The sequence below is a fragment of the Equus przewalskii genome, chromosome 24 (assembly GCF_037783145.1).
Source record: "Equus przewalskii isolate Varuska chromosome 24, EquPr2, whole genome shotgun sequence".
NCBI lineage: Eukaryota > Metazoa > Chordata > Mammalia > Perissodactyla > Equidae > Equus > Equus przewalskii.
Window position 1 is genome coordinate 15,449,651 of NC_091854.1, and position 72,089 is coordinate 15,521,739.

The following is a 72,089-nucleotide window of genomic DNA, read 5'->3' on the forward strand; positions in this document are numbered from 1 at the left end:
TTTATTTCACTCATGAGCAAAATAACAAGTTACTCAGGCCTGCGGCACTCATGAGTGATATGGGGCGTGTAATATCCTTTCCATTGAGTTTCCTATTATTAAGCTTGAAATAAGGAGTTCAGAATTAACTGTGACAATGATTTTATCTAGTGTTGGCATCACCATTAGCTTTTGCAGTTTACTGCTAATAAAACTTTAAATTTGCTATTACTTCTAATAACCTTCTTGCCACCTTAGCTGTAGAAATTAGACAAAGAACCCTGCTGACATGTGGCTAGTGACATTTTCTGGAAGTGTAGAAAACTCCGATGACAACAGTGACTGTTATTTACCAAAGTATAATAAAGCCAGGCCCTGCTGGCCTTCTGCAGCCTAATTTAAAGCACCTGTTCCTGAGGCTCGAAAAGGACTGTAAAAGAACAAAGCATAAAATTTTGGTTCTGTTACTGTTGCTCTGAGCATCAGAGCTTTCTTTCATAGCAATCCAGTAGATTCTTTTTTTTTTTTTTTTATTATTTTTCTTTTTTTTAAAGATTGGCACCTAGGCTAACAACTGTTGCCAATCTTCTTTTTTCTTTTTAAGGATTGGCACCTGGCTAACAACTGTTACCAATCTTTTTTTCTGCTTTCTCTCTCCAAACCACCCCCCTCCGTACACAGTTGTATATCTTAGTTGCAGGTCCTTCTAGTTGTGGGATGTGGGATGCCACCTCAACGTGGCCTGATGAGTGGTGCCATGTCTGCACCCAGGATCCGAACCCTGGGCCGCCGCAGGGGAGCGCGCAAACTTAACCACGGAGCCAGCCCCAATCCAGTAGATTCTAAAGTAGGAAAAATAACTTGTGACTAGGCCTACATGAGTGAAATGAAATATTAAAACAAGTCATTGTCAGGTTAACCCAGAAACCCAAATGTATTCATCTGAAGCATTAAAAAGGGATGCAGTGATAGACATCTGTGGGCTTGATCACTTTCCATCAAATCTCTAGGCTCAGTCAGCCCTTCCTCTGTGATATTGGACATTACTTTTCCCCAATAATTAGGGTTATGAATGCTCTCCTGCTTTCATACTGTCAGCAGAATTAATATATATTTGGATGATGTGACTTTGGTCATGGTAAAATATAAATGAGACAACGGACTTAGGTGTACAGAGAAAAATAGTTATAAGTCTTATGAAACATTCTTAAAGCATTTGCTTTTAATCACAGAGAAAAGAATTAGTCAGTTACCAGTTTTTTGTTTGGGAATCTGTGTTACATCTAGTCAGTTTCTGCCTGGCATGACAATTCCTTCCCTCCCACAGTTTCATCTCAGGGCATGCTGTGATATTGGACAGTTTGGTGTTTACTTTCATTGGGCAGTGTGGTTATTTGACGAGAAAGTCTGCATTCCAGAAGACTGAGAATCAAAGGGAAGCTTGTTGGTCAGTTAAAAACATGTCTTTTGTAATTATTCTGCTTTATTCCGTCTTCTTTAACCAACTCTCTTCTCATTTTAAATAACTGAATTTTATTAAGAAATGCGAGACAAAGAGGGAAGAAGTTTTTCCCCTAAGACACTCCATTGAGGATATTCTCTTTACCAGCAAGTGGGAAGTCAGCACTTCTAGCAAGGCTTTGAGCAAGATCGACTGTAAGTGGCAATAGAGCAGCCAGCAAGCTCTTGAGATTTCCTGGGCTGTGAACTGAGTTGTTTATAACTGCAGGAACAAGCTCAGACTGTTCTCAGCCTTTACAAAGTTGTGAATGGCTGCAGCATATGGCAGCACTTCCTTCCTCAAGGAACTTCATGGTTAAGCTTCTCCCTCTGGAGCACTACAATCACATCCTAAGAGAGTGTGAGCCATGCACCCATTTTTCTTTTCTCTCTCAGTCCAATGCACACTGTAGATGTAGAGGTCGTGCTACTGCTTTTTCTGAGCCTTTTTGAAATAGATAAGAGGGTATATGGGTGCCAACATGAAGTCTCACTAAGAGTCTTGAAATGGGGCATGAAAGAGATCACTAGGAAAGCAAGCTCTAAAGGAAGCACTTGGAACTAGGCAGGATATTAAATGGTATTCTTTTGACTTTCCTAGTGACCCAGGAAGTTTGTCTTATGGTTTTTGTTACAGTTCCCGATTCCCTCGCAACTCTAGGAAATGCTATCTTGGCATTCTGAGCCAGGAAGGAATAGTATCTTTCCTTTAATGAGCCAGGACTTCATTTGCTGTGAATGTGAACTATGCTTCTCACATCTGGGATTCATCTGTTCGACCACAAAATGTTGGTTAAGAAAGAAAGAATTTAGAAGAGAAAGTGATATTCAAGGCCAGCTCATTCTGAGTTAGCTGGAAATTTGGTTCTAAGAGAGAGAAAATAACTGAGAATCAGGTGAAAACTACCAATGGCTGGAGAGTGATAGAGGAAGCCCCTAGCTCCTGACCTTCATGGCTCACCCCTCAACTTGCATTCCAATCCCCCTCTCTTCAGAGCCCCATCCCAAGTTCCAGCTTTCAATCCACACGCTCTATCCCTGAAAATTCCATTTGTTTCCTGTAAGTTACAGATATGAGGCTTGGGGAAGGAGAGAAGAGGATATCCTGCTTCAGCACTGAGAGAAACTTGCTCCTGACCTGCCCCAACTTAGGGATGATGGCCAGTTCCCAAAGCATCCTTCTTTGAAAATTGTGTTTAGACTCCAGTCAGAGCCATTAGAAATTACATTGTCACTAGATGTGACATTACTCATATGAAATAATACATTTTGGATTTCTAAAATGACTCCTTTCAACAGAGTTTGAGAAAATACAATTGATTCATAAATTATTTTTGCAGAAGTACTGGTTGTGCTAATTTCAATAGATTGCCTTAGATTTTGTTACCTTTTGATAGCTACGAGCAAACTATATTTGTTGAATTCTACTTATTTCTTATCATTCAATTGGTAAACACTTTTCTAAACTCATTATTTGTCCCGTAAAACAGTACTGAAATTGTACATACTTGTCCCCAAATTGTTTCCTCCTCTAGTACCTTTTGTCCACTTGGACTATTCATCTCGATCACTGAACCACAAAAATCGATGTCTTTTGTTATATACCAACAGCTTTCAATCTGCTAATTAGGGCTAATGAGAGGGCAATTGAACTTTACTTTCCCTGTGTCTTTCTCTCTTAAACTGTGGGCTGATGGCATTTTGCAGGCTAGAAGAATGAGCAGCCTCCCTGAGCCTCATACTCTTTTCATTATGCCACTGCTACTATAGACATTTCCTTGTCAGTGTTGGCATATAGGAAGTTGAGGTGTGCAACTGTGCTTATTGCACATGCTCAGGGAAACTAATTTAAGGCAACTGGGTAGAGCTGGGCTGGTTCTAAAGAAAACCTTCAGTGTGGGATGGGAGAAGGAGTAGCTAGGCAATCCCTCAGAATTCACTTATTCTCCATGTTATTTAGAGATATTTTTGCCCTAAAAGTTAAGGTGCTAGAATTTTCTGTTACTCTGTTCCATATTATTAACTGACATGATTTCCTTTTATCCACCTTGTGGAGTGGTCAGGGTTTTTTGCTCTGTTTCTTTGAGAAATGGGAGCTTGGAGAGTTACCTGGAGAGGGAATACGGCAAGGTGGGAAAAACATGGTCATTGGGGTCAGACAACCTTGCATTCAATTTCTGCTACACCTTTTCTGTTGTTTACTTTTGTGTGTTACTGAAACACTTGGAGTTTCATTTTCCCTCATTAGTTTATGGAATGGTAGTACCCAAAGGTTTGGTGAGACTCGGAGTCAAGAGCTACATTGAGTGAGCTCAAGATCATTCATTCACCAAACTCTTATTGAAATTCTACAATGTGCCATGCATGGTAAGATGTTAGACATACAAAGATAAGCAAGATGCTGTCCATGTCCTCCAAGGGGTTCTGATCCAGTGGAGAAGATAATCATGGTAATAGAAAGCCACAAGACAATGAGATAAGCAGTGTGGTATGTATGGTGACTCCAGGAGGACAGAGGTAGGTCACCTGGCTCAGCTTACAGGACTTCAGGAAGGTGTCCTGGAGAAAGTGAAAATTAAGCTGAGTCTTAAAAGAAGGGACAAGTTAACTAAATCAAATGACAGGTGAGGTTAGGGCAACAATACTCGGGAAGCAAATGAGTAACGGCAAGTGGCCATAAAGAGAATTCAGGGAATTATAAATATACAAGTTATGGATGAGAACCCAGGATTGGGGGTAGTAGCTAGAGAAGTGGTTGGTGGAATAAGAGGTAGGAGAGAGTTAGGATCATAATTAGGAAGGGGCGGAGTCAGGGTTTGAATGTAAATTTTCTGATTTTGAATCTTATCCTCTTTCGTCACAGTCCCCTCCCAGCTCAGCGTGTGTATGTTTGTGTTTGTATGTGTATAGTCATATGTTGAAATGAGTCCTCCACATATATTTTTACCACTCTCGAAGCAGTACTTTTCTTTGCAGCTAACATGTAGATATACATTATATCCTGTTCTAATGGAACCAAAATGTCAACATCCTTTGAGAGAAGCGCTCGGCACTTCTCCAGTTCTTGGCAATTTCTAGAGAGAAATTTGAATGTCAGCTACTTTTTTGTACTTGAATTATTATAAATTTAGATTCATAGATAGGTGATAGTGGACAGATAATTTACCTATACAAGGAAGTGCCTATTACATTTGTCTTTTAAAACACAACCAATGTGTAACATAAGACCTCAATTCTGTATAGAATGTAAATATTCTAGCCCAGAAAGTCAGTTTCCTAAGGAAAGTAGACAAATTTGTGTATTTTAAGTGAGACCCATATTATTCTAATCTTCCAATCCAGGCTATTTGATTGCAAAAAGCACAGTGAAAACATCTAAGAATGAAAAAATAAATAAATACACAAAACAAAACTAACTTAGCCCATATCTAAAACTTAACAAATTCAAATATTTGTAATAAATAGGCTCCTTACAAGGGTGTGATTTTAAAAGAATAGCCTAAAGTTCATGAACATTTTAACCTTGCTCTGGCAAACATGTGACACTGATATTTCTTCCTTTATGGATACAATGCACTATTTTCAAATAGCATCTATGATTGAATGTCTTCAAAGCTAATTCCTGTTTCCTGCTGTTTTTCTTGTAACCTGGGGGAATATTTCCATAGGCTGAATTAAAAGTTTTTTTTTTTTAATGGGGTCTGTGGGGAGGTGAGGAAGAGGTTAGTCATTCCCACGGCTCCTGGGCACATTATCACAGTATTTGTCCTTGCTGCAATGTTGCGCTTGCTAAGAAGCAGAAGGCAGAGGTTAACAGATTCCCATCTCTTTTGTACTCCTTTGTTTAATTTTGTTTAACTTCTATTTCTCAAGATCTGAACAGTTTCTCCCGTGCTTTTATAGATATTCTTATTTCATACTTATAACTCCCAAAGCCAAATATCCTTCTTAACTTGGTCAGGGTACGTCACATGTATGTTAAAAGGGTTGCATTTTCCAGTTCTATTGCAGCTGAGGACCTGCAAGTATATCGCCAATTCTAAAAGCACAGAGCATACATCTAGAACAAAGCACGACTCTGTATACCGCTGTGATGGTCGTTTTCCGTTTGCCCCTCCAGATCATTCTCCAGTTTTCTCCCCAGGAGGCTGATCTGAAGGGACTGAAACTAAGTTTCTTTTCCTCTGGCTTCAGTGAGGCTCAGCCAATGGAAAGCCCTAGTAGAAGTGGGGGACATGAGGAAAGAAAAATTGGAGTATTTGTTCTCTGGTTCCCTCTCATTGGGTCATGGGTGGGCAGTGTCTGAGTTCCTCTTCCACCGGCTCCTTTTGGGCGACCCTCCCTTCAGATGCGGGCCTCACCCTAGTTCCTAAACACTCTCTCTTCTTGTCGCTTCAGCCTTGCTAGTGATTAGGAGGCTCAGAAATGCCTGCTTCCCCCTCCTTGGTTGGTGCCCCCTAACTCTGCCCACCCTTTGGGTCTTCTTTGAAACTCTCTTCAGTCACTTCTTTTGAGTGCCCCATCTGCTTCTTGCCAGAACTTTGACTGATACAAATTCCTAAAGCCAAAAACGATGAAAACAGCAGGAACAAATATCAAATTTGGGCATTGAATCAACTGAGATTTGTTTTCCTGCATCTCAATATACTGCAAACAGCAAATATATGTGAATACAAAGTACATTATGTCTGAAAAAAAGAGGTCTCCCTAGGAGTCGTAAATTATTAGTATTACACCATATTTAGCATTTGCCGGACATTAATAACATGCAACTGGCAAAATTTGCACTGAAAACTACACTGTTTTTCTTCTGTCCTGGAAGGCTAGTTTTTTTAATGTGCCAATGTTTTCCTGCAAAGATATGTACTAAAGATGGAATATCATAAGCCAACCCCAGATAACTTCAAAGCCACAGTATTGATCATTTTACAGGCTCTTCAATCTTTTCTTCAGAATACTATGGTAATGGTAAAACCCTGCCCCCCCGCCCCATCCATGGGCCAGTGCTTAAGACAAGCTTCAGTGTATAATGACTTACCGCAAACTCCATTAATGTAATTTGGGGGGTTTGTTGTGTTTTATTTTGTGGCTCATTTCTTGTTCCACACTGCCTTGGTCTCCAGTGCTGCCTTCTACCATAAGTTAGAAATGAATTTTTAAAAATAAGCACTTGTACTTTGAACCATAAAACAAAATCTGAAGCTGAAATCAAAGGAAGAAGGTAAATTACTTTTAGTGCTCTGCAAAGAAACTTTCACTTGGCTATTTCCTGTTGTTTTGAAACTCTGAAAATCAATACAGAAACATATCATATTCTGAAGGCAGGTCATCTGTGCACTAGGTGTTTTTAACAGTTGGCTTTGAAGGGGATACTTATGCCCCCTTGACATGAATCTACAGTTCTTCACACTAAGCGTCCCCATGAAACTACATTTTTGCTCGGGCTATCCATCTCAATGGTTATTACTTTTTACTGTTCCAGGCTCCCATCTTCTATTATAGATTCACTGATAGATCAATATGACAGAGGCAAGATAAAAGTCAGTTAGCTGCACATGTCTATTATGAGCCTGAAAATTCAGACACACATTTCTCTTGACAGAAACCAGGCACGTAACTGAGTCGTTATGTGTCTGGGTGGTTTTCTGGTTCTTTCTGTACAAACTTACATTTCTGGACATCTTTCTTAATTTTGAGGTCCTCATGGCCTGTCAGAGAGTTAGGAGTGAGTGGTTCCCTAGGGGCTAGAGTGATTTTAAAATACAATCTTCGCTTTTGAAAGGAGAGAACAAAACACATTTGCTGCTACTCTGAGGCAGTAAAAGGAGTGCTGACACGCTTGGTTTCTAAACCACAGGCAAGCGCACTGTAAACCAAGCTAGGGGTTCAAAGTCAAGGGAAGAATCTTTGCAGTCCTCTAGTGGGTAATGGGAGTGAGGAAAATGACTTTGGATTGGTTGGAAACCTCAGGTTCCCTCTGGCTGGATCACTTCAGCTAATAATCAGCAATGATTCGAGAAAGGAGTAGAACTCTGTCAAACATTTAAACCACTGTCCACAAGATGGTCTGTAATATCCGCCAGCGTTCACAGGGCAAGAGTGCTCGAGCAACACCTCAGAGAATGAAGAAACGGGTAGCAAAAGAGGCTGAGATTCCAATGGTTTCAGAGTTTAAGATTTTAGCTCTTATTGCAAGTTCTCATGGTTAGATAATTGACAAGAGCTATGAAACTTGAAAAGTCCACCAAAGGTCATTAGAAATTCAACTAGGAGCTGGCCCCGTGGCAGAGTGGTTAAGTTCGCGCGCTCCGCTACAGGCGGCCCAGTGTTTCGTTGGTTCGAATCCTGGGCGCAGACATGGCACTGCTCATCAAACCATGCTGAGGCAGCGTCCCACATGCCACAACTGGAAGGACCCACAACGAAGAATATACAACTATGTACCGGGGGGCTTTGGCGAGAAAAAGGAAAAAAATAAAATCTTAAATAAAAAAAAGAAAAGAAATTCAACGAACATTTAGACCTTTTAATTCATTAATTTATTGTCTCACACATGGATTTAATAAACATTTATTGTGTTCTTACTCTGTATCAGACACTACAAGGTAAACAGGCAATTAATGAAAAATATACACAGACATGACAATACATTATTTTCAGAAAGAATTTTCTAAAATCAAAAATCCAAGCACATTTATGGATCCAAAAAACGCAATACAGCATACTTCTATGGGGGAAGGAAGTGGCAGGAAGAAATGGGGATAAGGGAATAAATAAACAAATGAATGACAGTGAAAAAAGAAAGGCATTATGCAGACTGGAAATAATTCTCTGTGAACTGAGTTTGGAACAAAAACTTACAAGTCATAGGAACTCTATATGACTCCACTCATAGGTGGAAGTTAGTATATTGATCAGGAGATCTGATTGGTGGTTACCAGGGAAAAGGGGGGGTGGAGGGAGGGCACAGAGGGGGAAGTGGTGTACCCACAACATGACTAACAAAAATGTACAACTGAAATCTCACAAGGTTGTAATCTATCATAACATTAATTAAAAAAAAAAAAAAAAACTTACAAGTCATAATGCTGTGTGGTGTGGGCACACATTGCTTCTAGAAACATGGAGAGCAACACTTAGCCCAGATGGGTTTTCAAGGAATTTCTGGAGGATGAGCAGGGGGTTATCAGATGAAGAGGGGTCAGTGAAGATATATTTGCATCTATATAAACATTCATGTATTCATCTATTTTTTATTTTATTTATAAACGTATTATGAGATCTACCCTCCTAAAAAATTTTTAAGTGTACAGTTCAGTATTATCTGTCAGCACAACATTGTACAGCAGATCTCTCGATCTTTTTTACCTTGCGTGACAGCAATTTTATATTGCCCCTCCCCCCAGTATATGTATCTATTTTCAGTTTTAATTTCTCCCCTCCCCCACCCACAAAGACAAGGGAGCACTTACACAAAGGCATGAGGGAGAAGAGCAAGCAGCTTACCTCTCAGTCAAGGGGGAGAGGGGCAAGATTTCATGTGGTAGTCAGATCACAAAGAGCCTTACAAATTACACTACAAAAATTTAATTGTATCTGGAGCAAAAGGAAGCCTGTGAAATTTTTTGTGTGAGGGCTTGAAATGGTCAGGATATTTACTCACACCCATCACTCTGAGGGCAATTAGGAGGGCAGACGAGAGGAGGGTGAAAGCAGAAGCAAGTGAACCAGTCTGGAAAAAGCGATAATTTAGACAAAAAATAATGAGGGCATGAAGCAAGGTGTGGCTGTGGTGGCGGAGAGAGTGGGGATGGGAGCAGGGCAGTGGGTAGTATGACAGGCTCCTAGGTAACAAGAAATGCCAGAAGGGGAAGGGCAAGTGACAGAGCTGTGGACTGTCCATTTACTCACTTTCAAAAGATGAAGCAAGTCATGGAAGCAACCTAGGTGCCCATCAAGGGAGGAATGGGTAAAGAAGATGTGGTATATAAACAAGTAGAATACTACTCAGCCATAAGAAATGATGAAATCCAGCCACTTGTGATGACATGGCTAGAACTTGAGGGTATTATGCCTTTGAAATAAATTAGAGGGAGAAAGTCAAATACCATATAATCTCACCCATAAGTAGAAAATAAAAACAACGACAAACAAACACAAAGCAACAGTGATTGGATTGGTGGTTACCAGAGGGGAAGGGGGCACGGGGGACGACAAAAGGGGTGATTAGGCACACGTGTGTGGTGATGGATTATAATTAGTCCTTGGGTGGTGAACATGATGTAATCTACACAGAATTCAAAATATATTATGATGTACATCTGAAAGTTATATAATGCTATAATACAATGTTACTGCTAGAAAAACAAAAACTAAAATTTAAAAAAACAAAACAATATGAAACAAAAAGATGAAGCAAGTCAAACCTCAAATCTGGTTGGAAGACAGTCGGTGGACTTTAATTCAGGAGGAGCTCCGAGCACACCCGGTTTGGCTGTAGTGTACACACTGAAGTTGGCCTCTGCGTGCAAACCCTAAGAAATGACAAGGAGTATCCTTCTTTTTCACAGATTAATTTTAAGAGCAAGAAGAGCATGACTGAGTTTCATAGAAAACAAGTTAAGAAAAGGCAGAACTGGAGCTCTGTGAAAATCAGCGTCTAGTAGTGAATGTCAAAAATTCACCATTGTTTCATTTCTAAAATGTGTCAAATCTAGTCAGTAGCATGCGGTTCTAAAGAAACAACTCTAAGAGTTTTGTTTTATTTTGGCTATAAAGTATTTCCAGTCAATATTAACATTTCTATAAAATAAATGAAAAACGACCAAAGTCCAGGAATTTGAGAGGGATGGAAAAAGAGTCTAAAATAAAGACCAAGCCATGCTTTGGCCAGAGTTGGGATAAGTGTTTATATATATATTTTTTAACGGCTTTATTGAGACATAATTCACATACTATAAAAATATCCCATTTAAAGTTTACAGTCAAATTGGTTCTAGTATACTCACAGAATTGTACAAACATCACCATGATCTAATTTTACATATTTATCGCCCAAAAAGAAATCCTTCCACTCATTAACAGTTACTCCCCATGCCCCGTCCCCTGGCCCCAGCTCTAGGAAACATCTAGATTTCCTTATTCTAGGTATTTTATTTAAATAGAATCATATAGTATGTGCTCGTTTGTGACTGGCATCTTTCACTTAGTATGATGTTTTCAAGATTTATATGTCGTCACATATATCAGTATTTTATTCTTTGTTGCTGAATAATTTTCCGTCGTATGAATGTGCTGAATTTTGTTTATTCATTCATCAGTTAATGGACATTTGAGTTGTTTCCACTTTTTGGCCATTCGTGTAACACTCTTATGAACATTTGTATACAAGTTCTTGCATGGACCTAGGTTTAAATTCTCTTGGATATATATCTAGGAGTGGAATTCCTATGATTAACATTTTGGTGAACTACTAAACTGTTTCCAAAGTGGCTGCACCATTTACGTTCCTACCAGCCATGTATGAAGGCTCCAATTTCTCCACATCCTGGCTAACATTTGTTATTGTCTGTCTTTGATTACGGTCGTCCTAGTGGGTGTGAAGTGGTGCCTCACTGCAGTTTTGATTTGCATTTTCCTATATGTTTATATTTTATTTTATTTATTTTATTTATTTTTAAAGATCCTATTTTTTTCCTTTTTTTCCCCCAAACCCCCCGGTACATAGTTGTATATTCTTCATTGTGGGTCCTTCTAATTGTGGCATGTGGGATGCTGCCTCAGCGTGATTTGATGAGTAGTGCCATGTCCGCGCCCAGGATTCGAACCAACGAAACACTGGGTCGCCTGTAGCAGAGCACGCGAACTTAACCACTCGTCCACGGGGCCAGCCCCTATATGTTTATATTTTAAATCTGGTGATTCAATAATCTCTTTTTTCATTATATATAAGGCAGATTCCTTTTGCATTTTTTCAAATCTTGTAAAACTTTGTAAAAATTCACCAGTCGTCTACCAACACAATAATGATGCTTAAAAGCAGTGCAAAACTCAGGCACTTGAAACATTAAGCATCTATTAGTTCGTGAATCTATGATTTAGGCTGGGCTCAGCTAGATGGTTCTGATCTGAGCTCACTCGGTTATCTGGGGGTTGGCTGAATGTTGACTGATCTAGGCTGACTCTGACGAGACAACTCAGGTCTCTTCCATGTGTCTCCTGCCCTCTAGCAAGCAAGACTAGACATGTTCTTCCCAGACAGTGGCCAGAGAACCTAAGCAGGAGTGACAAAGTGCAAATGCTTTTCTGTGCCTTTGCTTCTGGTACAACTGCTTATATCTCATTGGCCAAAGCAAGTCACATGGCTAAACTCAGAGCCAGCAGGCAAGGAAGTATGTCCACTTCTTAATGGGAAGAACTACAAAGTCTCATGCCAAAGGGTATGGATACCACGAGGGTGAAGCAACAAGGCCATTCAAGGGATCAGCCCACAACACATGTGACACTGTCACTCAGAAGAGAGATGGGTTAAATTGGTAGGTCAGCAATCGCTGCTTCACCAACCTCCACACTAGGCTGCATGTGCTCTCAGCTTTGCTGCATGAAAAATGGATCCATTAGCTACTCTCTAGGGTTAAATATTCTGGTAACAGCTGCTCTACTTTTCAAAAATAAGAAAGATATTTAGGTGGCAAATGAACACTCTATTGTTCGAAAGCCTCTCCAGCGCCATAATGAGAAATCAACACAGAACTAGATCAAACAGCAGCAGGTATTCTGAAATATTCTGGGAAGTGTTTAAACCTGGGAGAGATGACATTAGTTAAGTATTTATAAATGTCATATCATCTGTTTTAGGAAAAGCTAATAAAATATCTTGCAGACATTTCTGGTCCTCCCCAAATTGCTTCTGTAATCTATTCTATAGAATTGGCAAATGGGGAAACAGACATATCATGGGTCAATACCAGTGAAAGGACTCTCTGCATGGATATAGGATTCACAGTCCATTAAGCTTCAGGTCTGCCCTGATGTGGATCCCTCTGATGTATTACTATTATAACCTATTTTTGTTGACTCAGTTACTATGTCAGCAAAACCAAACATTTTGGCTTGTAGCCCAGCCTTGAGCTGTCTATGGAGGATATGTTTTTGCCTTTACCACCATGACAGTAATAAGCAACTGGCATTAGTTTGATTTGCATAATTGTGTGCTTCCAACTTAGACTCTGTGTCAGTAGGAGACAACTTATTGTGATGATACCCACAGCATATTATCTGTTTTGTGCTATCAGCATTTATTTATGTAAATTCCATCATTACAAGGGGTCATTTTCCAACCTTCTACCACGAAATCACATTCTCTGCCAATAAGCAGGAAGAAAATACCATAGGAGAAGAGCTGGGCATATTTTATCATTCACAGTTGTTGGTCAAGGAGTCAGAAAGGGTATTTTTGATAGTTGCGTGCTTGTTTGTTTTTTCAGGCAAGTTTGCTTTCAGGATTGACAGATATGATGACAATCTGCAAGTCTGTTGATGGCCGTTTAGTACTAATGCCATCAAACAGACACATTCTCTTTCTCTCTCGCATACACATATACACACACCACAAAGAGTGTCCGACTCATCTAAGATTTTCTTTAAGAATAATTTATGGTCTAAGAAAACATGTTGTGTTCCCTAGATGGTGAGTCGAATGCTTTCTTTGATAAGAAGCAGAACTCTGTAATTTATTCATGCAAGAGATAAAAAGATAGAATAACTAACTAGAATATCCCACTTGTAAAAGTACCTGAAAGAATGAATAGGATCCATGTGGAACATGAGAGTTCATAAACCAAACTTCACAACTCTGTTCACAAAAAATAGCCAAGCTCAACTGTGCATTTTGTCTAGAGGTAGATTTGAGCCTTCTAAGTGTCCATGTAACCGGAGCTGTAATTTATACATTTCTTTGATAGCTGTCTCTAGTTAAGCACAAAGGGATGTCAGCATTTAACCCTACTTCAAGGAGTAACAATGTAGAAAAAAGGAAAAAAAGAAAAAAACCCAGCAGTCAACCATTTTAAATCTAGTTGACACCTGTCAAAAGGAACCCTGACCAAAAGGAGGATAATTAGAATATTACTTTATTGTGAGCTGGTAGTTCCCAGCCTACTCTGTATCACGCTTCAGGCTGGTCAGAGAAGAGAAAGAAGGGGGGAAACAATAAAAATGAAAAAAATCAGCCAGACGTCACATCTCATAATTCAGCAACCTCATCTTTAACAGTTGTCCTTGCAGAGGGTCTTAATGGGAGCTCAGCTGATCGTTCAGCTCAAAATGAACTGAGAAATGATCTTTTAAGGAGTGCAACATAAAAACTACATTTGGGAAAGTTTGTAAAGAAGAATACGCAGGATTTCCCTAGATACCTTTCCAAGCCTCAGTGCTAAATCGAGAATCAACAGACAGATATTCCACTAACCCCAAACTTCTTAGTATAATCCTTTGAAAGAGTATCCTGTCAGGTGTGTGTTTTGTTTTATTTTTCACTGAACTTTTGACACTTTGGCAGGTAGGAGGGCACTGATTCACAGGTACACAATACCCAATAGTGTGGGATGCTCTTTCCTCTTGCATAAACATTTAGAGCTTCAACTCATAACTAAAAAGTTTCTCATGACTTTTTTCCCATTCTCTCCATTTCAATTGCCCTTCTCAATAATATTTCCTTTATTCTGTATTTTATAATTGAAATGTCTTCATATAAAGCGTGGAGAATCTCCTGCCACTTTGACTTCTATTGACCACCTGTGACAAATGAAACTGAATGAGAAATAGGGGGATCCAACGGTAGGCGTGATGAGGTACTGCACAAAGCGTGTGATTACGAGCTACTGGACAGGATTTAATTCCCAGACATTTGTACTATTTATGTAACATTTGTCCATCTTTTAACATGTTGGCTCCTCAGTTTCCTCATTTGTAAAATGCAATGGAGAGATGTAAGGGTCTTTTTAATGTGATCTTTGGAACAGCACCACGATTTATGTCATCATTTGCTGGACTGCTTGCATGTGGAATAGAACCAGGAATGGAAAAGTTAGGTCTCTTGATGTGATTTCTTGTGTGGACAAGTTCTCAAAGGGAGAGGAAAAGGTGCTCAAAGAAACACAAAGCCAAGCAAACAGAGCACACGTTCTCTTAGGAATATCTCCTCAAAAAGAGTTCAAATAAGCGACTGAGGAGAAAGGCAAAGCTGGCCATGGAAGAAAAGCTGGGAGAAGCAAAGATCTGGCCACCGCTTCATGTCCAGTGGGGGAGTTATACCGCACACATGTCAAAGGGAGAAAGCAGCCTTTCTGAACAGCCCACCACATACTTAGAGAAGTGGAAGTTGAAAGGCAATGTGAAATGTTACCTAAAAGTCAGAGGGGCAGAATAGTAACACTGGGAAAAATTATACCAACCCCAAAATGGGCAAGACAACTGAAGGATGCAGTTCAAGGAACCAAGGGAGACCCATATTTGGCAGTTGAGCAAGAAGGACTGAAGGAAATGACAGTAGCAGTCAGAAAAAAGTTAATATGTTTGGCCACTGGGACTGACAGAAGCATCTGGAAACAATGAAAGGCAGAATTTATTTTTCTCTACAAGTTTTCTTTGAAAATAACTCTCCAGTGGAACAAAAATTATAATAACCATATCCTTAACATTTCACTTGTTGTGTTTTAAAAACAGATCTAAGAAACAAACATAAAATTCTGGCTTTGTTAAATAAGTGGAATTATGATGTACCAAACAATTCTTTGTGGGCTTTCTGATTTCATGAGTTCTTACTCCACTTAGAAGAAGCCTGAGGCATAAGAAAAGCTTAATGAATACTTTTCTCTATATTCCCTACAGCCGTCTTTATGCTGCTCATCCTCTTTTGGACATATGGAAACATAATGGAAGGAATGAACAAAAGACTCAATGATGTCCTTTCTTGGCTAATGACAAAGGAAAAAACCCATGCTGATCATTTATAATGTGTAATGTCCTCATATCAAAGATAACATAATCAGAGGAGAGTGGGTTACAAACTACCCAATTGACTCAGCAGGTATCACCAAAATATTTGCAGGTTGCTTGGTAACCCAATTAAAAGTCTCTATTTAAATCCCAGATCATTAGTGACTGAAAATCACTATCATTTGATGGCTCATCTCAGTCCAGTTCTTAGGGGAGATTTTCCTACATCAAAAAAAACAACAACATATTTGGCACTAATTGGCTCCCTTGGTGACAATCTCAGCCTATAGGCCAAGAATTGAGTGGACCTCGGAGGCTAAGCTATTCCCCCAGCCTGAGAGTTGGTGCTTCTCAGCACAGGCTGAAGGACACTGGTGGGTTAATATGAGATTTTTACACAGATATTAACTGTCTTTGGATAAATTGAGATGTTCTGTATAAGGATATCATATTGGTAGCAAGTTATGTTTTTAAATTAAGTTCTATTTAAGACTTTCTTTTTAAAATATCTCTCATCTCCTCCCTTGTTCCCCATTTTTACATCCTCCCCCAAACCTACAATGATTAACATGAAGAATGCTAAATTTTATCATCTCAAAATAAGAACACTGGATTAAAGACATTGATGCTACCAAAAAGATAGACCCTGATTAAAAGGGAAATTGTTTCTTCACTAAAATTAATGGGTTGGTAGCCTTGTTACTTTGCTGGACATGATAGAAACTTCTGTAGAAATGGACAGATTTCCATAGCATTCATATAAATATAAGTGAGATTTAGCATTATTTGAATGCTTTTCTGTTGGAAATTAGTCTGAAATTGATCTTTTGAGAAAATGGGTTTTCCACAGATTGTGGTGTTGAAAGTCGTAGACAAATTCAAAATCAGTGAAGAGACATAAGCGTGGGGAACATATGGTTAGGGAATATTAGATTTGCTACTAGAAATAATGTTGTAACTATGTTTGTCTACCTTGGACATTTGACTATGAAGAAGAGCGTGATACAGAGCATTGCAAGACAAATGTGTCACATTTATGGTACAATATTTGACACAAAAAAGACAGATAATGAGAAACATACGTAATAGAACAAAGTTATGAAAAATAAAGTATAATACAAAGGAACTGGACTATAAAAGGGGCGGGGCTCCAGGCAGATGCCTACTATATCTTTGGTCCTAATTTTCTTACCTACAAAGCTGGAAATAAGGATATGCAACAACTCTTCCTTCAGAAGAGATTCCTTTACAATTTTCTTTCTACTGTTGTCTGCTTTTGGTGTACTGGGACGTGGAAAGTCAGTTATATTTTATCTTCAAGGTTTTTAACAAAAATTGTAAAATGACAAAACCTGCTGAATTTATTGGACTGCAGTATTTTCTAAAATGAATCTCAGAGGATTCGCTACAAGAAATATTTAACCAGATATATGGACACTTTTAGTTTCATTTGGCCACAGTGCCATGTAGGAGGAAGGTGGACATGTGGAGTCGTATCGAAAGAAACAGTGAAGAAAACTCCTAACGTTTTTGTAGCAATGAACCTCCTCAAGGCAGAAGTCAAGACCACAAAGATGCAGTGCCTGACTTGATAAAGTGCACAGGCTTCCAACCACTTACAAATCAGAAAGATTGGTTTTTTTCCTGAATTATTTTCTCAGAGCAGCAGAGCACAATAATTTCATATTTTCCACCGTTATCGTTAAATATTTTTTGAATTTGGGACCAGCGTTTCAGAATTTGTCTTGTGCAAATGATCCTTCATTCTTCCTTGTAGCTAAGGCTTTGAGGAGGGAAGGTTCCAGGCACTGCTCTCCAGTTGATTTCTGTGAGAATATGTACGATCCAGTTAAATCCTATCTCATTTTCTACAGCCGCAGTGTATATGTTCGGCTCACATTCGTAAAGATGATCCAGTTCTAGGAAAGTACTCGAATGTGTCATAAAGTCATGGAAGAGACTGTAGCAGTTATCTCAAGCCACTCTTTGGTGCATAAATTCTCTATAAAACATAGTTTACCAAGTAAGTTTATAAAATACTAGTCCCAAGAGTGTCTCAATGAACTAAAAAGTTTGGTGCTCAATTAATTTAGGGAATGTTGCATGCTATCCCATTCCATTGGAGAATAACAGACCCTCATAATGTCTCTGAGAAATCCTGAAGTAGGAGGCAAGCACTGTCTATTTGCTAATTTAGAGTCTCCTACACAATTTGATCATAAATCTATTTTTCTCTTTAATTCCTATTTACTTGTATTCTAAAGTTATTCTTTAAATAACTTTAAATAAACTTTAAATAAAGTTTAAATAACCTTAAATAAAGTTAGAGACTTTATTGTCTCTAACAAAGCCACAAGGCACCCTCTGTGCAAACACCTAGAGATTTTCAAGAAAAACATGATTTTTTTCCAGTAAATTCTTCCTCATTAGGAAGTGGAACACTTCTTTGTTGCCACCACCTGTTCATTGTTACAATGCACCCTAAAGACATACAGTGAATATTGACCTTGTGGCAATACCTTAGATATTTTAAGTCAAGGAAAGAATTAATTTTGGGGCTATGACTCTTCTCCTGCACGTTATACATCCCCAGTCCTCAGACATTCCTTCTGTGCCACAGATTCAAGAACATTCCCCATCTCTGAATACGCTTCGGTTTACTCCTACTTCTCTCAAGGGCAGCACTAGAGATGGATATAATATCCTGAGGGGCTAGAACAGAGCAGAGCAGAGGAAGACTGCCACCTACCCCATGGAGTAGTCAGTTGTTTATCAGGTGGTCAGGATTACTTGCTCTGCTTTTGCCTAAGAAGACCTGTAAGAGATGTCCACTATGGTGGGCAGAATTCTAGGATGGCCCCAGATTTCCTGCTCTCCTCATGCTCATTCCCAGAACAGTCCCTGAGGCTATGAATATGACGGATTTTACTCACAGAGATTACATTATGGCACAGTTGACCTTAAGATAGTGTGGGCCTCACATAAGCACATAAGCCCTTGAAAAGCAGAGAATTTTCTCTGCCTGCTCCTACACCAGTAAGTCAGAGATTCAAAGCAGAAGGATTCAAAGATCCATCGCTAGCTTGAAGATGGAGGGGGCCACATGGCATGGGATGTAGGTGAGGTGACCTTTAGGAACTGAGGATAGCCACTGGCTGATAGCCAGCAAGGAAACGGCCAGCAGGAAACGGGCACTTCAGTCCTAAACCACAAGGAACTGAATTTGGCCAAAAATCTGAATGATCTTGGTAGTAGATCTTTTTTCAGTACCTCAGGATGAAAACTCAAGTCAGGATAACACCTTGATTTTGGCATTGTAGGACCCTGAGCAGGGAACAGAGTAACACTGTGCTGGATTTCTGACCTACAGAACTCTGAGCAAATAAGGATATTTTTAAGCCGCTAACTTTGTAGCAATTTGTTGCACAGAAATAGAAAATGAATAAGTCCAGATGACTGAAGCTCATCATCCTTACCACATTTTGCTTTTGTATGTGCTGTATGATATATGTCAATAATGCATTTTCCATTTGCTCTGGCTGAACAGCTTTAAGTATCTCACATAAATAAATATTACTTGCATGTCTCCTTTTCTTTGCTTTCACTAAGATACTGCCAGCTTGCAGCCATTCTCTGATTCATAGATTTCCCTACAAATTCATATTTTATGGACATACAGATCTATCTAATTTTTTGTACTTCCTTTGGACTTTTTCATTAAGATATGCCCTTTCAATTTCAAATTCTAAGTGTGAGACATATGACATACTTGATTAAATATTTATAATAGCTATTTATCTTTTTCTATTAAGATTGTAAGTTTACTCTGTTGATTACTCAAACCCTAGTATTATTATGCTGATTGACCTCAAGTATTGATTATGACTTCTCCTCTCATTTGCTTTTTTCTTATGAATTCCTTGGCATCTTCTCTGCTAATATCTTTCTGACTCATGTTCTTTGTCCTTTATAATAATTGATATTAAAAATTTCTTCTTCTACATATTATCTTCAGTTTGATCAGCTCTTGTATCACTCATTCTTTCACCAGCTCTCTTAGTCCATCGTTGCAATATTTTGAGCCAAAGTTTAAGACACATCTACCTTTTCCGTGGTACTCTTTTGTATCGAAAGCTCTTCACTGCCTATAACCTCATTTCTCTTTCTGAATCCCAGCCTTAAAATGAATAAAAAGGTAGAGTTGTTACCTGGGGCCCCAAATTCTTCAGTGTTAGATCACTGTAGGATTTGTTAATGCTCTTCCTTTGGCTTTCCTTGTCCTGAGTGGATAAGCAGTGATAGATAGTAGTTAGAGGGTCTAGTGAGCCTCAGCAGCTACAGTGTTGAATAGATCCTCTTCAAGAAGTAGCAAATCCCCCAATGGACAAGCCGTTAGAGAGGAGTGCTACCATGTCCTCCTAGGTTTGTTTTTGGAAACATTAGCCATTCCTTCTCAGTCTCCTTTGTTGGCTCCTCCTGCTCTTTTGCGACTATGTACACACTTTGACTATGAGCTCAGTTTGGGCTGGAATTTAGACTTGAAGGCGAGATAAAGGACAGTATCATTTGGATCCCATGTACATGCTTGGCTGGCTAACAGAAATCTTAGTGAACAATGAAACATCCCCTTCCCTTTTGTTCTTTTAATGGAAATTAAGGAGTTATACTTTGAAAATATGATTCCAATTATCTGATTTGAAAATGGCTAGCGATCTATGTTACTAAATATCAAAGATTAACATCTGCTATAGCCTGAATGTTTGTGCACACACCCCGCTCCCATTCATATGTTGAAACCTAATCCCCAACCTGAAGGTATTTGGAGGTGGGAACTTTTGGAGATGATTAAGTCACGAAGGTGGAACTCTCATGAATGGGATAGTGCCTTTATAAAAGAGACCCCAGAGAGCTCCCTCGCCTCTTCTGCTATGTGAGGACACAGCAAGAAGATGGCTGTCCATGACCTAGGAAGCCAATCCTTACCAGACACCGAATCTGCCTGTACCTTGATCTTGGACTGCTCAGCCTCCAGAACTGTGAGAAATAAGCATCTGTTGTTTTAGCCACCAGTTTATGGAATTTGTGTTTTAGCAGCCAGAATGGGCTAAGACTGTATCTAATGGCATTTGCTTCAAATTGCCACATAGTTCCTAGATCTCAGGAAGAGCAATGGGTTTGTCTGATTCTCCAGATGACAAATTTCAAGGGAAGTTCTATCTTTGGTCTTGATATCCCGAAGAGTGATTATTGAATTTAAGCACCTCAATTAACCCTTGGTCTACTCCGATAGTATCTATCTTTTGTCACTACTATTTATTGTAATTGTTTAATTGCTTTAGTTCTGAAAACTTGAGTAATTGGTGAGTGGGTGTAGTACATGCACATGCATATAGGGGTGATTCTCTTTGGTTACCATGCTTTTCCAAATATTTTTCTATGCTTTCCTTTTTAACTATTCATTCTGAAACTCATATCTATTATTTTACTTTCCCATTATCCTATAAACTTAGTAAATACTCTTGATTTTTGCTTTATAAATTTTCACGTTAATCAGCATCTCTCTAATTAGTTCAACATTTTCATTAATATTTGCTTTGAATATCTACATTTTCCTTCAATTTCAAACCACAAAATCTGAAAATATTTCTTTAACTACACAAATTTGGCAAATTTGTGTGCAAATTCTCTTCCATCCTCTCTTTTCAATAACAATAATTAAAAATTATCAGAACATATTTATACTGCTTATAAAACATTTTTTCCCTTTCCTGTGTGCTCCATAAGAGCAACACAATGTTATTTTCTGTTATGTAGTTTAATCCTAAAGCAGGATGACAAATTAAATGTGAGTTGGGCTCTAAAATAATTAAGAAAAACATCTTATATATAGAAAAAGGGCCATTGAAGATATCTTAGAGAAAGGTCATGTTGAAGTCCACAAACCAGTATTTTCCTTCAGCATTGGAACAGACTATTGTTTCCTTAGTTGAGTTTCAGATAAAATGATTGGCATGAATTTAAGTATCATGTTCTACTGAAAATAAGTATTTTTAAATGATAAAATTGTTCTTCCCTCAGTGATAGACAATTACCGAATGGAAAGCCAAAACATGTCTTCATTTCTTGCTTGATAGGAGATTCATGCTCCTTTATTGGAATTGTGGTAAGAATCTTTTTTTTTTTTTTTTTTGACTTGCTTGCTTTCTCCTTTTGGCAAAGACAGCTGAATTTACACAATTTAAATCTGTGGATCAAGTGAATAAACGTACAGGATGATATATTGGTATGATAACCATTTGGTTTTAGTTGAATAACCTTAGAATGACGAGACAAAATAAAATATCTTTTATTTTATTTGCTCTCATGATATAGTTTAAACTTTTAACTTTTATTTTGCCCTGTGAGAAGTGAGAAAATGAAGACAGGAAAGGGAAAAAGAAAATTAAGATTTATTGAGCATATATTCTATGGCAGTAATTTTACATTTTGTATGCCATCAAATCTTCAAAATAATCTCATAAAAATGCATTATTTTACCCATTTTATGGATAAGAAAAGACTCATCATTTGTTGAAGACCATACACCTGATACATACAGATGCTTCTCTAATCTTCCAGAAAGCAGTCAGATTCTAAGGCCCAAGTTCTCTCTAGAAAGCTCCCCACCTCCTGCTCACCTAATGGCGTTCCTATTTTAAGACAATGGCTTTTAGGACAGCAGACTGAGGTTTCCAAGGCCTTGTTGACTCTCCCATAGTCCAAGTACAGCAGTTTTTATTCCTTTGTAAGAAACAGGAAATTTATTCCCTGTGGATCTGCTTTATGTGTACTCTGCTCGCAAAGAGGTCTAATGTTTTATCAAGAGCTTTTGAACTGCAAACCAGATGACTTTTTTTTTTAAAGTTACTGGAAGTAAAACGTTCTTGATATAAACAAAATGGAAGCACCTCAGACTATTGGATCAGAAACAAATTTAAATCCCTATGTTTATACTCACAATGATGTGCTATAAACGGAGCAAAGCACATTTTATTGTTTATACTTCTGAGTGCCTAAAATTAACGCCATAAACACGAGTGTGTTTTTTTCCTTAGTGCTTATCAGGTGTGTGTTTGTGTGTGTGTGTGTCTGAAGCTACCATTTCCTCTTTACGATTCATTGGTAGACTATCTAATTTAAAAAATAACAATATTTCTAGGAACTTTTTTCTACATAAATCAGCATAGTGTGTAGGCCCATGATTGAAGTTGCACTTAAATACACAATGCCAATGATTTCATGCAAAGTTAAAGATGGTGGCTTTTAAATCATAGAAGTGTAGTAGTTCAGAAACGTCAAAAGTGAACCTCCTAATTCCCTTAAAAAATAGTTGAGACTGTGGAGGAAACAAAAAGTGGTTGGCAATTAGTGAACTGAGGACATAAATCCTCTGTATAGATTGACTTCTTAATGTCACAAGTCAATTTAGAAATTATGTACAAAATAAATCTCTTTCCTCTCATTGCACCAATGTATTTAGCATAATCATCAGCATCACTGGAGACAGAGATTGAAAACTAAATTGTTCACTGTCTCCAAGACAAACCCCAAATAAGAAACTTGATATTCTGCATAAACTCTATCTCTGGAATATGCTTTTGAAAAAGCATGGTATAATTACATGTGGCGTTATAGAGACTCTTGTGTTTATAAATATTTTCAAAAGCCTTTGAAATTGTTTGTAAATCCAAAGTTTATAAATGACTTATGAAATCCGCAAATTTGCTAAATATGTTTCTGTGTTTTTGTATTATGCTCTGTGATTTTTCTTTCTATGTGCTGTAAGTCAAAGAAAATGATATACAATATGACTAGATGGGACTAAAATTTCCAAACAAAAGAAGCATCTGTTTTTCTAATTTAGTTTTTGAATTGATGTTGGTTTCACAATTGGTTACACTGCAAACAATGTGGTTCAAATGACAATAACATTGATTACAATTCTACTTTGCACTAAGAGCACTTTTCATCCACGATTGTCAACTCCCTTAACCAGCAGTAACTAAGTCTTTCAGCACCTCTGTACCTTGGATATTGTTTTACCCAATCTGAAGCAGATTGAACTGTATCTCTGGAGGAAGCTGACAGTTTTCATGAAGCCATAGATGGCTAGAATTTTATAGATTGGATTGGAAGGCTTATCTTTTGATGTACATTTTGAAATTTTGGATTAAGCTATATATGACTATGGTTTCTCCACTATGCTTATCTTTCCAACACTTTGAAATAACTTCTGGGTCAGGGACCATGGACCAGGTAAGCTTTGCCTCACATTAATTCCTCTTTTCTTTGTGCTTCTATGCAGTGTGTTCCTGCTTCCTCTCTTAGCCGGTGGAAGAGGCCATATTACAAGTGAGTACCAGGCCTCCAGAGTGTCATGCTATCATACAGACCTTTGACTTCTGATGTGGTTTCCATCAATTGCTTTAGTCCAAACTTTCACTTTGAAGATCATCTAAATATCCATATCTGCACCTTGATTTTTTAAAAATCTTTTTATATCTGTGCTGTGTCCAAATAGATTGTGAGTTCTTCAAAACAGAAGAAATTTACATTCCTTGTATTTTCGTCCAGTCATTTGGTCATTCAGCAAACACTTACTGAGTAACTACCGTGTTTAAAACAGCATGCTCAGTGCGGGCTCATAGGAACCACTGAACACATTTTCCTGGTTAAAATACTTATTATTTCAATAAGGTGAGAACTCTAAGGAAAACTCATTGGAGACTGAGTTGACCAATGTGCTCTACTGAAATCTTTTCACGCTGTAATTTGTGTCTATAATATTAGAACTTTTCCACTGTGTAATTTTTACAGTTATGATATCTTAGTCCTGATGACAACCATTTTGCTTTTTCTCTGTTGAGTGGGAATCATATTACTCTATGACCTGGAAATGGAAAGCTCTGAACCATCTCCCAAGGGTTTTGCTTTTACTGTGATGCCTCCAGTGATTTCATTAGTTTTTAGTTGTGTATTAAAATACCACTTTTGCCTAAGGTAAACTTAACGGGCATTTTTTAAAGTGACAAGAACAAAATGTTATAATAAGGTATTAAATGGAGATCATTTCTCAACAGTGAGACCAGACTTGCTTTAATGTATGCTTCATCAAATGGTATTTTATACTTCAGCAAGAAGAAATTGCCAGCTCAACTGTTTAATTACTACCCCACTGAGAAAACCCAAAATGGCCTATTACCTGATTCCTTTTCATGCCATTTTTGACATTACTCAGACATGTCAACCTTACTTGAATGGCCTTATAAGACAATGGATAACCAACCTGATTCTGGAATGAGGAACACTTGCAGCACAAAACCTGCTTTCGCCTCTAATGAACTATATAATCGTGAAGAGAGAATTTTGTCCCAAGTAAAGTCAGTTTTGCCACCTGGGAAATGGAAGAATAAAAGAGTATTTCCATAGGTTAATGTGCGGGATACTTAGAAAGGGACCTAATACAAAGCAACCACTCAAGAAATGTTAGCTAATGCTATTATAATGGTTTTCAAATAAATCAAATTTATGCTAAATTTATTGGAATAGATGAATCAAGTCATATGGGATCACAGATAAGTTAATAAATTATTCTTAACTGGTTAGAGAGCAACTGACACTTTTGGTGATTCTCAATCTATCATTATTATGCAGAGCCTCACCATGTAGTTTGATTGAAGTGACTATAGAGTCACTTAGTATCTATAAGAGACATTTAGTCATCACATCACAATACCATTATGATGTGGCTAATATGGTGTTCAGTTTACAATCGTGGAAACTGAGGATCAGCATGAGAAAGTGATTTTTGAGGGTAAAACAACTGTGAAAGGGGCAGGCCTTGACTGTAGGTGTGTTAGCTTCCACATATTGTATGCTTTCCAATAACATTCTAGTTAGCATTACCTAAATGTAATTAACAATTAGTTATTTTTATCAAGAAAGTCAAATCATCACTGCTGATCTAATATTATTAAATGTCTGTTACTTGCTCAATAATATGTAGCAGGCTTTAATGCACATTTTTGTAAACATAATCCTTCAGTCATTGGCTATACTTATTGGGCATCAACTCTGCTGCTGTACTAGCTACCAGGGATATTTCAAAGAAGATACATTCCTCACTGTAAAGAGCTTGCAATGTCACATGAGAAAGACACAAATGATCACACTATTACAGAACAATATGAGTGTCAACACAATGGATTTTTTTCCCCATTATCCCCATCTTATAGATGAAGAAGCAGAGGCTTAGTGAGAAACATAAGCAACAGTAAGACAATGATTAATGTGAAGAACAGCCTGGATTCAAACTCAAAGCTTTCTATCATTTATCCTTTTTAAAATTTCAATGTACCATGCCCATGGGCATTGTCAGCAATGGATTTCTACTGCTTAGGGGCACAACTCTTTGTGTAGCTGCATCTTGATGGGTGTGGTTCTAGACCTGTGTGGCTCTGACCTGAGGAACTGTTTAATAACATGGAATGAATATAAAATATGGCAGACACAGTTGTTTGCATACTAACCACCATTTCCCATCTTCTTCGTTATTAAAAAAGAAAAAAAAAAAAACACAGTTTTTTTCAGGTGTCTCATACCCATGCATTTCTGGATTCTCCCTAGCTCCAGCAAGTAAACCATGATTGGTGAAAAGAACCAGGGCAAGCCCATTCTCCTTGACAGTTTTGGTTTAGTCCTATTATGCAGTTCTGGCAAATAGGCTGAGAGGAGACATCTGCTGAGAGCCATCTGGATAAAAATCCATTAAAGAGATACACAGAAAGAAAGACTCCATTTTATGCTTTTCTACGTTTTGTAGCCATCTTGGGTCCATAAAAGGCAAATCAACTTACTGAGGATGACAGATCATAAAGAGAGAAAAAAGTGAGGTCATTGATGATGTCAATATGCCACTGAATTATTCAACTGTCAAACTACTTTACCTCCAGAGTTCTAAATATGTGAAATAATGAGTTTTATTTATTGCTTAAATAACTTTGTGTTGGATTTTCTCATTTTTGTAGGAAAGAAGTGTAAAAAGGTATTTTTGTGGGATTCCTCACATAAGATCTTAAAAAACATTTTCGTTTTTCTTATTTGAATTTTTTTCATGTTCCTCGTTCCTCCTGATATGATTTTTCATGACATCTATATCCTAAGGTCATATTGAAGGGTCTAAGATGAAGTTTAAACTCTCTGATTGGGTCCAACTTTGGATATCAAACCTTGATTTGTGAAAAAGGCTATAATTCCTGGGCACCTGAGACACTCAAAGACACTTATGGATTGATCAGCTTCAAAGACATCTTAATCCAGAAATGTGTTTGATTATCTAAAAGTACAGAGCAGAAGTGGGGCAATAAAGCTAATTGCGATATATAAATTTGGATGGCAATCAATGAAAAAATGATTCTCTTTTACTCAATGTTATTGCAGCCATAGAAGGCAAATGAAACTAGGTGGAAATCAAAAGATCTAAGAGAAATAATAGAATATTTTGCTATGCAGATGTGCTAAGCTGTATTGTTCTGATATTCAGTCAAAGATCTACCAGTACTGTAGGGGAGGTTGTAGAAAATAAATATGTGTTTTGTTATCATTTTTTGCGTGACTCTATAGTAGATACTTAATCTACAAAAAGATGGATGCAACATAATCTTTGCCTACAGAGTGGCTACGACATGGAGATGACAATTGGTGGACAAGTGACTGAACAGTTAACGGTTTACTGCCATAAGTGCTAAACAGAGATGTGCCATGCAGTGCGTACAGGGATGGCCTAACTGTCTGAGAATTGATGGTAGTGGATTACAATTGGGTTAGAGAAAAGAAGTTCCACAGAGAAGGAAGCACCTGATCTGAATCTTAAAGAACGCACTCAAGGAACTGCAAATAGCTTAGGGTAGCTAGAATGCATCCTCCATGGGGAAGTATGGCAGGAAATTAAGCTGCAGAGGTAGGTAGGAGCCAGATTGTGAATAGGGAAAAAATAACAAGGAACTACATTAAGGTAGTGGGGAATGGGCAGTGGAATTAACTAATTGGTCAGGTGGCTACTTATCTCATTAAATGTATCATCCAAACTGGAATAAGTTTTAGAGAGAAAGTGAGCACAATTAATAATTATGATAGATAACAGGTATAAATTGGAACTGTGTGGGGTAACTTAGGGTGGACAGCCACCCTAGTCAAATTGGAATATACTCAAGAACTCTTCATTTGACAGAATTAATGGTACATAGTGGCTGATCTCTTCTGGAGGTGGTGAGTGAGGACAAACAGCACAGAATCATCCTCAGCCTTCTGATGCAAGCAAGACTGATGGTGATTACTTTCAACAAGATAAGAAATATGGAAGAAGGGTCAGGAAGTTAGAGAGAGAAAATGAATTATGTTTTAGACATGTTGAGTTTGAGATGTTGGTAGGAAATCTAAGTAGCCGTGTCTGTAGAAACCTGAAAAGTGGATTAAGAAATTAACAGAGAGATGTTCAGTACTACAATAAAACTTTGGGACTCATTAGAATAAGATGGGAGTTGAAGCTGTGGGGAAGGTTACTTTTGCCTTCTCTCACTATATACAATGAGAGAAGATAAAAGAAAGGATCCTCATGAATAACAACAAAAAAATGGATCATATGAAAGAAGAGAATTCCATGGAGGAAACTGAAAAAAGTCATCAAAGACACAGGAAGAAAACATAAAAAGAGTGTAATGGAAGAAAAGGTGAGAGTTATTTCAGTAAGTATACTGAATGGACATCTATAGTTTTGCCAATGTGTCTCTCTCTCTCTCATCTGGAAATAGAGTTCCTTTATCTGTGAGAGCCCCATCCCCTGTGCTCCTTGTCCCTAACACACACACACACACACACACACTCTTCAGCACTAGGATTGATCATTTGATGCCAGTTATTATAGATCATCTTTCCCAGAAAATAATGATTCATTCAAGTGTAGTAATGTTACTTAAATCTATTTCTCCCAGGTATTGTAATCTTGATTGAATTGGCACATGGAGACGTGGTGGTGGGAGTGAATCATTCCAATACTAGTTTTCAAAAGGGACTGTCCATGAGATCCTGACTGAGATCCATGAGTCAGCCCTGGTTCCTCTACTTCATAAGCCCTGGTTATTTTGTCTTTCCTTAGATTCTGTGAATTAACTAGTAACCTTACAATAAACTTCCTTTCTTTTTTCTTTTGGTTTCTGTTATCTAGCATTGGTTTCTGTCTCTCACAATCAAAGAACTTCAAATGATGCTAAAATTGGGAACTGGAAGTGGAGTGTAATGGTATCTAACAAGTTGTTGGTTGAGTGGAGGACAATTAGATGCCCTGCTCCAGACAGAGAAATTGGCAGACTACTTAAAATACAGCAAAGCATGTGATCAACCTATTACCTGTTGTGTTTTGTGAATCGGACCAAGTGCTAATGAAATTGGAGTGTTAGTATACTTGATAGCAGAAATGTCAGGATGCTGGAATGTAAGGCTTCTTAGTGTAGTCTTCAACATAGTTCTACAAAAAGGAAATATTTCAGTCTGAGCTGGTTCATGTGGAAGCAGAGAAGTAAGGCAATGAGCCTGCCCGAGGGAGGTCATTTATGACTTTGACTAGGGGTTTCAAGGTGGTTGAATGTTTGTTAATCATTCCTTTTGTTGAACGGAAGAGTCAGATTCTCTTCCCCCATGAAAATGAATGTAAACCTACACAGGAGCAAGACTTGGTGGTAGAGAAATTTGCAAACAAAAAGGAGCTAAAGAAGGTGATGAGGCGAACTGACCACCTCTTCTTCTACCACAGACCTCCTGCTGTTTAGCTTTTGCTTGATAAACAAAAATTATTATCGCTAATGTAAAAGAAAGAAAGCCACTGGTGTATGGTCTAGTGGCAAGTGGGAATATCAGATTGAGTGCTTTAAAATTGCTGCCTTTTGCTTAGCATTTTTCCCCTAAGGTAGATACAAGACAGTACTTAGGTTCATAGATCTTGACTTATCAAAAATTCTGAGTTTGTGGGGCCGGCCCCAGGGCCAAGTGGTAAAGTTCATGAGCTCCACTTTGGTGGCCCAGGGTTTCGCTGGTTCGGATCCTGGGCGCGGGCACAGCACCACTCGTTAGGCCACGTTGAGGCGGTGTCCCACACGCCACAACTAGAAGGTCCCACAACTAAAATATACTGCTATGTACTGGGGAGATTTGGGGAGAAAAAGCAGAAAAAAAAAAAAGAAGATTGGCAACAGTTGTTAGCTCAGGTGCCAATCTTTAAAAAAAAATAATAATTCTGAGTTTGACTACTAACCTAGGAGTCACAAAAATACAAATAATCCAGCAGTTGTCTAAAATCATGAGGAAGTTATATAGCCAAGGAATCCCAGAGCCTGGTAAATAGAGGCTTGTATTTGCTCAATGCCTGCACCATTTCCTGGTTCCCAAACGCCAACCACCAGGAATTGATCTGCAGAAACAGAGAATTCTCCAAAAGGAAAATACTCTCCATTTTCCCTCCTTTATGAGGCAATAGAGGGCAATGGATAAGGTAAAGCCAAACTACAGCCAGGCCACTTGACCAAGGAGCTCATTCCTCTGCCAGGGCAGACAGACTTGGTTATCCTTGACCGTCAGGGCATGCTATAGGTGCTCACCCATTTCCTCAAATACATCACAATCTCTTTTGTATCTGTGACTTTGTATACTGCCTTCCCTCTGAATATCTCTTTTTCATGTGATTTTCCAAGACAACCCTGTGCATTCTTCAAATCCCAGCCTATACATTTTCTTTCTCAAGCCCACCCCTCCCTCATCGCAACTCCCTGCTTGGATTCGCTGCCCCACTTTGTGCTCCTGCTGCAGCTAGTGCATTCCTAGACTTCCTTCACTTATTTTCTTTGGCTCTGTGGTCCTTCTTTCCATCATGAAATTATGCATTACTTTAGGTCAGAGTAAGTTGCATTTCCCTTTGTTTTTTCAGGGCTTAACCCAACATCTGCCTTCAAAATTACAAATTACAAATATTATTAAGTGCTCAACAAACACTCTCTGAATGCATGAAGAAATCAATCAGTATAGACTATTCACTCAAGAAGATTTACTGTGAAAGCAATGAGTGTAGAGTGGGGACTCAATAATGAATGTGAGCATTAATTAAGCCCTTACCATGTACCAGATACTCTTTTATGGGGTTTATATTTCATTAAGTCATTGACTCTTCAAAACAATCCTCTTTAAAGCAGCTACAATTATTATCCCCAGTTTACTGATGAGGAAACTGAAGAACAGAGAAGTTAATAACTTGTCCTAAATTATACAATCCATGAGTGCCAGAGGAGAATTTAGCCCAGGTAGTCTGACTTCTTACCCAGTTTGATAAACCACTACTCCAAACTGCCTTTGTTGAGCATGAGAAAACTAGATACAAAATCCACTTATTTTTCAAATGTTCATTTAAACGTTTACTTGCAAACCAGCAGGGAGTTTCAGTTTTATCCAACTAGCTTTTTAGTGCTATCTAGACTTTAGGGAGCTTAAAACTTAACCTGTTGATTGGATTCTAGAAGACCAAAGTGCCTTTTGAATTATGTCTGACATATATGGAAATGCCAAAGCAAATCAGATTATAAATCAGGCAAATATTGCCACGAGCACTTGTCTGAAGGTAGTGACTTTTGACTGTCATAGAAATATTTCAACGGTGATTACATAGACATTTTTCATGATTATAGCACAGGTGGTTTTGCAAACTAGGTAAACTTGGCTGTGTTAACTGGCTATTGGTTCTTTCAACTAAATTTTTGATTGCATAATAATAAAAACCCCTAAAGGTTCATATAGTTTTAAAGTAAACCAAACTAATTAGCAGCAAATTAATTTGAATTTATTGGTTGGATTAAACTGACGTTAATTACTGTCATTTACTTTCTGACTGTATATGCCTCCAATGCTTCCCCTGCGCTCCACATCATTTTGAGCTAATCTTTTTTGGTAAAATGTCTCTTGAATTGTAAAAGAAATGCATATTTTCCTTGTCAAAAACTATGATGTAGATAAGAATTGACATTTTGAGATATTTTCTTCCAATCTTTAATTTTGTAAATTTAGAGTTACAGCTATATCGATAGACGAATGTATTTAGATAGACATAGATACAGTGAAGGTATATATTTTTAGACAATATCTTCAGTTTTCATTTAAACTAAAAATTTTCCATGTTATTAAGTACTTTTTAAAAGCTATCAAATAGAGCATTCTATGGGTACCTCTTAATTAATTCTGCTATTCCTCTACTGCTGCACATTCGAGTCATATTCAGGATTTATTTTAATAACCGGATAAATGGTAAAATTACTATGCATAAATCTTTGTTCATGTTTCTGATTATTACTTGGGGATTATTTTTTATAAATATAATTACTAGGCCAAAGAATGTGCAAGTTTTAAGGTGTACTTTATATGCATTTTAAAATTGCTTTTCAGAAAGATTGTCCTAAATTGTTGCCTACCAGAAAAGTGTGACAATGTCCATTTCATATCCTTGTCCACAATGAGAAATATGATAAAAAACTGCTAATTTGGAGAGTAAAAATTTTATGACATTCATACTTTTATTTGCATTTCTTTATTTGTGAGTTGAATTTTTCCATATATTTATAGCCTACTTGCATTTTTTCTATAATGTTCATATCATTTATGGGGTGTTTTTCATATTGATTTATGTGTGCTTTTTTGGTGGTATGGCTATTAACACTTTGTTCATTATTTTTGTGGCCACTGTTATTATGACTTATTTTAATCTCATGTATATATTTTGGGTTGTCTTAAATCTTCCCCTGCTAAATGTTTTGACTTTATTATAATATTTAATCAGATAAACCACCTGAGTTATGTCACTGAAATCGCACCAATAACGTGCCAAATAGTTAAAACATTGGCAAATAACTAGACAGCTGACTGAATTTTTCATCTTTCTTGTTAATAATATCAATTTCCAAGTCTCCACATTAATATTTAGGATATAAGTGTTTAGAATGAGTAAATACTGATTTAAAATTAAAGAAATTGACCAAGTGTGTTCTTTACTGATTTTATATTGCAAACATTCCGCTGGGCACAGAGATGAAAATAAGGTCTGACCTTCAGTTTTCTGCTCTAATCATTGGCTTTATTCAGAGAAAATTCAGAGCAATTAAAATGCTATCAGTTGCAAGATCCCATATAAGCAAATCCTGCGGCTCTGATTTATTTGCTATTCATTTAAGGGTGTGATTCTGCTCTAAAGGGTTTCACAGTTGCCGGAACATTTGCAAATCTCTAATCTTCAACCTATAGAAATTATTTTTAAATATGCAAAATATAGGCACTTTTGAATTTTGGAGAGAATTAAATTTAGTTGTATAAACTATTAAAATTATATTGTAAACTGGGCAATAATTTCATTAGCCTGTTACAGAGAGATTAATGAAATACATGACAAAACCAAATGCACTATAATCTAATTAAATATGATTTAACCTCCTCAGCATTCATATTTATTGCTCTTACATATTATTATTGTTTACATTTACATATACGTCATTGTACAATTGCAAAGTTAAGACTTTAACCTGGTCTAGTTTAAGTGGCAGATATTTTTGACTAACTGCTCATTTTCAGTGTATACAAAAGATATCTGAACCCAAATATCATGTTGTCCTTCTCAGTTCATCTTTCAGTTAGACTCAACATTATAACAATCCTGTGTGGCTGTGTGGAAGAAAACATTGGAAAAGACTGTTGATAAGGCTTATGAATATTGTCAAATCTTTCTTCACTGGAATAATTAATCATCTCCTGACATAACAGTAATACACTATGAAATATGAGATTTTGGTCATGCAAAATAATATTTCATGCACTAACAATACAAATAATATAATTTTAGAATTTATAAATACATTGTATTTATGTACTTATAATACAATAATTTTTTTGCAATTATGTTTAGAACTAAATGAACATAGTCTTTAAAGCAGGAAAAATGTTCAGAGCATGTGTAGTGCTGTGCTCAGCACTCAGTTGTTGAGCCAATAAAAAATGACACAATGATAGTGTAAATGCTGTTGGAAAGTTTGGGGCTACATTTGTTAGTACTGGACATTTGAGATGTGAGGTCAATAAGCTTAAGCAACTCAAACCTGTTTTCCTTACTTAATCTGGCTGCCTAGGCAGGTACCTTCTTTATCCTCACACCTCCATGAGTCACATTCCCAAATCTGCGCCCTTGAAGCAAGCAAATGATCTTTTCTCATTCGGTAGCATTGTTCTTCCTCAAAGATGCACCTTCTCCTTTCCCATCACCCGCACTGGTCCAGTTCAAGATCTTAGTAGCTCTCACCTAGACTGCTGCAGCAGCTTTCTAAGTGGTCACTTTATTTCCAGCCTCATTTCTAATAGGTACCAGATTTGTTTATTTAAAGCAGAAGTCCAGCCGTAGTATCCCCATAATTTAAACTCTTCAGGAAAAGCTGGAACCCTCATACATTGCTGGTGGGATTGTGAAATGGTGTAGCTACTTTGGGAAATGGCATGGCAGGTTGTTAAAAAGTTAAGCATGAGGCTGGCCTGGTGGCATAGTGGTTAATTTCACACACTCTGCTTCACAGGCCCGGGGTTTGTGGGTTCACATCCCAGGTGGGGACCTACACACCACCCATCAAGCCATGCTGTGGCAGCATCTCACACACAAAATAGAGGGAGATTGGCACAGATGCTAGCCTAGTGACAGTCTTCCTTAAGCAAAAAGAGGAAGATTGGCAGCAAATGTTAGCTTAGGGTCAATCTTCCTCACCAAAAACCAGAACAAAACAAAAAAAAGTGTTAAGCATAAATTTACCATATGACCCAAAAATTGTATGCAAAACCATATGTTTTTGCAAAGAGTTGGATGTGAATGTTTATAGCAGCATTATTCGTAATGACCAAAAATTGGAAACAATCCAAATGTCCATCAACTAGTGAATAGATAAATTATAGTATATCCTTACCATGGAATATTATTTGACAATACAAAAGAATAAACATCGACACATGTTACAACATGGGTGAACCTCACAAACCGTGCTAAATGAAGGAAGTCAGATGCAAATGACCATATACTGTATGATTACATTTATGTTAAATGTCCAGAAATGGCAACTCTATAGATACAGGAAGCAGATTAGTGTTTTCCTGGGCCTGGGGAAGGAATGCAAAGTGACTAAAATGGGTATGAAGTATATTTTGAGATGATTGAAATATTCTAAAAATAGGATTTGGTTAATATTGCACAACTCTATAAATTTAGTAAAAATCTTTGAATTGTATGCTTAAAACAAGTGAATTTTAAGATATGTAAATTATACATTTTAATAAAACTATTTAACAACAAAGAAGGAGGAGGCTATGCATATGTGGGGACAGGGGTTACATGGTAAATCTCTGCATGTTCCCTTTAATTTTGCTGTGAATCTAAAACTGCTCCAAAAGAATCAGTCTCATTGAAAAAGAAAAAAACCAACATAAAAAGGAATACGGGGAATTTTTTTAAAGAAAACAAAAGCAGAGACACTTGGAGTGAAATAAAAATGGAAAAATGTCTAAAAGAAACAAAAAAACAAACAATCCGCCAACAAAAACAACAAACTCTTTAAGAGCTCCTGATCCCAGGATCCAGCCTAGGCTCCGCCTACTGCTCCCAGGATGCTCTCCGTTCTTGTCTCTTGCCTACCTCTCTGCTCATATCTTATTGTTCCCAGTGTCACTAAGTGCAGGTTCACCCTGCTATCCGAAAGTTTGCTTTGTGCCACCTTGCTTTTACGAAAGAACCTACATTAGAACCTGTTTTCGCCAACAGAAAGAAATCCGAAGATTTTCGCTTTTACGAAAAAAGGCAAAAAGTGAAAATAGCTTTCAGTGTTTGTTTTGCAGCTAGCTGTTACAGAGGCTAAGCAGTCAAGCATGCTGTCATACTCAAGCCTCCTTCATCAGCCACGGCAGACAATGAACCATGACCTTTGACACTGAGGCAGGAAGACATGGGCGAAGGTGTAGAAATTGGTGACCTGCCTGCCCTGATGGATCCAGACGATGATGATGAGATGCTAATAGATGACCCTCTTCCTCTCTCACCTAGCCCCTCGTCTCCTGTATCTCCCAGCACCCCAACCTCCACTGACTCAGCCTAACACACCATCATCCCCACCACCACTTCTCAGCCTTCCAGTGTGCTTGCTGTCTTCCCACTTCTGGTAAGTGAAACTATACTGTTCACACATTATTTCTACTTTATATAGGGTGTGTATTTATCATATCATTCCTGCTTTTACTATATGTTAGTGTTATTTTAGGTTTATGTGTTATTTGGTATGATTTGGTAGGTTATTTTTTATTTTTTTTATTTTTTTTGCTGAGGAAGATTCACCCTGAGCTAACATCCTTGCAAATCTTCCTCTATTTTTTAGTGTATGGACTGCTAGCACAGCATGGTTTCTAACAGAGTGATGTAGGTCTGTGGGCGGGAACTGAAGCCACACTGCTGAAGCGGAGCATGCTGAACTTAACCACTAGGTCACCGAGACTGTCCCAGTAGGTTACATTTTGAGTCTGAGAATGCTCAAAAATTTTTCCTATGTAAATGAAAAGTAATCACTTCTTCACTAATTTAGCCATTGCAGGTTACAAAAGGTTTCCTAGGAAGCTCTACTTTGAGATAGTGGGGGAAACCTGTAAACTCTTACAGTATTACCTGTAGTTCCTTGTGCACTATAGGCTATTTCTTTTCTCTTTTCTTTTAAGGAGTAGGAGTTAAACTTTTTTTTTATTGAGGTCATAATAGTTTATAACATTATGAAATTTCAGTTATACATTATTATTCATCTTTCATGATACATATGTGCCCCTTTACCCCTTATACCCATCCCCAAACTCCCTTTCTCTCTGGTAACCACCAGTTTGATCTCTTTGTCTATGTATTTTTTTAACTTCCACATATGAGTGAATTGATATGGTGTTTGTCTTTCTCTGTCTGGCTTATCTCACTTAACATAATAGCCACAAGGTCCACATATGTTGTTACAAATGGCACTATTTTGTCTTTTTTCATGGCTGAGTAGTATTCCATTATGTATGTATAGCACATCTTCTTTATCCATTCATCAGCCGTTGGGCACTTGGGTTACTTCCCTGTCTTGGCTGTTGTGAATAATGCTGCAATGAACATAGGGGTGCATAAGTCTCTGAATTGTTGATTCCATGCTCTTCGGATAAATACCCAGTAGTGAAATAGCTGGGTCATATAGGATTTCTGATTTAATTTTTTGAGGAATCTCCATGCTGTTTTCCATAGTGGCTGCACCAGTTTGCATTCCCACCAGCAGTGTATGAGAGTTCTCTTTTCTCCACATCCTCTCCAACATTTGTTATTTTTTGTCTTGGTGGTTATAGTCATTCCAATGGGATTAAGGTGATACCTCAGTGTAGTTTTGATTTGCATTTCCCTAATGATTAGTGATGTTGAACATCTTTTCATGTGCCTATTGGCCATCTGTATATCTTCTTTGGAAAAATGTCTGTTCATATCCTTTGCCCATGTTTTGATCAGGTTGTTTGCTTTTTTCGTTGTTGAGTTGTCTGAGTTCTTTATCTATTTTGGAGATTACTCTTTGTGCGATATTTGATTTGCAAATATTTTCTCCCAGTTGATGGGTTCTTTCTGTTTTGTTCCTGATTTCCTTTGCCTTACAGAAGCTCTTTAATCTGATGAAGTTCCATTTGTTTATTTTTTCTTTTGTTTCCCTTGTCTAAGCTATTTCTTAAGTCTATGCCTTTGCTCACTCCCCTATACAGGAAATGTCACTCCCCCCACGACCCCATTCTAACTCCTTTACCAAGCATGTTTCTTACTCATCCTTTAAGCCTTAGCTTATGTTCCATCTACACAGAAACTTACCTTGGCCTCCATGTTATCCCTCAAACTCCCACCTCAGAATGAAGTACTCTCCCTAATGCTCCCAAAATGCTTCCAAATACTGAGCAATACTCATGTATACAGCTGTTTGTTTGTGAGTTTGCCTCTTTCTTTAGATTCTAAGTTTACCAATATTATTTTGGTGTCTTTAGAAGCTAGTACAGTACTTGGTACCAAATAAGTGCTCAAAATGTTTGTAGAATAATGAATTAATATATTCATGGCTACTAGAGATTTCAGAATCAGTATTTATGGGGCATTCTCATCCAACCTGACATGAAGTATTTTTTTCAACCTTATTTTTGGCAGCTGAATTGCAGGAGAGATGACATAATGACATCTACATGAGATCACAGGTTAAAATATTTCATTTATGAACTCATATCAGTTCATGTTTTCCAAAATGTGAAATGGCAATCTTTTGACCAAATTCATCACTTGCAGATAGGGTGGATCAAGTGTGTGCGTGTTGTGACTGGTGACTCGCAATGATGATAGATCACACTGCCTAACAGGCTGTCAGTTCCTGACATGATTTACAGTTCACAATAGAGACCACAAGGGAAGATGGAAGGCCACTTGGGGACCACCTGTTACAGGTGAGGAATGCAGTATGATTTTCAGCTGTTATGAAATCACCTCATCAGGAGGATTTGGAAGCCAGTCAATAGGCAGTGAGTAAACAAATATGTCAGGCAAACTAAGCACCATCAAATGATGGATTTCAGACATGGGAGTTCAGATAAAGCTAGGAGTTTCACACTGCTTCATTTAGTATTACTAGAACTGTGTAGGGGATTGTGGCATTACTAAATTCTGCTGTACATAAAAATGAAGCCACAAAAATGAACACTATTTCCTGGGGCAGTAATATCAAGCTGATATCATTCTATACAGTGTAAGTGATTTGTTTGTTTCAAGGCTCTAAGGATTATGATTGAAAAAAAATCACATAGCAAATGTTCTAATACAAACTGTGAGCAGAAACATGTTATTTATTCATAACCATACAAGCAAATATAATAAGGAAATCTTTTAGGAGAAGATAGAAGGAAGAATGCGTAGCCCTATGAATTTTTGGTGTGGGCTTGCAGATCGTTGGGTAGAATTCCATGTGGGGCTATTTCAGATTTGCAGAGAAGACAGTGACGTCTTCCTAAAAGTGCGTGGAACGTCATAAAAATGCAGAAAGTCTGGCTACACAAGGAACTGGAGCTTCCATTGGTTGCAGCATGGAAGTTTAATTGTTCTTGCTCTGGTTTTAATTTAAAAATTTTTTAAAGAACTCAGGAAGCAATTAAAGATGGCAGAGTAAAGACATTTCTGCCCTGTTCTTTGAAACCATCTTAAAACCAACACACAGAACAAAGAAGCAGAAACAAAAACTTGGAGGGCTGCCAAAGTGGTGTGAAATTTATATCTGGGTGAAATGAGGAAAGCAGCAGGAGGTGTGTTCCTCCATGTTTGCAGGAAGCAGGCAGAATTATCCAAAGGTAAGCTGCACTTTCGGAAAGGTCGCATCAGTGACCTCTTCCTTGGAACAGCAAGGGCTCAGTTGCTTTGTGGAATGTGGGCTATCACTAACCCTGTTGAGCAGAGAGGAATGACAGGGAAGGTGGAGCTAAGTTAAGTGCTTAAATATCATCTTTGGAAAAAAAAAAAGGGCAATCAGCCTAGGTGGGTAGAAGGGAAAATGTGAATGGCAAGCAATCTTTTAGTTGATTATCTGGTACAGAAAAGTAATGTAAACTCCAAATCATCACTCAAAATCTGGCAGCCTACTTTATTATGAGATACGGAAGGTATACTCTAACCCAAAAAGAATCAAAATCAAAATCCTAGGACAGCCTTTTGTTGGGAAACATTTCAAGAGAAGGGATCTGAATTCAAGCTACCTGAATATCCAACTCCCTCCACTGATGCCCTTTCTAACATCATCCTCTCATGCATACTTGGCCCAGGGAAAAACAGTAACAAGAAAGACAAACAGAAAGAAAGCACATGAGAGATACATAAAAAAATTCTGGAAGAGAAAATATAGAAAAAAGGTAAGAACATATCAAAAATATGAAAATTATGAGAAAGCTCTTCTCTGAGAATCCAAAGGTAATTTGAAAAGTAAAGTCTTCTGAATATGTATAGTAGTAAAGGTAACTACCAGATCTAACAGCAGAGAATATACTTTCCAAATGATATGACTAAAACACGTGCACACAAGAAACACAGATGAATAAATAAATAAACAAATAAATAAAATTAAACTATTAAAAGTATAACATGAAATAAAACACTAGAGCTAATTGTTATGTCAGTAAATGCAAGTGGGATAAAATCACCCGTTAAAAGTAAAGGACTTTCAATTATGATCAAAAAGTAATATAGGTCCTATATATGATATTCATTGAAAATTAAAATAAGGGCTGGATGTAAAATACAGGTTAACAAATTCAAACTGAAAGCAAGTAAGGATCTTTTTGTCAAAATTATAGAAGATCTAATTTTAGGGAAAACACATTAAGCTATCAAATAAAACACAGAATAATGAAAAGATCAAAATCCACAATCAAGATTCATTATGAATCTCCATAAATTAGCATATTATCAAAATTCAAAATGCCAAAATTTCAGCAAATATAACCAATAGGCAGAAAATACAATATTAGGAGCAGACTTTAATTAGCCTCTCAGCCCTTAACAGATACATTAAACAAATATTAAGTAATGTTTAGAGGAAATGAATAACACAGTTGAAATAATTATTCTTAATAGACAACAAAATATATACTTACAATTAGAATAGAGCCTTTTTTCAGTTGCCACTGAAAATTTATGCATTGATCATGTTTTATGCCACAACGAAAACCTCAGCAAATTCCACCAAGTAGATCTTATATGCACCACACTTCAAAATCATAATAAAATAGCATCAGAAACCAGTAATATAGAAAACACACCTTAAACCACATATAAATTAAAATACATGTTAAAACAACATGGGCAGAAAAATCAAAATTTATGTTATAGAATAAGTAGGAATATTAATTATAAAACTTTATGTCTATCAAATTTTATAAAATAGGTATATTTCCAGTGCTCAAAGTAAAATATGTTGCACCAAATACTCATGTTACTGAAGTAGTAAATAAATGAATAAAATCTTAGTATAAGAGATAATGTCTAATAAAAGCAATAGATAAACAGAAATAATAAATAAATGAAGTTATATAGGGTGAGATAAGCTAATATTTACTATGGGGATATAATAAAATAATACATAAAACTAAGAGCTATTTCTTTGGGATGAAAAATTCTATAACAGAAAATAGAGTTATCTATCAGATAAATTAATTACTGCAAAAAGAAGAAAGTCAGATTCTCAAAAAACAAATTAAAAATGGATGTATAATCACAGATACAGAATTATAGAATAGTAAGTTTCTAAATGCCATACAAATAATTTTTTAAACCTGAATGAAATAAATGATCTTCTGCGAAAACAATCTGTATGATGCCAGAGGATATAGAAAATCTATAAAGGCTGATTATCCCCTAAAAGGACACCAAATCAAATAGCCTCACAGGCAAATTATATAAAAGCACCAAGGATAAGGAAAGGTATTAGAAGGAAGAGAAAGGAAGAGAGAGTGAGAGCAAGAGCAAGAAGGAGATGTAGAGAACGGAAGAGAAGTTTCCAAATTCCTTCTGTGAACACCATGACCTTGATGCTAAGACCTGGAAAACAGAGCACACACACACACAAAACTAACAAATGGCACATATGAATAATGCCTCAAAAATTCTAAAAACTACACTGGCAAATAGAATCCAACAGCCGTTTAGAAGAATCATATGTCATGACGAAGAAATGGTTTTCTCTAGGAATGCAAGAAGGGTCAATAATGGGAAACCTTTACATCTAATTTAGTGTAAAAAAGAAAAAATACGCATAATAAAATTCATTATTAGCTAATACATGGAAATTTCCTTAACGTGCACACACGTATACACACAAAGATACAAGTCAGCTTCATCCTTACTGATGAAACACTAGAAATACTCCCATTAAATTCAAGACAAACACAAAACCCAGAATTGTGAAAAAATAGATTAATAAATTCAAGTACTCAAATATCATATGGTCATATCAACTTAGGCAGCAAAAGTATTTGAAAAAATCCAACGTTCGTTTGTGATCAAAACTCTCAAAAAGTTAGGAATAGAAGTGAACTACACAACTTGATAAAGAGTATCTATAAAAACCCTACAACTAACATCATAATTAATAGTGAAAGACAATGCTTTCCCTCTAAATTAGAGGAATGTAAGGTAACGATATCCATTCTCATTTCACCACTCTTGTTCAACATAATACTGGAAATTCTAACCTATGCAATAAGGCAAGGAAAATAAAAGGCATATAGATAGGAAAGGGGAAAGTAAAACAGTCCTCATTTACATGATTATGTGGAAAATCATTAGGAATCTACAAAAAAAAATTTAAACACTTCTAGAGCTAATATGAGTTCAGAAAGGTCTCAGGTTACAAGACCAATACAAAAAAATCAATTTCATTTGGGGCTGGCTTGGTGGCATAGTGGTTAAATTGTCACGCTCTGCTTCTGCGGCCTGGGGTTTGCCAGTTTGGATCTCTGGTGAAGACCTACGTACCGCTTTTCAAGCCGTGCTGTGGCAGGCATCTCACATATAAAGTAGAGGAAGATGAGCACTGATGTTAGCTCAGGGCCAGTCTTCCTCAGCAAAAAAGAGGAGGATTGGTGGTGGATGTTAGCTTAGAGCTAATCTTCCTCAAAAAAATAAAATCAATTTCATTTTTGTATATTAACAATGAACATGGGAAAAGAAAAATTAAAAACGGAATACTATTTACAATCACTCCAAAGAAAATGAAATACTTAAGTATAAACTTAAGAAAACACGTACAGAATCTGGATGCTGAAAAAAATGAAATGCTGAAAGAAATCAGAGACCTAGAGAGATATACTGTGTCCAAGGAGGGGAAGACTCAACATGTTAAAGATGTCACTTCTCCCCAAATTGACGTACAGATTCAACACAATTCCTATAAAAGTACTAGTAAATTTCTGTAAATGTAGACAAAATCATTCTAAAATATATGTGGAAATGCAAAGGAACTAAAATAGCCAAAACCATTTTGAAAAAGAAGAACACCGTTAGAGAAATCAGTCTCATTACATAGGTACAGTAATTAAGATGGTGTGACATTGGCAGAGGGATAGATACATAGATTAGTGGGACAGAATAAATATCCCAGAAGAGGTACACACAAATATGCCCAATTGATTGTTAACAAAGGTGCAAAGGCAATTCAATGGAAGAAGGATAACTTTTCAACAGAGCAATTGGACTTCCCTTGACAAAAAGTGACCCCCAACCTAGACCTCACCTAAACCTCAACCTCAACCTAGACCTCACCCCTTACATAAAGATTAACTCAAAATTGATCAGACACTTAAATGTAAAACATAAAACTAATAAGACTTCTAGAAAAAATCATAGGAGAAAAATCCTCAGAAACTATGGCTTGGCAAAGTGTTCTTAGAAGCATGATTTATAAAAAAAAAAAAGCATAAAAAATGAATAAATTGGATCATCAAAATTAAAATTGTTTGCTCTGTGAAAGACCCTGTGAAGAGTATGAAAAGAGAAGCTATATATTGGGAGAAAATATTTGATAATCACGGATTCAACAATGGAGTAGTATCTAGAACATGGAAAGAACTCTTAAAATACAACAGTAAATAAAATAAATTAGAAACCTTTAGATAATGGTCAAAAGATATGAAGAGAATTTCACTGAAGAAGATATAGAGATGGCAATAAGCACAGGAAAAGATGTTCAAGATCATTAGTCATTAGAGAGATGTAAATTAAAACCACAATGAGATATCACTATATACCTCCTAGAATGATAAAAGATAAATGTAACACCAAATGCTGGTGGGCATACCAAGAAGCTGGATCACTCATTCATTTCTGATATGAATGTAAAGTGGTGCAGCCACTCTGGAAAAATCTATGGCAGTTTCTTACAAAACTAAGCATGTGCTTACCATTGACCCAGCAATTTGCGCTGGTGAGCATTTATCCCAGAGAAGTGAAGACTTATGCTCATGCAAAAACCTGGACACAATTGCTCATATCTGCTTCATTTGTAGCAGTCCAAAAGTGAAAACAACCCAAATGTCCTTCAATGGGTGAGTGGTTAAAAAAAACTGTCACACATCCACACGGTAGAATATGACTCAGCAACACAAAGGAAGGAACCATTGATACACACTTACAAGGATTTCAAGAGAATTGAGCTGAGTGAAAAAAGGCAATCGAAAAAGATTTCATACTGTATGGTTCCATTTATATAATATTTTGTAAATGGCAAAATTAGAGGGATGGAGAACAGATTTGTAGTTTTCAGGGGTTAAGCGAGAGGTAGGAAGGTGGCTGTGGATATAAAAAGGTAGCGGGACGGTCCTTGAGGTGGAATGGTTCTGTAACTTAACTGTGGTGGTTTTCACACAAATCTACCCATGTGATAAACACACACACAGGCACGTGAGTGAATGTCAAACTGGTAAAATCTGAACAAGTTTGGTGAGTTCTATTAGTGTCACTTTCCTAGTTGTGATATTGTACTGTAGTCTGCAAAATGTTACCAGTGAGGGAAACTGGGCGAAAGGTATATGGAATGTCTTTGTCTTATTTCAACTGCAAGTGAACCTACAATAACCTCAAAATAAAGTTAAAGAATGTCACCATGGTTAATGAAACCAAAAATAAAATGGAAAGGAAAACAACAAGCTGAAAAAACTGGCAGGGCATATGATGTTGGGCTCATCACTTCCAACATATTAATTTTAAAAACAGTAGAAAATGGGGCCCGGATTATGGACGGATCATTCATAGAAAGGGTGACACAAAAAAACTTTTAAATACATGAAAATATACTCATATTTCTCATCATAAGACCAATGCATTTCAAACTACAATAAAATATCTTTTTTCACTGTTAGATTTAGAAGGATCAAAAGGTTTGATAATAAATGGCACTGGCAGGAGGTATGAAGACAAAAGCACTTTAGTGCACTGTTGGTCAGAATATAAATGGACGTATTCCTTTGAAGGCTATCTGGCAATATCTATCAAAATTAAAAATTCACTTGTCATTTGAAAGAAATTTCACTTCCAGAAGTTTGTTTAACAGGTATGCTAACCATGTATAAAGCGCAATATGTATAAATATTGTATGTAATAAGGAAGAACTGGAAATTGCATAAATGTTCATTAAAGGCCAGCGATTCAATAAATTATGGCACGACCATGCAGTAAAATATGCTATTAAGAGTGATGAGGCAGCTTTCTGTAATCTGATATAGAGTGATCTCCAAATTAGTGTTAAGAGAAAAATCACAAGATCATGAATAGTGTGTATAACATATCTTTAATTGTGTAAGATTAAAAGATACATATACATTGATGTATATATATGCACAAACACACACATGCACTTTTAGATACCTGTGTTTCAGGAGAGTTCACAGAAATAATGGTGGCTTCCTCCAGGAAGGCAGTGGGGATCTCAATTTGGAGAGCTGCATCCATTCTCTTTTGAGCCCATTGTCCGTCTTCAAATAGTTAACGTATGCGTCTATTTTCATTATTGATGTGTCCCCTCGAAGCCTAACATTTGCTTACTACATTGTAGTGGCTAAATAAACATTTGTTGAGTTGAACTGAACAATATTTCTATGTTATTCACCCTCGAGGAGTAAGTCAACATTTCAACCATCAATTACTTTTATTCGTAGAAAGGTCTATACTTTTCACAAACCTTTTCTAATACACCATCTTATTTAGTCCTCAAATGTTTTTCAAGTTATGCAAAGTATTTCTAAGTTTTCCCGATGTGCGTATTTCAATTATGTCCTGCAATGAAGTCATTGGTACATCTATAACAATTGCATTCCTTTATTATAAACTTTCGATTCACATTTTGTTGCTTTTCCCAGTTGCCTGACACTTTTCTCTTCTGTATTTTACCCTTCTGGCCAGTTCTTCTCCTTGCTCTCCTGCGTTAATCACCTACCACACTCTTTATTACCACATCTATGATTCATTATTCTTTTTTTCCTGCTTTCTTTTTATTTATAAAACACTCTCTAAAAACAGAAAGAAAGAAAGAAAGAAAATTGAGCTAGTTCTCTTTGTGTCCTTCAAGTACTCCTTTGAAATCTATTTGGAAACTAAATGCTGCAATTTCTCCTCCCCACCCCACCCCCACCCGGCTTTCTATAGAGCAACAATTCCTTCTCCAGCCCACGAATTATTGGCTCAGGCCAGCAGTTTGTCATAAAATATTCTACATGACATCCATGCTTTGTCCTAGCTCTTCTATTTCCTGCAGACTCTTAAAGATCTTTTTTAATATCCTTATTCTCAAATCCATCAATTTCCGTGTTATAAGGCGAAAAGGCCTTTGCAATTACTCTATGTAATACTTTCCTGCCTTCTTTTTTAAGGACCTCATCCTGTATTCCTCTTTGTGCTTCATTTAATGGGTTCTTTTGAAAGGTTAGCCTTTTCTAGTTAGCCCCACTTAATAGTACTATTTACACTTCTGTTTCCGTTTTCTGGACCTTTTACCCTTCTCCTAAATTCTTTAAAAACCTTGGTACTCCACTCCTCAAAAATATGATCACGCTGTGTCCATTTCCAGAAGAATTCATTTTTTTCTTGCTTTTGATCAGTTGCTTATGGGAATTAACAACTTTGTACTTTTATCTATTTAATTTCTTACTTTTGAAATAGTTCTGTAAAAAAACCCCACAACAAAACCAAAAGCTCTGTGATCATTTGTGATTTCTCTTTAGACATTGTCTTGATCTGTCTTTTTTTTTCCAGTGAGGAAGTTTAGCCCTGAGCTAACATCTGCTGCCAATCTTTGCTTTTTGCATGAGGAAGATTGTCCCTGAGCTAACAGCTGTGCTAGTCTTCCTCTATTTTGTATGTGGGATGCCACCACAACATGGTTTGTGAGCAGTGTGTAGGTCTGTGCCTGAGATCAGAACTGGCAAACTCTGGGCCACTGAAGCGGGGTGTGTGAACTTTTCCACTGTGCCACCTGGCCAGCCTTGATCTCTCTGTCTATTTTTATCACTTAGGCTCAATGCTCAAGTCATCTTGATCACTCTAGAAGGTTTCTAGAAATGTCTGGATCTTGCTTCTTCTTGCATTTGTTCTTTGGGTTTTCAAGAGTTTGTTTACAGTTTTCTCATTGTTTTCTGTTCCTTTAGTAATCCTGTCTGTTGATGATATCTCCAAAATTTCTATTTTGAGCTGTAGGGTAGGTCTGGCTGCTTTATTGGACATGATGCTACATAACCAACCAGTTTGAAATGCATTGGAGTACAAAAACTAGAATTCGGGGCCCGGTGGCACAGCGGTTAAGTTCGCATGTTCTGCTTCTGGGCGGCCTGGGGTTCACCAGTTTGGATCCCGGGTGCAGACACGGCATCTCTTGGCACGCCATGTTGTGGTAGGCATCCCACATAGAAAGTAGAGGAAGATGGGCATGGATGTTAGCTCAGGGCCAGGCTTCCTCAGCAAAAAAGAGGAGGACTGGCAGTAGTTAGCTCAGGGCTAATCTTCCTCAAAAAAAAAAACCAACAAAAAAACCACGAGAATTCATTTTGCTCAGTCTGTGCTTGTTGATTAGAGGGGATATTTGTGCTCTAGGCTGAGGGTTGGCTAACCTTGGGCTGAGCCTTCGGGATTGGCTTTGGGTTTGCTCCACATCCCTCATTCTCCTTGCACTGACGGTTACTGGTCCTGTTCTTCCTGTAATGAAGCACGCAAGGCCCATGCAAGCATGTTTAAAGGCTCTGCTCACATTACCTCCTCTAACTTCCCACTGGCCAAAGCAAGTCTCACATATACTCCGTTTCCTCTGCTACACTGCACAGGAGGGAGTGGAGAATGGAAAACAAGTGTGCAATCTACTACAGCTGTAAGTAGTCTGCTCCTTTGGAAACCCGATGTCTGTGCACTCCCTTCTTCCTCTTCAAGCAGACACACCCTGATGTCTCCCCCGCAGTCATTGCATCATGCTCCTCATTCATCTCTCTGGATGATGTGTAATCCCCTCCATTGGTTCTTAATTTGGCTCCCCATAGTTGAGTTAACTAGATAATTTTATTAGCATAAAGACATGAATAACCTCTTTGGTGCACAATGATCATCGAATCTTGCTGAGCAGAAATGCTGACAGCTCCCTGGCCTGGCTGTGGAGTGAGCTGTTTAGTATGTCCTGGTAGCCTTGGGCTCTGCTCTTCAGCAAGAACTCTCTTGTCCATTTTCTTTTGTGGTTCCCTGACTTTGGGATAGTCTTCCTTTTCCATTAATCTGTGGCCCCATCTGAGGTAGACATTCAGGAGCATCTCCTTCCTAAGGATCATACATATAGAACAAATCACTTCCTGTTAACATGGGTTCAGGATCCAATGGACCATTTTTGGACAGTAAGTTACCCAAAAAAATATAGCAGGTTTTCAGCATTGTTGCTTTTTGGCCATTTCCAACTGTGAGTAAACACGGCCAAAGATCTTGGATAAATAGAATTTTTAAGCTTGAGAACTCTGGTCTTTTATTTATAGACCTCTGTGCTCTGCCCATCCAAAAAATTCTCAGCTTGCTGTCTGCTACATTGAGGATATCTGAAATAGTGCAGCATCTTTGCCAGCATTCTCACAACTTCTGTGTGGCGGGGCACCAGTCATATTTATTGCTGACTGCCATTTGCAGACACTTCTTTTAAATGCTTCAATCTAGAGCATAAACAGTTGGCCTTTTAAACCTGAAAGTTTTCAAATTACCAGACTCTCAGTCAGCTGAGATTGCAGGTTTTAGGCAGAGTGCCTCCCTTAGCCAAGATGCGGATCTTTCCATTTCAGCTGTCAGACTGGCCAACCAGTTCCACCTTGAATTCCTCATTCTTTTAGGATTTTGCTGACAACCCATGCCAACATTCTGCACATATTTTACTATTTCTTTTATCACTATGTATAGTCTTTGTCAGCATATGGTTGGCCTTCCAATGTATGGTACTTGACGATTTGACTAAATATTCTGTCAGTATATAATTAGGGTCTTGAAGTTTTCAACTTTCACTAGTTGAGTCATTATTATGCACCTACCCAGCTCTTCTTCCATTCCAGTGAAACGTTTTAGTTTCTGTTACTTGAAGAACTTCACTTCCATATACTAGATCAGTTGGATTACGTTTTGAATGCATATAACTGGAAAAAGAAATAGTGGAAATGGCAGTGGTTTAATCAATACAGATGTTTATTTCTCTCTCATGTAAAAGAGAAATTTTAAGGTAAATGATCTAAGCCTGCTCTGGCGGCCTCAGTATGTTACTATGGGACAAATCTATTTTCTTTCTGCTCCTCCATTTTTAGCATGAGGCTTCCTTCTTTGAGGTCAACTCATAGTCTAAAGTGGCTGCTGTAGCTCCAGCCATCACTTATGTGGTAGCAGGAAGAGATGGAGAAGGATAAAAGAGTATCCATTTACTTTGAATGAGTTGGTTCCCTTTAAGCAGCCTTCTCAGAAGATCATAGCAAAATCATAAGCTTACACCTCATTGGCTAAGTTGCTGTGAGCACTATTGAGTTGATTCTGACTCCTAGCGACCCTGTGTACAGCAGAGTAGAACCCTGCCAGGTCTTTTTGTGCTATCTTCTCACCTTCTGGTGCTGTATCGGACAGTGCTTCACTGCTGTTCATAGGGTATACATGGCCAATTTTTTTAGAAGTCAGTGGCCAGATCCTTCTTCCTAGTCTATCTTAATTTGGAAACTCCACTGAAACCTGTCCATTATGAGTGACCCTGCTGGTATTTGAACTCCCAGTGGCATAGCTTTCAGCATCACAGCAACATGCAACTGCCACAGTATGACAACCGACAAATGGGTGGTGTGGTTCCCTCACCAGGAAAATGAACCTGGGCTGCGGTGGTGAGAGTGCCGAATCTTAACCTCTAGAATGCCAGGGCTGGCTCAGTGCCCAGGACTTACATGTATAATCTTGTCTTGCTACAAGGAATGATGGGAAGTGTAGTATTTTATTTGTTAACTGAATACAATTGAGATTTAGTTATTAAGGAAGAAGAGGATCATAGGTATTGGAATTCTGCAATTAATAGCCTGGACCAGAGATTTTGCCTTTAAACTTTTGTTTTCATTTTTTTTAAAACACGCTCAGTTAAACTTCGACATCTTGAAAGGACAGAAAATAGCCTCTCTCCTTTATCATTTTTGTATCACAATTTAAGTCATCCCTATTAAAACAGCAACTTGCTCCCCATATACATATGCCACATTTCCAACCTTTGTAAGAATTAATTTCACTCATTACTCCAGTCTTATTAAAAAAGACAGAATCTTTTTCTTTATATAGCACAGCAATAATTCTTTTGCACAGATCTTGTCAGTCTGACTGGTCGATTTCCTTTTCTTTAAAGTACATTCCAGACTGCCTCTGTGTTTATCTAAAAAGATTTTTTTTAATGCCTCATTTAATAATTTCATTCTGCAGATGAGAACACTGAGGCCTGGAAAGAGTGTATTAAGCCCTTTCATGTCATGCAGCAAGGAATTAATAGACAGTCTTTGTGCCTATATTCTTGGCTTTGTTTGCAATGAAATGTGTCCACATATCACTTTTTTGGTTTTTTTCCCCACTCAGATTCCCGTCTACCCTTTTTGGTTATGCAGTGAAAGTCTCCTTCAACCATTCTTATTATATGCAGGAGATAAGTCATGACCCAAAATAATATTTCCTTTTCAAATTTCTCTTATGGATGGGGATGGAGCATAGTATATTCATAAATCTGATATTTCCTCTCACTGAGGAAATCACACACACGATCATATATCTTCCACTTCAAATCTCATATATCTTTGAACATTTACATTTGTGTGATTGGCAACCCTTCTCCCTTTATGAATTTTTTTTCCCTTTTGGCCATTGTAAAGAGCCCTGAACCAAGTTCCTATCTATGCAAAAGTAAATTCTCCTCTTTGTCCTACTTCTAAAATGAATCTCATTTTCCTCCCTCTCATCCATGCCTTTTGTTGACTAAGTTAACAACATTTACAGAGTACCTTTGGCATGCAGGGTACGAGAAATCTATGACTTAAAGTGGGAGCATGCAACACAAATAACATGAAAACATATATTTTGCTTGATCCCTGGAAGTTTCCTTTCAACTCCCAGGTCTCTTTCCCTACTGTGATTTTCCTCCTACTGCTTCTCTTTATCGCTAGAACACAGCATGTAGCGAGCAACCATCAACGTTTTTGCATAGTGTTGAACCTCAGACTCTGCTGTGGCAACATCTCTTTCTGCTCTCTTCTTTATCCTTCAGCATCTCATTTGCAGCAGATAAATGACTTGTAGTGGTTGCTTGGCTGGGAGACGGGAAGTTTTGGCTTGATGTGTGACACAGAGTAAATTCAGGACTTACCACGTGCACATTTATGGGTTATGCTTTTGGTATTTTTGGTATTGCAATTTTGATTTTTTTCATGCTAAATTCCACCTGACCTTGTTCACACCATTTTTTCATCTTTTCATACATCTCTTGGAGGTTATGCTTGACCTCAACCCTCTCTTGTGGTGTTCATTTTCCTAATTCTTACCCTTGCCCAAGCCCCACGCCACTGTCCCTTTACCCCAGGTAGCAGCATTGAATTCTTTCCAAACCGCACTATTGATTTCTGCAACAGAGATAATCAGGAATATAGTTCCTAATGTGATGGCCCGCACTCAATAAGTGGAAATTGTTCTTCTCCTCTTTATTAAGTGATCTTCATCATACTTTTTCATGGTGAATATGACTGGCATGGAATGAGCGAACCAAAGTATAAGATATTGATAGGGCTAGTTAAACACTATCCAGCTAATTATTATTACAGTAAGGCAAATAGATTTAAAATCTCCCTCATTGACTTAGACTAAATAAATGACTTCATTCTTGCAAATTACATCCCCTTCACAGAGCTCTGCTCCTCTTTAGTTTTCAGTGTAATATGAGACAGAAGAGGCAAGGAGTTTGCAACAAGACACCCTTAAATTTAAGCCTTGGCTCTATTGGTTACCATTATGTGAAACTGGTAAGTTATTTGAATGCCTTGTAACTCAGTTTCTTTTGGGTGTGAGTTAAGGACTATAACACCTCCCTTGTTGGGATGGCGTGAGCATAAATTGGAAAAACCATATCCAACTTGCCTGGTGCATAGTATAGGTCCACAAAAGTTAGTTCTTTTATTCTAATGACAGTTATTGGATACGAAACCAGTGGCATTTATTGGATACTACTTAAAGTTTTTACATATATCTTCTTTTTTCTTTCCCATATCCATTCATAAGTCTTACTAATTATTTTTCAGTTATATTCTTGAATCTCTAAATGAAAGTATGTTCTTTCCCATTTTTCAAAAAGACACCAAGGAAAGAGAAAATAAACCAGCAATTTGGATAAGAAAATACAGCTTTTAGCCCAGGTTAAACCTGTTGCTGGGCATACCTGTTTCCCTGGAAGTCTGAGGTAAAATATGCTGCTTCCTGGTGATAAAGAATTGATGTGATTTTATTTTGAATGAGCTTTGAGGGGAAAAAGCCATATTTCTTCAGCATTTTCTCATCTTATCTATCTAAAATGGCAACTGATTTAGGTAAAAGCTCTTTAGGAACTGGTCTTATAAACTTAGCTCTAATAAACTAAATGTCAATGCGATAAAAAATAAAATCCTTACTAAGGGAAAAAAACCAACTTTGTGCCACTTCTGAAAAATGTGCTTTGCCGCAGCTCTGAGAGGCTTTTTGGTGTACTCTTGGGGTCCATTCACTTACTTTTCACAGAGCACAAACTTCCAGGGAGAGTCTGGCTGAACAAGCCACGGTATTTCTCTCAGTAGGTGGTGGCAACGAGGCACGAGAAAGCTCCTTTTCCTTCTTGACGAGCCTTTGCTTCAGAAGATCCAGCGTGCACAAATCTGAGGAAGAAGGTCCCTGCTCATCATTCACAGGTGATGAGTGTCCAGGGTCTAAGTTGACAAAGGGAGAAGATGGGCTAATTCCAACATAATGACATTTTACAGAGAAAACTGTAAGGTCGTTTACATAAAGGTCAAAAATTGACTCACAGATATGGAGTGGTTAAGATGTATCTTAGTAGCAAACACGGGGAGAAAACACCCTCTTCATTTTGTCCCTACTTCAGTTCCTTCAGTGCTTTCTCAAACCATTCTACTGTTTAGCACAGCTGCTGACTTCTCTACGTGTCATTCTGTTCTCCATTTTGCTCTCGCTGGTCCCACTCCCATCACACTGGACTTCCTCTAATTCCTGGAAAACTTTCTGTGCTCTGATTTGACCACGGGCCTTCACACGTTATTTCCTCTTTTTTGCATGGATAGCTCTCATCTATTTTTAGCCAAGGTCTCAGATTAAACACCAGGGAACACTGCCAGGCCTCCATATCCCACTGGGTTACGTGCTTGCAGAGTATCCCTACCCCAGCTATTTTATTACCAGGTCCTGCGACATCACTTGCAGGTTCCAGGGCAAACGGAAAAGGCAAGGCTCTGGCTTGTTCTTTTGTTAGTCCCTTCCTATAACTCGATGCCTCCTAGAGACCTTGTGAACCTCAAAGCTGAGCCCTGCCCCGTCTGTCTTTTGGGGCCAACCTCTCACCCCTCTCAACTTTGGTCTGTATCAGACATTGCCTGTACTACTATTCATAGAATTTTCATGCTAACTTTTCGGTAGTGGGTGGCTAGGTCCTTCTTCCTAGTCTGTTTTAGTCTAGACGCTCCGCTGAAACCTGTCCCCCATGGGGGACCTGTGGCATAGCTTTCAGCATCACAGCAACGTACAACCGCCAAAGTAGGACAACTGACACGTGCATGGTGTGTTTCCCTGACTGAGAAAGGAATGCCAGGCGCAGTGGTGAGAGCGCGGAATCTTAACCACTAGACCACCAGGTCTGGCTAGGGCCCTAGCTGCAACGGGGAAATCACCCTCCCCTTCTCAAGGGCCACCATCTCCACACACGGGGGACAGAAGACTCTCAAACAATTGCGCTCTCTGCCCTGAAACACGCTTGACGGAGTGTGAGTGTGGGGCAACTACCAAGCTGCCTGCTAAACCTGCTATGGCATTGTCAGCCTGGGGCAGGGATGCATGCTGCGCACACACACGCACACGCGCACGCGCGCGCGCGCGCACACACACACACACACACACACACAAGTGCCCCGCAAGATGCCTTGAGACCATGCATCCGACCCCGACTCTCCTTGTGTGCACACAAAGATGCCCCCTAGAGGTGATGGCAGAACACAGGCCTCCCTCCACCGTGGAGCCCTATTTCTACCCCAGTGGAGGGCAGCAGTGGCTGGGACACCAAAGGAAAGAAAGCTGGGAGCTGGGGACCCTCCTGGGGAGGTGGGGGAGGCAGTGAGAGGCCAGACTGCACATGAGCTCACGCAAGCTCCATTGTCCCATTAGAGTTTATTTACAAAACACTAATTCAAAGATGAAAGTATTAAACATTTCAAGGCAGCCGCCGCAGGCCTTTGAACTTCAAGAGCTTGGCCCTTCTGAGTACATGGCCCTGTGTGCCTGTACTGCCTGCTGCCTGTGAAGCTGGCTCTGTTTATAACTGAGCCCTCCTTATTTTTATCCCCATTAAATTGTATCCTTTCCCTCACAGAATGTAAGCTGCATGAGGAGAGGGTCCATATCTATAATAAACGTTTAATAAATATTTGTTGAATGAGTAAATGAATGGACTAATGAAGCCCTTCCATTAGTTGGTGCGTGTTCCTAATCGATGTGGAAGACGCACGTAGCACCCTAAACCTCATGCTGTCCTCTTTGTTTATGCCAGTTACTCTCACCTCTGCGGCCCCTGCAGAATGTCAATGCTCTTGTTCAAGTGCTCATCATTTTTCTCCAGGACAACTGGAAAGCACTCATAATGGGTTTCTTAGCTTCCAGGGTCATATTCTAAACTATAGATACGTTCATTCAACTTTTCTGCTTAGAAAATGTGCTGGCCACCATTGTCCAGAAGCTAAAATCCTGACCTCTTCTTGTGATATCCAAAACCTTCCATAATATGGTCCCAATGTATTTTGTAGGATTAATTTCTTTCTACTTCTGCTTTATATGGAAACATATTTGTTCTTCCAATTCCAGATTAAATAACTGAAGACCTGTCCCCTCTCATGTGAAATCTCTTTAGGTTATACCATCAGCTTTGGAGGGCAGTGTCTCTCTCTCCTCTGCACTTCGAGTCCTTTGTGATACCGTAGTATCGACTGAATAAATGGTCAAGTTAAACTGTAGCCTTTTTACTCTAAAAATTGAATTTCTATTATTAAATAGCAACTTTTGGGATGCTGCTTAACAGTGTTGAATTCAATTAACATTTTAGTTTACCATTTTACCATGTTGTATATTAAGGGTGTTTATGTACCAATATCTATGTTAGGTCCCAGGGGAACAAACAAACAAAAGTGATTGTCGTGAACCACCCCCACTCCAGAGAAGTGCCTGATCTAATAGGAGACAGAGATAGACAAAATGAAATGCACTATTATAAGCATTATAGTAAATGCAAAGAAAAAGTTGTCTTTGACAATTAATGTATTTCCGGAGTTAGGAAAATCATGATGGTGAGTGTACTAGGAACTGAAAACTCTGAGTATTTTGGAAAGAAGTAGTTTCTAGAAAATAGACAAGACTATGGAGTAACTTGAAAGTCATTCAGTTGAAGATGAATTTCTTTTATTTTGCACACTTTTAGAGAACAGAAATAGAAAAATAAGTGGAAGTTATGAAGACAAAGGTTTTGAATCAGGGTGAAGATCTTTCTGTAAAGGAGAGTATTGAAAAACAGACGGGATTTCCTCAGGAGGTGAGGACTTCCCCATTGCTAGAGTTGTTCAAGTAGGTGCGGAATGACTAGCCTCCCTTGTTGACTCTGTAAAGTACAATGAAACAAGAATATTTATGATGAACTGATTTGGTATAGCAGATAGCGGTGTGCAAAATCAGAATTTTAGCCCATGCACTTTGTTTTCCTGATCATATGAGATAGATGCTGACCTCTTTGACTCCATTTCCTAATCTGATAAGTGGAGACAATAAATTGTGCTTTAAAGGGTTGCTCTGAGAATTAAATGGGATAAAGTAGTCGAAAGTACTCTTAAAATGTAAAGTGCTGTAAAATATGAGTTATTATTATTTATGTTGATAATAAGAAAAATAATAATAGTCACATGCATTATTTCACTCTCTATAGTCCTAGAAGATAGACAAAAAAGTTATCTTCTCATCTTACACGTAAGAAAAGTATCAGATTACAAGTCACCCTCCCATAGACATAGCTGGTCAGTGGGTGGCAGAACTGGGAGTCATGGCTTCTCCCATAGAGATAAGAATCATTTCCCCTGCAGCACACTGTCTTTCTGGTGATGGAGAGCCTATGACATTTTACAGTTGCCAAAGTACTTTGGACCAAAGATGCTCAAGTTATTATAGACTCTGTTTAGACATCATTCTCTAAGTGAAATGCTTATGTGATTTTTCACTCAGGGTACAAGGATAAAAATAACAAATGTTGGCTAGATCTACCCTTTCTTCAGTAAAAAAACACCTTTCTTTAATAAACATTGACAGGTCTTTTTTCAAACAGGAGCTTTAAAAAGACACAACAAGGGATTAATCAAGATGAACTGAATACCCAGTATGGAATACCACACATATATATGAAATTATAAATGATATGCAGAACAGCTACTATTTTACTTTTGGTGTTAATTACCAGCCCCCATTATGCTGGTAACTGCTTGGGTCATATCTCCGCTCTTGTTCTTTTCATCTACTGTCCTTATTTTGCATGTTCTCTTATTTAAGTGTTCTAGTTCTTGATTCCATAGTGGCTCGTGATGAACCAAACATTCTTGTGTGACAAGGGGGACATACTGTCTACAGGATGTTCTCAGTAATGACTCAGTGTTTAGTCATATAAATGTGGATACTTTCTGCCTAAACTGTTTTGATGTTTATTCTAATTGCTGTTCCGTAAATGTTTCAAGAAAGGAACTTTAGGAGATGTGACGACTCTCCTAAATGTTGTCCTCTATAAAAATCCAATGTTCTTTGTGAAAATTTTCTGGGGCTTCAATGACAGCTCTTTTTATAGTTTTCCTTGCATTTAAGGGTAGAAAATGAGTATCTTCTAGTCTGAGTGCTACGTTGTATACCCTCTGCTATTATTTAAGTGTTGTCATTTCTTACCATCAAAAGCTCCCTTCCACCCCCACCCATTTACAGAATTTGGGATTATAAAAGCTCTCGCTGGAACAAAATGTTTTCTCAACAGGATCTTGTTGTTTGACTGTTTGAAGACAACCACACATGAGTTGTTCTTTTATATATTTAGTCTCATAAATATACACCAGAAAAATTGAGAAAGTCATTGTATACAACCAATCTTTTGAAAATATACCAACTCTGATTTTCTTTTCCTAATAAAAGCTCACAATTCACTAGCTAAGAAGTTTGTGAATATTTTTGTATTCTTTTCATCTAGCAATACGTACAATTTTAACGGACTTATGAATTTTTTAATCACATGGAGTTTTAATGCCGGCTGTCTGTGATGGTGTGCAGTAGCATAAGAAGTAGGTCGGTGGTAAAGCTTCAGTCCCACTTACAATTCAAAATCTCAATAAACTGGTAAATGCTCCTACTCAAGAAGTCACAGTAGGGGCCTTCATTCCTTTTATATCTATTATATCTTATACATATTTATAATGGAATTTATAAATCCATTGAAAAAGGAAATATACGTGTATTTCCTAGCAATGAATCTAGTCATTGCCTTTGACTTTAGAGAAAAGGAGAAAATGAAATTCTTCTATTTCAATTAACCGGGAAGGAAAGGACTGAAAATGGCACCAATCTCACAGTCATTTTTCTTTTCTGAAAGCATCTGGACATGCAGGAAAGAGCCGTCTCTGTCCTCCAGGCGGCAGTGCTGCACACGAGCCGCGGTTTCACTTTCATGCTCAGGGGCCATTACAAGCACTATCCACTTATATTCCATTACAATTGATTGAAAATTATACATCAAAAAGTAGAGAGAAAATATTTAAGATTTTATGAATGCAAGCGAAATGATTAGAGCTCACAAAAGCTTTGAATTCTGAAGCTTGGCTTCTATCTTGTCCTTACATAAGCATCTTTGATCTTCTCTTCACCCAGCTTTTTAGATGACTTTTATGTGGTCTTATAATTGTTTTATTATTTTAGGAAAATTAGTCATGTAGACTTCTTTCTTTCTTTTTTTTTCCTATAGAGGTTATTTTTAAGAGAAAGTTTCCATTCCATTACAAGTCAGGGGATTTCTCAAACCAGATGGAATTAGTGTTTACTCTTCTGTGTGTTATAAGGAATAGAAGTTGGAAGAGCTAGGTTCTGATCTTGGATCCTCCATGAAATAATTTTGTGACCTTGGACAAATCATTCTTCGATCATGCTTTAATTTTGCTCTTCCTACAATGGGCCCCTTGTCACTTTTTTCAGGATTAACAGAGTTAGCCTATTTTGAAGAGACTTGAGAACTATTTTACAAAGGTGAGACATATTAACATAAAAATCCAAGTTTTAAGGTTAGGTTTATAATAAACATTCTTTAATAAGCAAGAAGACACTGCACAAAGGACTCTCAGCCTCCTTTCAAATTGCATTGTTTTCCCATTAACAACCACCCTCGACTATGCCTTCATGTGCAATGGCAGGTTGCCAAAGCTGTGCAAACTTTTCCTGTGGGGAACCCCTTAAGTGTAATCTCTCAGAATAGAGACAGGATTAGGAAACACCTGGAAGTCTTGGTTTCCGCATATGAACCAACCATTGGAAAGTCTCCAAATGATAGAATTTTAGTTATTATCGTTCTACCACCATTGATTTATTATTTGCTCTATTTGATAAATAATTTTTGAGCACTTTCTCTGTGACAGACATAGTTCTACACACTGAGAGACAGCAGCAGCCGCCAGACCACGTCTTTCTACTGTGAAAGAGTAGTGGACTCCAAGAGAAATTTTGATGGAGCAAGTAGCAATTTCCCAGAAGTCGAAGGAAGCTGTATTTGTAATGTAGACAAATTTACCCTCACTTTTCTTTTTTCTTTTCCTCCAGCTGCAACCCTGAGCTAGAATTTTTGTTCCACTCCCGTCTTTCATTTCTCCTAACTTGAGTGACGTGGTCAGTCCCCAACCATGGCACTCCCTGTCACGTCATGTTGACCTCTGCCATGTTTTATTGTGTGTCTTTTCTGGTCTTATGATAAGTGCATTCAAGGCAATTTTTTTCCTAAAGTATTTGCCATGAAAACAAGCTCATTAAAGGCTCTGAGAAGTCCTACAGCAAGAACTTTCTTTAACTTAATTTAACAAAGGGTTTTCCAAGCTTATTTTTGACTGCAAACTGTGCTTCACCCCCCACCCCCCACACTCCTAATGATATCCCTGGGTACTTATTAGCTGAGTATCACATTCTAGGAACTACCGCATTAAGCAATCTAAAATATGTACTAGCCTTTTTCCTGTAATTCTCTCTCAAAGGCTAGGTCTTGATAAAAAGGTTAAAACAAGAACATTTTCTTCCCTTAGGAATAAGCTTCCAAATTAAAAAAAAAAAATCATATAGTAAAAATACAACTATTAGATTATTTGTTTTAATTACTGAAAGATAGGAAATAAATGCATCATTTTTTGTTTTCAGTTTAGCACATTTATTCAAAATAAGTTGAGAATAGGATTAAACAGATCAATAATCACTATAGTATTGTAATATGTTGATGGTTTGAAAGAAAAAAGGTTAATGGTATGAGGAAAGTGTTAAAGTGATAACGCATTAGTGTTATATAGCCACGTGAATCTAATAATATTTCTAAAACTTTTGAAGACATCACCTTGAGATAAAATATCACTATTTAACACATAAACTAAAGCTCTTTAGAACATTAAGACATGAGTTGAGGTCTTGAGTTCATGGATTTATTCCATTTTTTTAAACTTTATTGAGGAATAATTGACAAATATAGTTGTATATATTTAAGGTATACAATATGATGATTTGCTATACATATGTATTATGGAATGATTACCAAGATCAAGATAATTAACACATCCATTACCTCAGATAGTTCTCTCTTTTTTTGTGGTAACAATGCTTAAGATCTACTCTCAGCAACTTTCAAGATTACAGTACTGTATTATTAACTATAGTTACCATGCGGTACAATTTATTCTTATAGCTGAAAATTTGTACCCTTGACCAACATCATCCCATTTCTCCTCCCCCCAGCCTGTGGTAACCACCATTCCATTCTCTGTTTCTATGAAATCAGTTGTGCTTTTTTGTTTGTTTGTTTTGTTTTGTTTCAGAACTCACATATAAGTGATACCATATAGTATTTGTCTTTCTCTGTCTGACCTCTCTCACTTACCATGTGTCCTCAATATCCATTCATGTTTTCACAAGGACAAGATTTCCTTCTTTCTCATGGCTGAGTAGTATTCCTGTGTGTGTGTGTGAGTGTGTGTGTGTGTATATATATATATATATATATAGTACTTTTTAAAATCAATTTGTCCATCAAAATACATTTCTTTTTCATTCATCTAGTTTTTTCTTTCTCATTTGCTTTAATTAAAGCCCTATAAAAATTTTCTGATTGGAATGCCAATTCAGTAAGTTTTCTTAACAGTATTGTAAATAGGTTTTATTCAAGTCTTTTCTGGCATGTGGTTTTGTTATAAAGCTGCTTGCAGGATCTGTGGATTGCTGAAGCGTAACCTCTCAATCATGAGGATGTACTCCACATGGCCTGGTATCTGTGCCCTTGCTCACCCCTTCCTTTTCCTTAGCTCTGCTGTTCCTCCAAGTTCTGCCTGCCTTGGGCCTCTCCCTTTTCCTTCTAGACATTCTGTCTGCGCAATCCAGCTTTTCATGGCTTCAAATGATATATGTATACATTTGACTCTAAACAATATATCTCTAAGCAAGATGTTTCCCCTGAGCTCAAGGTCTAAGTGTCCACCTGGGCACGAGCCTTCCCTGAACCGCAGTCAACACAGTCACGACATTGTGAAACTGAACCTTTTGTCTTTTGCCTTAACTCACCCTCATACCAAGCGGACAGTATAGACCAGGCTTTGTTTGTGGTGTACTTCATCTTTTACACACCTCTGTTCCAGCATCTATAGCATTTCACTCTTCTTATCTGTCCAATGATTGGCTTCCCTTCTTATATTCTAACCTTAAGAGCAGGAATTTTTTTTAAAAAATTTCTTATTCTCTTTTATCCTTATGTATATATTTTATCCTTGGAGCACAGTGTAAGCCCTGGCACATAGAAAGTTCTTGATGCATATTTGCATTGAGTGGTGAGTCCAAGGAGAGAGTTGAAATCAGGTGCTGTGTTGCAGGGAAGGCGTGGCACTGTTGTCTGGGGAGATACGTTCTCATGAGGAGATGCACCTCCAAAGAGGGAGGGTGTCCCAGGAGAAAAAGCAGGAACTCAGTTCTAATGTAAAGCGGGCAAGAGGGAGGTTGGTAGTCGGTTACTGAACATGGATCACATTGTAGTGCTAAGAATGAAAAGAGCCAGAAGGTTTTGCCTCTCCTGGCCTTGGCCACTAATGGTGTGTATTAACATTGTGTGTGGCCTTTCTTTCATATCAGACTGGGACTTCATAGGGGGCAGAAACTCTAGCACAGTCAATTTTGTGTCAATGGCCCTTAGCTTAATGCCTGGAACCCAGTAAACACTCAGCAAATGCTGTTAGGTAAATTAATAGGCTAGTTAGTAAAACTTTTGAATCTCATTTTTCTGATATATAACATAGGGATTATAATAACTACTTTAGTGATTATTTTAAGGGTTAAATGAGAGAGTGTAAGTAAAACAGCAAGCACAATGATTGAATAGAAAGTCCTATAAAAATATGTCACATTCCTCATAAGTTTGTTACTCTAAGACCATGATTGTTTCCAAAGATTGGAAGAAAAAAAAAAGACGTAAGGAAGAAAGAAATGATAATGTGTTTTGAGGACCTACCAAATGTCTACTTTCAAGTATTTATTTCAGGGACTCTTCTCCTCAACACTGTGAAGGAGGTAGGCCATTTTCCAGAAGAAAACTGATGCTTCACAGAATTAAGTGACTGGGCCCCATCCAAATAGTTAAAAGTAGCAGCAGTGGGATTGAAAACTATGGCTCCTGAGTCTGACTCATGAGCTCTTTTCACTGTAAGGAGCAGGAATTAGATTTCCTTGGTGTAGTGGGTAGGTGGGTTCAGACATGGGGAGCCAAATAGGAGGCTAATGTTTGGCCTCATCTAAGATAAACTGATTATCCTAATTGTGCAGAGAGACTGTTACAGCCACAACCTCGACTTCTCAAAGAAACTAACACTAATTAATACTTAACAATTATTCTCTTCACAAATCACCATTTATCTTTAAATGTTCCTGTACTCCCAAGAACCTCTCTGAGCTTTAAAAAACATATCTTTCTAATATTAATCACTGGAAGGAAAGTGAAAAAGTAGTGTCAATATGTACAATCCCCTCTCTTGGGATCCATGCTTAATGACTAGCATGTTTTTTCCTAATTTAAGGAGCATTTTCATTCTATTTCCTTGTATGTGAATGACTCCATTTTTTTGGATGATGATAAATTGATCTTTAATCGCTCCCATTCTTACTCCTGTCTTCTCTTCTCCATCTCAGACTCGCTCTCCGGTCTTTGAAGTTTCTCCTCTCGACTTCATTCTATGTTAACAAATTCGGCCAAGCAGCTTGGAAACCCCCTGGCAGCAAAAAACCCAACATATTTAAATGTTTACTGCAGCTGGGAGAAATACAGTTACATCTACTCTCAAAGATGACAATGATGCCATATTCAAAATGTCTGAAGGGAAGCTTAAGGGGATTTTAATGAATCGCCTTTCTTCACTTAGGTCCAAGAGACTTAAACATATCTAATGTCCCAGGTTAAATTGCATGATGGGCTAGTCCTGCCAGCATATGAACTAAAGTCATATTTGATATTTTTACAGTCTAGATGCTCATACTGTCACACATGAGGTTTTCTTGTATGATTTTACGGATAATAATGTAGTCATGCATCATGTCGATTGGAAAACAATCTCTTCCTTACTGATTCTTGGAGGAGACTTAGAACTCATGTGGTAAAAATTGCTTCATATGTCTCTGGAATAATGAAAGATGAGGGGTTTTTTTGGTAATTAAAACCTTAAATGGAACATATATCATCCTCTTATAGGATGAAATTAGTGATGAAAGTGTTAAATTCCCTAGAAATGCTTATTGTTGTTGTTATTATAATTACCATTAATGTTATTGACATAATGCCTTATAATTAATTGATGGCAAATATTACATGCTTATAGAATGAAGAATAAATTAATGAATTCAGCCCAACTCACTTTTTTTTTTTCTCTTTACTAAAAGAAAAAAAACCAAAAACAAAACCCTTCGTACTGCAAGATTGGGGAGGAGACTGTTCTTGTTCTCTTGTTCAGCAAATATTCTGGTTAAGAGAGAACCATTGCCACCTCTTGTCCCATCCTAGCTCTGCTCCATCTTGAACTAGTGGGAGATGAGGCCGGCAGACTATCAGCGGCCTTCTCTCCGTTGTGGTCCAAAGGCTGACGTGTGCGGAGAAGAATAGATCACTCTGCCACCTTCCAAAATTTGTCTCTAGAAAAGCCTGCCTGGTGTTTTCTTCCTCCTGATATCTGTATGTCATGGGCATTTTATCAACTAAGACACTTCTTACAGACGATAGAGAATGTCAAACTTAAACTAGCTAAATCTACAAAGATATGTATTGCTCTCCCAAGTAGGAGTCTAAAGAAGGCACGATTCAGGGTGGCTTCTTCGGGTGCCGAGTCTTCTTTTCCCCGCAACTCGCTTGGCTCTGCCTTCCTTTGAGTGCTGGCTTTATCCTAAAGTGGTAGCCAGTTTCTGACCTCATGTCTGCATATGGTAAAATCTAGAAAAAGAATATTATCTCTTCCTGTGTTCCTCATTTAGCAATGAGAAAATACTACCCAGAATCCCCCAAAATTTCCACTTGCATTTGATTGGCCTGAGCGAAGTTACATGCTCATTCCTTTAACCAGTTCCTGTGGCTTAGGGTGAGATCCCGAGGGATGACCATTTTTGGTGTAGGCTGATGAGGGTCTCCTCTCTGAGCTGTACTCAACCTCAGATGGCTGGGTGTGCAGACTAGGTATTAGCAAGTCTACCACAACATCCTTCATGAACACCTAGAATTCCTCCATTGCCCTGGAACCTTCCGGAATATAAAGCAAATCCCCATCTGGAGAGGAGAGACTTTTTCCGCTCATGATATTTCCTCTAATGCAGTCCCAGAGACTTTCCCTAAGTCAGATCTACCCTGATCTAAATTGAGTAGACGTCTTGGATTTAACAACTTGATTAAACTGATTTTGAGCAGGATTCTTGGTATTATTTCAGAAGTGATGTTTTACATCCACCCTGAAACACTGGGTTAGATGTTCCAATATATTAAAACATGTCTGAAGCTAGTTCTTCAGATGCCTTGGGCTCGATTTTCTGTGGATTGTTGTATCTTTATTTTCACTTTGGTCCCCAGAGTTGTCCATACGTCATGGTTCTTTCTTTTCTTTGTATTTTCTCTCTGTTTTGTTTTCTTGTTAGTCTCAAACTGCTCTATAATCTATACCAGGTATCCTAACTTATCCTGTGAATAAACACTGGTTTATCATTCATACTGTGTATAGATTATCAGGGTTAATATGACATTCAGCCTCTTTCTTTACCAATTTTGGAGGCAAAATCTCTTGCAAGATTTTTTGCTTCCAGATAAGTTGTTAGGCACTAGTTATATGATTATTAACTAAACATGTGTGATTGTTAAAACACGTATACACACACACAACAAAAATTAACAAAAAACAGATATGGACCCCGAACCTCCTGGAGCTCATATTTTAGCAGCTAGTCAAGGCTTAAATAAGAAAGCATACACACACACACAGTCATACACGCACACACAGTTGAGATAAGTTCTATAAAGGAAAAGCATAGTATAATATGAGAGAGAGTAGAAAGGGATGGGTGAGAAGTACTTTAGACTGGATTGTCAAGAAGGCCGCTCTGAGAAATTGACACTTAAGATGTCTCTTAGAGGATGAAAAGAAGCCTGGATGTGAAGAGTTAAGGAAAGAACCTTCTCGGTGGAGGAGACAGCATACGTGAAGACCAGCAAAGGAGTCTGCTGGGGCCGAGTGGGTGTGGGCCACAAGATAAGAATGAAGAGGTCAGCATGGCCAGATCACTCAGGAACTTGGCAGTGAGCTAAGGAGAGCGGATTTTATTACCAGTGCGATAGGAAACCTCTGAAGAATTATAAGTCAGATAGTGACACCCTTAGGGTGTAAAATGTAAAAGCTCGTTACAGATGCTTCTTAGATAACAAAATGGAGAGGGTAGGAATGGAAGAGACAACTCAGGAACATTGACATATTCCAGGCCAGAGAAGATAGTTTACAGACCAGAGTGATAACAGTGAAAAATGGAAGAAAAGTGAATTAGTGATGTACACGGGAGGTAAAAGTGACTTATTACTGAAGCATTTCACAGTGGGCTGGAAGGAATAAACAAGAAGGACTCCGACGTTTCTGATGTGGGGCAACAGTTTCCCTGAGATAAGAAAACAATGAGAAAAAGATTGTTGGGGTAGTTTGAGTTTGGTTTTATTCAAGTTAAATCTAAGTAGAGCTGTCAAGAAAGCAGTCAGAAATAAAGTCTGGGGCTCAAACAGAGGAATTTTAGCTTGAGGTGGAACTTTGGGAATGGTAAACAAATAGATGGAATTTAAAGCTGTGAAGCTGGATGAGATCCATTGGAGACAGGAGTAACTAGAGAAGAGATGAGAAGACGAATGAAAGAAAAGTTTTGGAAAGCCCCTGCATTTACAGGTTGAGTGGAGAAAGTAATGCTGTGGAAAGAGAATGAGAAGGTGTGGTGACAGAGAGTGGGGCAAAATCTAGGAGAATGTGAAGTCATGGGAGCCTTGTGATACCTCATGACAAGAGGACTGATTTGAATGCTACTGAGAAGTCTCGTGAGAGGAGAATTGAAGAGTAGTCCTTAGATTTGTTATGTGGAGATCATTGTGACTTGGTGAAAACGGTTTTATTGGAGTAGTAAGGGAAGAAGCCAGATTGAATTGTTTAATGTCGACAGGTAAGAAGAATTGGATATGTCGATTGTAGACAACACTTGTATTTATGGAAATCAATCTCCTTGTTTTTGGAAAAAATGTTTAATAGTAATGTGATTAGAATCATGCTGAAGAAAGCAGCATTTATTAAACCAAACTCTCCTCTGATAAGTGTTCTAAATCTTATTTCCATCAGGGACCCTCCTCTCCTGTTGTCTCACATTCCTCCTCCAACAAAAAAGATATATATCAGAATTGCCATATGGTGAGAAGAAGCAGGCAGATAGAAAGATGTGTGTAAAAACAAAATAAAACCCTGGAGAGACAATGTAAGCCAAAAGAAAAGGGGCAGATGGATAAGCTTACACAGAAGAATTAGCCCTTAGCCTCTGCACAATCAATAAATGTTGACTGGCTATTGACAAGAAAGGGGACAAGAGAGTGAGAATGCACATTGGAAGGAAAGGCATTTCTTCATAACAGCTGCTGTTGCCACCACCAAGCAGCTGTTCAGGTCCACAGCTCAGAACTTTCTGCTCCCCTTACAACTCTCCACGGGGCCCCAAACTCACACCCTGATCTTGCAGTCTTAGAAGAGATGTCATGTGTGATTTATACTGTATTGAGCCAGAAATTGTTAAATCACTGAGCAGGCTGAGAGAAAACTCTGCCTATGCAATGAATGAATGGGGTTTACACTCTGCTCTCTTCACACCATGGGCATTGGTGAGCCTCAAAGCCAAATGGTAATATTTGGTCAAACAGAGTTACAGCCTTTCCAGCTGTAAAGAGGAAACCATATTTCAGAGATTTAAAAGGGGAACATTCTCTTATCTCCTCAGTGGGATTAGGTTTAGGATGGTTAAGATGAGGTTAGGTTTAGATTATTATACCCTAAATTCACTCGTCCATGTCTGTTGGAAATACCGTTCTTGTATATGCAGTCTGGGAGGATCTTACTAGCCGTGTTCTATATGAAGGTGCTCCTTTACTGCCTGCTACATATTTCCTGTGATAACAATTTTTCCCTTCATCCACAAGGAACTAACATAGTAAACAAATTCCTTTAACTTTAAAAAGAAGAATATTAATTTATTAATGTTTTAAGGGAGTCTTGGGTAGAGGCAAGTATATTGTCATCACTATAAAGGCATACACCTCAACATCGTGCCCAATCGACTGCCTTAGGAAGACATCTGCTTGCTTAACATGGATGTGATGGGCTGCTTCTCTCTGGCTGTGGGAAAGAGTGAGCAGCTACTCAACCCCACAAGAGAGTATACCTCTATAGACATAACAGTGCCTCTCCTTTAGGTAGGGTTGTTGATTTTAATACCAGACAAAAATGACAATACTAAATATTTCGTTTTTTTCATGCAATACTAAAATAGCACTAGCAATATTGGTATTTTATAACAACATGTTCAGAATTTATGAAATAAAACAAAAACAGTAAAAATAAATATGTATTACAATTCCACACAAACATTTCACCACATTCATCTGGCATTATTGGTGGAGGAGGGGCAAAGGGAGATGGCAGGAGCTTGTAGGAGATGATGGGAAAGACGCTGCAAGAGGCCGGGCTGTGGATATCAGAGTTGTGAGGGGTAATTGGAAGGTGGGGAAGGATAAGGATAAGAACATAGAAAAAAGAGTCAGAAAGATGAACAAAACTGCTGACGAATGTCCAAAACATTAGTATTACACATACAAAAATACTCCAATTTGATTCTTAAAAGCAGCAGCATATCAGGAGGTCAGTATTATATTTAATAAACAAGTCAGGAGAAATACTAGCGAACGTTTGCCCTTTGCTTTCCTTTGTTCAAGATTCATAGAAGACCGCCCGGAAGACTCCTTTTTATTCAGTCTATAATTACTAGGTTTCATCTTTACTTATTGCTTCTGACAAATAAAAACATATGTGAACGTGTTGTAGTCTCAATACTAGTGTTCAGCTCTAATGATTTAATTACCATAGCATGCAATCTATGTACACATTTATCCTATTCATTTCCTGCATTAAGTAAATCTACCGTGACCGAGGCTTATTCGGAAAGTGACACTGAAATGCGAGAAACTAATCCAAAACATTGAATGTTCCATCTGGGAGAATCGGACCGCATAGAGAACAAAAGCTGAGTGAGATGGGATTAATTTACTCCCTGTATATTTATTGAACACTATATCAAACAGAAGGAAAACAAACACAAAGAAGAGCAGTTTTTACCATCAAGGAACTCACCCTTTAGTAGTGGGTGGGGAAGAGTGACTGCCATAGACAAATAAATCAAGTGTGATGGGGGTTAGGAAAAGGGTGAGACAAGGTGCCATGGAAGCCTTTAGGAAGGGCTTTTAATCCAGACGAGAGAGTGGGAAGAAAGGAGAAGGCACAGAAAGGGCAGAAGGGATGAGTCTGAAGCTGAGGCTTGGACAAGGCAGAGGTGTGTTAATATTCCAGGTGGGAGCCGTGAACCCTGGCCTGAAGTTAAAGACAACAAGACAAGTTCAGGGAAGCAGGATTAGTTGTTCATGTGGCAAGGTCAGGCATGGAATCTGTATCAGGAGAAAGCAGTGAGGGATGGAGAAAAAGGCAAGTGGAGCAAGACCATAAGAGGCCTGTTTTTGCTGTTTGGACTTTAAGTGAAAAACCACGCAGAATCACTGGAAAAAACGTAAATATATTTGCGCTCTAAAAAGATGTCTCTGACAATATTAAGGAGAATGATCAGGGAGAGTGAAGCCAGAGGGTTAGGAGGCCAGTATAGTACTGTAGCAAAAAATGAAATTAAGACATTAGAGTCAAAATGACTCAGTGTTGTGGGGAAGAGAGTAGACTCAGATTTCTTGTGTACAAAGTGCTTGGAGAGTGGAATTATTCTTTGAGGTAAGACACGTGGATTCCTTCATTCAATCAGAATTCACTGGGTGACTACAATGTACCAAGCACTATTCTGGGTGCTAGGGACACAGCAATAAGAATATGGACAAGATCCTTTTGCTCATGGCCCTTTAGCTCTAGTGGCAGGAGTGGAATCAAGTTTGGCAGCAGAGAGGAAGCTGGTGGCTTTCCTCTGGGACACAATGAGTATGAAGTGTTGGGGAGAGCATCCGGACAGGGTTTGGTAGGAAAGTAGAGATTGTGGCTGGAGACAGTGACACAGAGTAAGCAGCTTATAAGTGCTTCTTGAAAACATGAGAGTGAATGGAACACTTGGGATAATGCGTGGAGTAAGACCTATGAATGAACATTAGGAAGTTCATAAAAATCCCTCTCATTGTATATAAAAATCATGGCATTTGTTTGTTTTCCTGGCACATCTTTGGCTTTTAAGAGATTCTCAACGTGGTTAGGAACCAACGGCTTGTTTAGAGTCAGAAGAGGGAAACATGAAGAAAGGATCATGGGCTACAAAATCAAAGGGATAATTACAGGGAGAGGGGAGTCAAATAGAAAATTGAGGAAAGCAGCAAGAGAATTGCTAGAAAAAATAAAATTATTACATTAAGTGGTCCAATGGTCAGAGTCTCAAGAGGGAGGAAATGATTGATAACTTCAAATGCTGTCGAAGTCAAGAAAGATAAGGAATTGAATAACTGGATTTAACAGCAGAGACCACTGATGACCTTGGTGAGAACAGTTTTTATGGAAAGATGGACAAAAGCTACATCAATGAGTGGAAGATAAGGGGGAGATAAGAAAGCGGACACAGTGAGTATACTAAACACTTCCAAGAAATTAGGGTGTAGGTAACAGGAGAGAAAGGGCAGCAGAAATAAGCACACAGGTCAGAAGAAGCTTATCATTTATTTGTTTTAATATAGGAGAGACCTGAATATGTTTAAACATTAACAAGAAAGACCAGGATACAAGAGGATATTGGAAATCCTAGAGGCGACGACAACTGATAGATCCAAGTCCTCGATGATCAGGAGGGAACAGGAGCCAGACCCCCATTACAGAAGAGTGTGGACACCACTTCTATAATGGAAAGGAGGAGGGAGAGATGTTTGCAGATACAAATGATTTTGCAGGTTCAGGGGCAGAACACAGATCTAGTTCCTCTATTATAACCTCCATTTTCTCCCAGTGTGGGTGGAGAGGTGATGGCATTCAGGACTTGAATCATGATGATGTGACATATGCACTGTGGGGAAGGGGATACATTCACTGGAAAGCGTTAAAGCTCATTTATGTTGGAAAGCCTTGAAGTTTTAGTGGCATCAGTTTTCACAGTTATGATTTTCTCCTTTAGTTTTCTGCAGCAGATTTATTGAAAGATGGTGTATTCTAGGTTTGTTCAACGAAAAATTAGGGATTTTTCATTAAAAATTGATTGAAAATATTAGTCTTACTTGTATATTAATTGGAGTGATGGACCATGAGTTTTAAACTGAAAGGACAAAGAAGAGAATAGAGTGACTGAATGATCAGGAGAGAATCAGGGAGACAATCATGTATCCATGAGCTCAAAGAAGAAAAGTTATAGAGTAAAGGAAGAGCTGTGCGAGAAGCAGGGAAAGACGGTGTCCTCACGGGAGGAGTGGAGCAGAGCTGAGGTACAAAGGTGAAGGAAAAGGCCGGTGAAAACTGAGACTATGGGAGAATTTATCTGCTTTAGAATAGGATCTCAAAGGAACAAGTTACAGAGCGGAAAGAGAGCTAGGATTGGAGGTTTGAATGAAGGGAATTCAGTGCAGTACAGGCGTTAGGCTCATGCATAAGGACAGATGGCTGGAAAGAGTTTGATTCTGGCTATGACAAAAGATGACAGGGACCTGAAGCATCTCAGGTTCTTTAACAACTCTTACATGGGTACACAGATGGTTTGCAAGAGAGCTTGTTGTAAATTCCTGGTTTCTTAATTGCCATTCCTGGTCTGTTTTGAGGTTTGCCTTTATAAGTTTTTTTTCATATGTACATTTTTGGGTTTCAGGATTTATCATAATAAGGCAAACAGATTCCTTTGGAAAAGATAAACCAAAAGCTAGCGAAAAGTTTTTACTCTAGCTTTCTAAATAAGAATATTGATATTTAAAAAAATATAAAGATAGCTTCCTTTTCTCAAAATCCAAACACTTTGAAGAGAACTAATTATACACTAAAGAAACTAAAAAGGAAAGAAGTTCTTTCAAATATTATATATATCAAAATAGCTGACAGGCTTCTAAAGGCTTTTATTTTAAACGGTACAATTGGTTTTAATAATTGAATTGCTTTATAAAAGTTTATGGGAAAATGTTTTGTAGACTTCCAGGTAGCCGTTAGGACATGAGCTGAAATTCAATTTGTAATGACAAATGGTATTGAAACAGAGAAAAGCTGGCATGTGCACTGGAAACTGGAGAAGGGTGCCTTTCCTATGGCACACACTTCAAGGAACATCTACTAAGTATATGCAGATGGGGTCAACTGAATGTTGCAGTGAAGGACTGACACATGACATCTCCTAATACAAGGTAACTGCTTCAGCAAAAGTCAAGCTCAGCATCCCTCACTCCTGCTCCTATCTGTATACCCTGCATGTTCATCTTTTGTATTAACTTGACCAGAGATAGTTGCCCATACTTCTAGAGTGAACTTAGCAGTTCTAATTTTTTTTTTTTGGTGAACCCCTTGTGTTCATTGTTAGTACATGTGATTGGGATGGAGCTAACAGTATCTATATTTAAAAAATTGGATTTAGTTGTGAATGACAGAAAACTCAAGATAACAGCTAAAACAGGGTTGAAATTTATTTTTCATGTAAATTAAGACTGAAGAGAGACCTGGAATGGCAATATGCCCTTTGGCATTACAGATCTAAAGGCCGTCATTTATGTTGCTCTACCAGCCTGTCCCTTTCACTTCCCTGAAGCGGCATGTACCACTTCTTACTTGCTGTTGATGAGAACACAGCTACCAGTGCATACCTAGATGCAATGGATCCTGGAAAATGAAGCTAAGAGGGCGACTAAAATGCCAGGATTGTCTTTATAAGGGAAGAAAGGGAGAATGGGTTTTCAGTGAAACTGGCAATCTCTGCCACATTACTCTTAGTTCTAGAGCGGGCAATCAGAGCATCCCATCCTTTTGGCTGCTATGGTTGGTTCGGAGAGCGTTTAAAGGGTATGTACTAGAAAGTGTACCGGAGATTGTTAGAGAAATGGCAAACATACTAA

The 72,089-nt window shown here is 38.0% G+C and overlaps 1 long non-coding RNA gene across 1 annotated transcript; it reads right to left on the reverse strand.

Annotated features, from left to right (window-relative positions):
- Positions 1–8,007: 8,007 nt before the first annotated feature.
- LOC139079097 (uncharacterized) lies at positions 8,008–52,644 on the reverse strand. The gene is made up of 3 exons (XR_011532403.1): positions 52,451–52,644; positions 9,906–10,013; positions 8,008–9,553 (listed from the first exon to the last, which is right to left on the reverse strand). It is a non-coding gene; the product is annotated as an uncharacterized lncRNA (long non-coding RNA).
- Positions 52,645–72,089: the final 19,445 nt, after the last annotated feature.